Genomic DNA, 71,817 nt, shown 5'->3' with positions numbered 1-71,817 from the left:
GCACTAGGTGGAGTAAGAGAAGTGTGAAAAACCCGAGGCGAAGAAACAGGGGAGAAGAATACGAGGAGCAAGAAAAAAAAGCAAAATACAAAAACGAGGAGAACACAAGGGGCGAAAATCCGAGGAGGATCAAAAGGGTGGCACTACGTGGAGTAAGAGAAGTGTGAAAAACTCGAGGCGAAGAAACAGGGGAGAAGAATACGAGGAGCAAGAAAAAAAAAGCAAAATACAAAAACGAGGAGAACACAAGGGGCGAAAATCAGAGGAGGATCAAAAGTGTGGAACTACGTGGAGTAAGAGAAGTGTGAAAAACCCGACGCGAAGAAACAGGGGAGAAAAATACGAGAAGCAAGAAAAAAAAAGCAAAATACAAAAACGAGGAGAACACAAGGGGCGAAAATCAGAGGAGGATCACCAGTATGCCACTACGAGGAGTAAGAGAAGTGGGAAACACACGAGGCGAAGAAACAGGGGAGAAGAATACGAGGAGCAAGAAAAAAAAAGCAAAATACAAAAACGAGGAGAACACAAGGGGCGAAAATCAGAGGAGGATCAACAGTATGCCACTAGGTGGAGTAAGAGAAGTGTGAAAAACCCGAGGCGAAGAAACAGGGGAGAAGAGTACGAGGAGCAAGAAAAAAAAAGCAAAATACAAAAACGAGGAGAACACAAGGGGCGAAAATCAGAGGAGGATCAAAAATGTGGCACTAGGTGGAGTAAGAAAAGTGTGGAAAAACCCGAGGCGAAGTAACAGGGGAGAAGAATACGAGGAGCAAGAAAAAAAAAACAAAATACAAAAACGAGGAGAACACAAGGGGCGAAAATCAGAGAAGGATCAACAGTATGCCACTACGAGGAGTAAGAGAAGTGTGAAAAAGCTGATGTGAAGAAACAGGGGAGAAGAATACGAGGAGCAAGAAAAAAAAAGCAAAATACAAAATCGAGGAGAACACAAGGGGCGAAAATCAGAGGAGGATCAACAGTATGCCACTACGAGGAGCAAGAGAAGAAGGAAAAACCCGAGGTGAAGAAACAGAGGAGAAGAATACGAGGAGCAAGAAAAAAAAGCAAAATACAAAAACGAGGAGAACACAAGGGGCGAAAATCAGAGAAGGATCAAAATTGTGGCACTACGTGGAGTAAGAGAAGTGTGAAAAACCCGAAGGGAAGAAACAGGGGAGAAGAATACGAGGAGCAAGAAAAAAAAAGCAAAATACAAAAACGAGGAGAACACAAGGGGCGAAAATCAGAGGAGGATCAAAAGTGTGGCACTAGGTGGAGTAAGAGAAGTGTGAAAAACCCGAGGCGAAGAAACAGGGGAGAAGAATACGAGGAGCAAGTAAGAAAAGCAAAATACAAAAACGAGGAGAACACAAGGGGCGAAAATCAGAGGAGGATCAACAGTATGCCACTACGTGGAGTAAGAGAAGTGTGAAAAACCCGAGGCGAAGAAACAGGGGAGAAGAATACGAGGAGCAGGAAAAAAAAGCAAAATACAAAAACGAGGAGAACACAAGGGGCGAAAATCCGAGGAGGATCAAAAGGGTGGCACTACGTGGAGTAAGAGAAGTGTGAAAAACTCGAGGCGAAGAAACAGGGGAGAAGAATACGAGGAGCAAGAAAAAAAAAGCAAAATACAAAAACGAGGAGAACACAAGGGGCGAAAATCAGAGGAGGATCACCAGTATGCCACTACGAGGAGTAAGAGAAGTGTGAAAAAGCTGATGTGAAGAAACAGGGGAGAAGAATACGAGGAGCAAGAAAAAAAAAGCAAAATACAAAAACGAGGAGAACAAAAGGGGCGAAAATCAGAGGAGGATCAACAGTATGCCACTACGAGGAGCAAGAGAAGTGTGAAAACCCGAGGCGAAGAAACAGGGGAGAAGAATACGAGGAGCAAGAAGAAAAAGCAAAATACAAAAACGAGGAGAACATAAGGGGCGAAAATCAGAGGAGGATCAACCGTATGCCACTACGTGGAGTAAGAGAAGTGTGAAAAACCCGAGGCGAAGAAACAGGGGAGAAGAATAAGAGGAGCAAGAAAAAAAAAGCAAAATACAAAAACGAGGAGAACACAAGGGGCGAAAATCAGAGGAGGATCCAAAGTGTGGCACTACGTGGAGTAAGAGAAGTGTGAAAAACCCGAGGCGAAGAAGCAGGGGAGAAGAATAAGAGGAGCAAGAAAAAAAAAGCAAAATACAAAAACGAGGAGAACACAAGGGGCAAAATCAGAGGAGGATCAAAATTGTGGCACTAAGTGGAGTAAGAGATGTGACAAACCCGAGGCGAAGAAACAGGGGAGAAGAATACGAGGAGCAAGAAAAAAAAGCAAAATACAAAAACGAGGAGAACACAAGGGGCGAAAATCAGAGGAGGATCAAAAGTGTGGCACTACGTGGAGTAAGAGACGTGTGAAAAACCGAGCCAAAGAAACAGGGGAGAAGAATACGAGGAGCAAGAAAAAAAAAGCAAAATACAAAAACGAGGAGAACACAAGGGGCGAAAATCAGAGGAGGATCAAAAGTGTGGCACTACGTGGAGTAAGAGAAGTGTGAAAAACGTGAGGCGAAGAAACAGGGGAGAAGAATACGAAGAGCAAGAAAAAAAAAGCAAAATACAAAAACGAGGAGAACACAAGGGGTGAAAATCAGAGGAGGATCCAAAGTGAGGCACTACGTGGAGTAAGAGATGTGAAAAACCCGAGGTGAAGAAACAGGGGAGAAGAATACGAGGAGAAAGAAAAAAAAAGCAAAATACAAAAACGAGGAGAACACAAGGGGCGAAAATCAGAGGAGGATCAACAGTATGCCACTACGAGGAGTAAGAGAAGTGTGAAAAACCCGAGGCGAAGAAACAGGGGAGAAGAATACGAGGAGCAAGAAGAAAAAGCAAAATACAAAAACGAGGAGAACACAAGGGGCGAAAATCAGAGGAGGATCAACCGTATGCCACTACGTGGAGTAAGAGAAGTGTGAAAAACCCGAGGCGAAGAAACAGGGGAGAAGAATACGAGGAGCAAGAAAAAAAAAGCAAAATACAAAAACGAGGAGAACACAAGGGGCGAAAATCAGAGGAGGATCAACAGTATGCCACTACGAGGAGCAAGAGAAGTGGGAAACACACGAGGCGAAGAAACAGGGGAGAAGAATACGAGGAGCAAGAAAAAAAAAGCAAAATACAAAAACGAGGAGAACACAAGGGGCGAAAATCAGAGGAGGATCAACAGTATGCCACTAGGTGGAGTAAGAGAAGTGTGAAAAACCCGAGGCGAAGAAACAGGGGAGAAGAATACGAGGAGCAAGAAAAAAAAAGCAAAATACAAAAACGAGGAGAACACAAGGGGCGAAAATCAGAGGAGGATCAAAAGTGTGGCACTAGGTGGAGTAAGAAAAGTGTGAAAAACCCGAGGCGAAGTAACAGGGGAGAAGAATACGAGGAGCAAGAAAAAAAAAGCAAAATACAAAAACGAGGAGAACACAAGGGGCGAAAATCAGAGGAGGATCAAAAGGGTGGGACTACGTGGAGTAAGAGAAGTGTGAAAAACCCGAGGCGAAGAAACAGGGGAGAAGAATACGAGGAGCAAGAAAAAAAAAGCAAAATACAAAAACGAGGAGAACACAAGGGGCGAAAATCAGAGGAGGATCAACAGTATGCCACTACGAGGAGTAAGAGAAGTGTGAAAAAGCTGATGTGAAGAAACAGGGGAGAAGAATACGAGGAGCAAGAAAAAAAAAGCAAAATACAAAATCGAGGAGAACACAAGGGGCGAAAATCAGAGGAGGATCAACAGTATGCCACTACGAGGAGCAAGAGAAGTGTGAAAAACACGAGGTGAAGAAACAGAGGAGAAGAATACGAGGAGCAAGAAAAAAAAGCAAAATACAAAAACGAGGAGAACACAAGGGGCGAAAATCAGAGGAGGATCAACCGTATGCCACTACGTGGAGTAAGAGAAGTGTGAAAAACCCGAGGCGAAGAAACAGGGGAGAAGAATACGAGGAGCAAGAAAAAAAAAGCAAAATACAAAAACGAGGAGAACACAAGGGGCGAAAATCAGAGGAGGATCAAAAGTGTGGCACTACGTGGAGTAAGAGAAGTGTGAAAAACCCGAGGCGAAGAAACAGGGGAGAAGAATACGAGGAGCAAGAAAAAAAGCAAAATACAAAAACGAGGAGAACACAAGGGGCGAAAATCAGAGGAGGATCAACAGTATGCCACTACGAGGAGTAAGAGAAGTGTGAAAAAGCTGATGTGAAGAAACAGGGGAGAAGAATACGAGGAGCAAGAAAAAAAAAGCAAAATACAAAAACGAGGAGAACACAAGGGGAGAAAATCAGAGGAGGATCAAAAGTGTGGCACTACGTGGAGTAAGAGAAGTGTGAAAAACGCGAGGCGAAGAAACAGGGGAGAAGAATACGAGGAGCAAGAAAAAAAAAGCAAAATACAAAAACGAGGAGAACACAAGGGGCGAAAATCAGAGGAGGATCCAAAGTGTGGCACTACGTAGAGTAAGAGAAGTGTGAAAAACCCGAGGCGAAGAAACAAGGGAGAAGAATACGAGGAGCAAGAAAAAAAAGCAAAATACAAAAACGAGGAGAACACAAGGGACGAAAATCAGAGGAGGATCAACAGTATGCCACTACGAGGAGTAAGAGAAGTGTGAAAAACCCGAGGCGAAGAAACAGGGGAGAAGAATACGAGGAGCAAGAAGAAAAAGCAAAATACAAAAACGAGGAGAACACAAGGGGCGAAAATCAGAGGAGGATCAACCGTATGCCACTACGTGGAGTAAGAGAAGTGTGAAAAACCCGAGGCGAAGAAACAGGGGAGAAGAATAAGAGGAGCAGGAAAAAAAAAGCAAAATACAAAAACGAGGAGAACACAAGGGGCGAAAATCAGAGGAGGATCAACAGTATGCCACTACGAGGAGCAAGAGAAGTGTGAAAAACCCGAGGCGAAGAAACAGGGGAGAAGAATACGAGGAGAAAGAAAAAAAAAGCAAAATACAAAAACGAGGAGAACACAAGTGGCGAAAATCAGAGGAGGATCAAAAGTGTGGCACTAGGTGGAGTAAGAGAAGTGTGAAAAACCCAAGGCGAAGAAACAGGGGAGAAGAATACGAGGAGCAAGAAAAAAAAAGCAAAATACAAAAACGAGGAGAACACAAGGGGCGAAAATCAGAGGAGGATCAACAGTATGCCACTACGAGGAGCAAGAGAAGTGGGAAACACACGAGGCGAAGAAACAGGGGAGAAGAATACGAGGAGCAAGAAAAAAAAAGCAAAATACAAAAACGAGGAGAACACAAGGGGCGAAAATCAGAGGAGGATCAACAGTATGCCACTACGAGGAGTAAGAGAAGTGTGAAAAAGCTGAAGTGAAGAAACAGGGGAGAAGAATACGAGGAGCAAGAAAAAAAAAGCAAAATACAAATCGAGGAGAACACAAGGGGCGAAAATCAGAGGAGGATCAACAGTATGCCACTACGAGGAGCAAGAGAAGTGTGAAAAACACGAGGTGAAGAAACAGAGGAGAAGAATACGAGGAGCAAGAAAAAAAAGCAAAATACAAAAACGAGGAGAACACAAGGGGCGAAAATCAGAGGAGGACAAACCATATGCCACTACGTGGAGTAAGAGAAGTGTGAAAAACCCGAGGCGAAGAAACAGGGGAGAAGAATACGAGGAGCAAGAAAAAAAAAGCAAAATACAAAAACGAGGAGAACACAAGGGGCGAAAATCAGAGGAGGATCAACCGTATGCCACTACGTGGAGTAAGAGAAGTGTGAAAAACCCGAGGCGAAGAAACAGGGGAGAAGAATACGAGGAGCAAGAAAAAAAGCAAAATACATAAACGAGGAGAACACAAGGGGCGAAAATCAGAGGAGGATCAAAAGGGTGGGACTACGTGGAGTAAGAGAAGTGTGAAAAACCCGAGGCGAAGAAACAGGGGAGAAGAATACGAGGAGCAAGAAAAAAAAAGCAAAATACAAAAACGAGGAGAACACAAGGGGCGAAAATCAGTGGAGGATCAAAAGTGTGGCACTACGTGGAGTAAGAGAAGTGTGAAAAACCCGAGGCGAAGAAACAGGGGAGAAAAATACGAGGAGCAAGAAAAAAAAAGCAAAATACAAAAACGAGGAGAACACAAGGGGCGAAAATCAGAGGAGGATCACCAGTATGCCACTACGAGGAGTAAGAGAAGTGTGAAAAAGCTGATGTGAAGAAACAGGGGAGAAGAATACGAGGAGCAAGAAAAAAAAAGCAAAATACAAAAACGAGGAGAACACAAGGGGCGAAAATCAGAGGAGGATCAACAGTATGCCACTACGAGGACAAGAGAAGTGTGAAAAACACGAGGTGAAGAAACAGAGGAGAAGAATACGAGGAGCAAGTAAAAAAAGCAAAATACAAAAACGAGGAGAACACAAGGGGCGAAAATCAGAGGAGGATCAACCGTATGCCACTACGTGGAGTAAGAGAAGTGTGAAAAACCCGAGGCGAAGAAACAGGGGAGAAGAATAAGAGGAGCAAGAAAAAAAAAGCAAAATACAAAAACGAGGAGAACACAAGGGGCGAAAATCAGAGGAGGATCTGAATTGTGGCACTAGGTGGAGTAAGAGAAGTGTGAAAAACCCGAGGCGAAGAAACAGGGGAGAAGAATACGAGGAGCAAGAAAAAAAAAGCAAAATACAAAAACGAGGAGAACACAAGGGGCGAAAATCAGAGGAGGATCAACAGTATGCCACTACGAGGAGTAAGAGAAGTGTGAAAAAGCTGATGTGAAGAAACAGGGGAGAAGAATACGAGGAGCAAGAAAAAAAAAGCAAAATACAAAAACGAGGAAAACACAAGGGGAGAAAATCAGAGGAGGATCAAAAGTGTGGCACTACGTGGAGTAAGAGAAGTGTGAAAAACCCGAGGCGAAGAAACAGGGGAGAAGAATACGAGGAGCAAGAAAAAAAAAGCAAAATACAAAAACGAGGAGAACACAAGGGGCGAAAATCAGAGGAGGATCCAAAGTGTGGCACTACGTGGAGTAAGAGAAGTGTGAAAAACCCGAGGCGAAGAAACAGGGGAGAAGAATACGAGGAGCAAGAAAAAAAAGCAAAATACAAAAACGAGGAGAACACAAGGGGCGAAAATCAGAGGAGGATCAACAGTATGCCACTACGAGGAGTAAGAGAAGTGTGAAAAACCCGAGGCGAAGAAACAGGGGAGAAGAATACGAGGAGCAAGAAGAAAAAGCAAAATACAAAAATGAGGAGAACACAAGGGGCGAAAATCAGAGGAGGATCAACCATATGCCACTACGTGGAGTAAGAGAAGTGTGAAAAACCCGAGGCGAAGAAACAGGGGAGAAGAATAAGAGGAGCAAGAAAAAAAAGCAAAATACAAAAACGAGGAGAACACAAGGGGCGAAAATCAGAGGAGGATCTGAATTGTGGCACTAGGTGGAGTAAGAGAAGTGTGAAAAACCCGAGGCGAAGAAACAGGGGAGAAGAATACGAGGAGCAAGAAAAAAAAAGCAAAATACAAAAACGAGGAGAACACAAGGGGCGAAAATCAGAGGAGGATCAACAGTATGCCACTAGGAGGAGTAAGAGAAGTGTGAAAAAGCTGATGTGAAGAAACAGGGGAGAAGAATACGAGGAGCAAGAAAAAAAAAGCAAAATACAAAAACGAGGAGAACACAAGGGGAGAAAATCAGAGGAGGATCAAAAGTGTGGCACTACGTGGAGTAAGAGAAGTGTGAAAAACCCGAGGCGAAGAAACAGGGGAGAAGAATACGAGGAGCAAGAAAAAAAAAGCAAAATACAAAAACGAGGAGAACACAAGGGGCGAAAATCAGAGGAGGATCAACAGTATGCCACTACGAGGAGTAAGAGAAGTGTGAAAAAGCTGATGTGAAGAAACAGGGGAGAAGAATACGAGGACCAAGAAAAAAAAAGCAAAATACAAAAACGAGGAGAACACAAGGGGCGAAAATCAGAGGAGGATCAACAGTATGCCACTACGAGGAGCAAGAGAAGAAGGAAAAACCCGAGGTGAAGAAACAGAGGAGAAGAATACGAGGAGCAAGAAAAAAAAGCAAAATACAAAAACGAGGAGAACACAAGGGGCGAAAATCAGAGGAGGATCAACCGTATGCCACTACGTGGAGTAAGAGAAGTGTGAAAAACCCGAGGCGAAGAAGCAGGGGAGAAGAATAAGAGGAGCAAGAAAAAAAAAGCAAAATATAAAAACGAGGAGAACACAAGGGGCGAAAATCAGAGGAGGATCAACAGTATGCCACTACGAGGAGCAAGAGAAGAAGGAAAAACCCGAGGTGAAGAAACAGAGGAGAAGAATACGAGGAGCAAGAAAAAAAAGCAAAATACAAAAACGAGGAGAACACAAGGGGCGAAAATCAGAGGAGGATCAACCGTATGCCACTAGGTGGAGTAAGAGAAGTGTGAAAAACCCGAGGCGAAGAAGCAGGGGAGAAGAATAAGAGGAGCAAGAAAAAAAAAGCAAAATACAAAAACGAGGAGAACACAAGGGGCGAAAATCAGAGGAGGATCAAAAGTGTGGCAATACGTGGAGTAAGAGAAGTGTGAAAAACTCGAGGCGAAGAAACAGGGGAGAAGAATACGAGGAGCAAGAAAAAAAAAGCAAAATACAAAAACGAGGAGAACACAAGTGGCAAAAATCAGAGGAGGATCAACAGTATGCCACTACGAGGAGCAAGAGAAGTGTGAAAAACCCGAGGCGAAGAAACAGGGGAGAAGAATACGAGGAGCAAGAAAAAAAAAGCAAAATACAAAAACGACGAGAACACAAGGGGCGAAAATCAGAGTAGGATCAACAGTATGCCACTACGAGGAGTAAGAGAAGTGTGAAAAAGCTGATGTGAAGAAACAGGGGAGAAGAATACGAGGAGCAAGAAAAAAAAAGCAAAATACAAAAACGAGGAGAACACAAGTGGCGAAAATCAGAGGAGGATCAACAGTATGCCACTACGAGGAGCAAGAGAAGTGTGAAAAACCCGAGGCGAAGAAACAGGGGAGAAGAATACGAGGAGCAAGAAAAAAAAGCAAAATACAAAAACGAGGAGAACACAAGTGGCGAAAATCAGAGGAGGATCAAAAGTGTGGCACTACGTGGAGTAAGAAAAGTGTGAAAAACCGAGCCAAAGAAACAGGGGAGAAGAATACGAGGAGCAAGAAAAAAAAAGCAAAATACAAAAACGAGGAGAACACAAGGGGCGAAAATCAGAGGAGGATCAAAAGTGTGGCACTACGTGGAGTAAGAGATGTGTGAAAAACCCGAGGCGAGGAAACAGGGGAGAAAAATACGAGGAGCAAGAAAAAAAAAGCAAAATACAAAAACGAGGAGAACACAAGGGGCGAAAATCAGAGGAGGATCACCAGTATGCCACTACGAGGAGTAAGAGAAGTGTGAAAAAGCTGATGTGAAGAAACAGGGGAGAAGAATACGAGGAGCAAGAAAAAAAAAGCAAAATACAAAAACGAGGAGAACACAAGGGGCGAAAATCAGAGGAGGATCAACAGTATGCCACTACGAGGAGCAAGAGAAGTGTGAAAAACACGAGGTGAAGAAACAGAGGAGAAGAATACGAGGAGCAAGAAAAAAAAGCAAAAAACAAAAACGAGGAGAACACAAGGGGCGAAAATCAGAGGAGGATCAACCGTATGCCACTACGTGGAGTAAGAGAAGTGTGAAAAACCCGAGGCGAAGAAACAGGGGAGAAGAATACGAGGAGCAAGAAAAAAAAAGCAAAATACAAAAACGAGGAGAACACAAGGGGAGAAAATCAGAGGAGGATCAAAAGTGTGGCACTACGTGGAGTAAGAGAAGTGTGAAAAACCCGAGGCGAAGAAACAGGGGAGAAGAATACGAGGAGCAAGAAAAAAAGCAAAATACATAAACGAGGAGAACACAAGGGGCGAAAATCAGAGGAGGATCAAAAGGGTGGGACTACGTGGAGTAAGAGAAGTGTGAAAAACCCGAGGCGAAGAAACAGGGGAGAAGAATACGAGGAGCAAGAAAAAAAAAGCAAAATACAAAAACGAGGAGAACACAAGGGGCGAAAATCAGTGGAGGATCAAAAGTGTGGCACTACGTGGAGTAAGAGAAGTGTGAAAAACCCGAGGCGAAGAAACAGGGGAGAAAAATACGAGGAGCAAGAAAAAAAAAGCAAAATACAAAAACGAGGAGAACACAAGGGGCGAAAATCAGAGGAGGATCACCAGTATGCCACTACGAGGAGTAAGAGAAGTGTGAAAAAGCTGATGTGAAGAAACAGGGGAGAAGAATACGAGGAGCAAGAAAAAAAAAGCAAAATACAAAAACGAGGAGAACACAAGGGGCGAAAATCAGAGGAGGATCAACAGTATGCCACTACGAGGACAAGAGAAGTGTGAAAAACACGAGGTGAAGAAACAGAGGAGAAGAATACGAGGAGCAAGTAAAAAAAGCAAAATACAAAAACGAGGAGAACACAAGGGGCGAAAATCAGAGGAGGATCAACCGTATGCCACTACGTGGAGTAAGAGAAGTGTGAAAAACTCGAGGCGAAGAAACAGGGGAGAAGAATAAGAGGAGCAAGAAAAAAAAAGCAAAATACAAAAACGAGGAGAACACAAGGGGCGAAAATCAGAGGAGGATCTGAATTGTGGCACTAGGTGGAGTAAGAGAAGTGTGAAAAACCCGAGGCGAAGAAACAGGGGAGAAGAATACGAGGAGCAAGAAAAAAAAAGCAAAATACAAAAACGAGGAGAACACAAGGGGCGAAAATCAGAGGAGGATCAACAGTATGCCACTACGAGGAGTAAGAGAAGTGTGAAAAAGCTGATGTGAAGAAACAGGGGAGAAGAATACGAGGAGCAAGAAAAAAAAAGCAAAATACAAAAACGAGGAAAACACAAGGGGAGAAAATCAGAGGAGGATCAAAAGTGTGGCACTACGTGGAGTAAGAGAAGTGTGAAAAACCCGAGGCGAAGAAACAGGGGAGAAGAATACGAGGAGCAAGAAAAAAAAAGCAAAATACAAAAACGAGGAGAACACAAGGGGCGAAAATCAGAGGAGGATCCAAAGTGTGGCACTACGTGGAGTAAGAGAAGTGTGAAAAACCCGAGGCGAAGAAACAGGGGAGAAGAATACGAGGAGCAAGAAAAAAAAGCAAAATACAAAAACGAGGAGAACACAAGGGGCGAAAATCAGAGGAGGATCAACAGTATGCCACTACGAGGAGTAAGAGAAGTGTGAAAAACCCGAGGCGAAGAAACAGGGGAGAAGAATACGAGGAGCAAGAAGAAAAAGCAAAATACAAAAATGAGGAGAACACAAGGGGCGAAAATCAGAGGAGGATCAACCATATGCCACTACGTGGAGTAAGAGAAGTGTGAAAAACCCGAGGCGAAGAAACAGGGGAGAAGAATAAGAGGAGCAAGAAAAAAAAAGCAAAATACAAAAACGAGGAGAACACAAGGGGCGAAAATCAGAGGAGGATCTGAATTGTGGCACTAGGTGGAGTAAGAGAAGTGTGAAAAACCCGAGGCGAAGAAACAGGGGAGAAGAATACGAGGAGCAAGAAAAAAAAAGCAAAATACAAAAACGAGGAGAACACAAGGGGCGAAAATCAGAGGAGGATCAACTGTATGCCACTAGGAGGAGTAAGAGAAGTGTGAAAAAGCTGATGTGAAGAAACAGGGGAGAAGAATACGAGGAGCAAGAAAAAAAAAGCAAAATACAAAAACGAGGAGAACACAAGGGGAGAAAATCAGAGGAGGATCAAAAGTGTGGCACTACGTGGAGTAAGAGAAGTGTGAAAAACCCGAGGCGAAGAAACAGGGGAGAAGAATACGAGGAGCAAGAAAAAAAAAGCAAAATACAAAAACGAGGAGAACACAAGGGGCGAAAATCAGAGGAGGATCAACAGTATGCCACTACGAGGAGTAAGAGAAGTGTGAAAAAGCTGATGTGAAGAAACAGGGGAGAAGAATACGAGGACCAAGAAAAAAAAAGCAAAATACAAAAACGAGGAGAACACAAGGGGCGAAAATCAGAGGAGGATCAACAGTATGCCACTACGAGGAGCAAGAGAAGAAGGAAAAACCCGAGGTGAAGAAACAGAGGAGAAGAATACGAGGAGCAAGAAAAAAAAGCAAAATACAAAAACGAGGAGAACACAAGGGGCGAAAATCAGAGGAGGATCAACCGTATGCCACTACGTGGAGTAAGAGAAGTGTGAAAAACCCGAGGCGAAGAAGCAGGGGAGAAGAATAAGAGGAGCAAGAAAAAAAAAGCAAAATATAAAAACGAGGAGAACACAAGGGGCGAAAATCAGAGGAGGATCAACAGTATGCCACTACGAGGAGCAAGAGAAGAAGGAAAAACCCGAGGTGAAGAAACAGAGGAGAAGAATACGAGGAGCAAGAAAAAAAAGCAAAATACAAAAACGAGGAGAACACAAGGGGCGAAAATCAGAGGAGGATCAACCGTATGCCACTACGTGGAGTAAGAGAAGTGTGAAAAACCCGAGGCGAAGAAGCAGGGGAGAAGAATAAGAGGAGCAAGAAAAAAAAAGCAAAATACAAAAACGAGGAGAACACAAGGGGCGAAAATCAGAGGAGGATCAAAAGTGTGGCAATACGTGGAGTAAGAGAAGTGTGAAAAACTCGAGGCGAAGAAACAGGGGAGAAGAATACGAGGAGCAAGAAAAAAAAAGCAAAATACAAAAACGAGGAGAACACAAGTGGCAAAAATCAGAGGAGGATCAACAGTATGCCACTACGAGGAGCAAGAGAAGTGTGAAAAACCCGAGGCGAAGAAACAGGGGAGAAGAATACGAGGAGCAAGAAAAAAAAAGCAAAATACAAAAACGACGAGAACACAAGGGGCGAAAATCAGAGTAGGATCAACAGTATGCCACTACGAGGAGTAAGAGAAGTGTGAAAAAGCTGATGTGAAGAAACAGGGGAGAAGAATACGAGGAGCAAGAAAAAAAAAGCAAAATACAAAAACGAGGAGAACACAAGTGGCGAAAATCAGAGGAGGATCAACAGTATGCCACTACGAGGAGCAAGAGAAGTGTGAAAAACCCGAGGCGAAGAAACAGGGGAGAAGAATACGAGGAGCAAGAAAAAAAAGCAAAATACAAAAACGAGGAGAACACAAGGGGCGAAAATCAGAGGAGGATCAAAAGTGTGGCACTACGTGGAGTAAGAAAAGTGTGAAAAACCGAGCCAAAGAAACAGGGGAGAAGAATACGAGGAGCAAGAAAAAAAAAGCAAAATACAAAAACGAGGAGAACACAAGGGGCGAAAATCAGAGGAGGATCAAAAGTGTGGCACTACGTGGAGTAAGAGATGTGTGAAAAACCCGAGGCGAGGAAACAGGGGAGAAAAATACGAGGAGCAAGAAAAAAAAAGCAAAATACAAAAACGAGGAGAACACAAGGGGCGAAAATCAGAGGAGGATCACCAGTATGCCACTACGAGGAGTAAGAGAAGTGTGAAAAAGCTGATGTGAAGAAACAGGGGAGAAGAATACGAGGAGCAAGAAAAAAAAAGCAAAATACAAAAACGAGGAGAACACAAGGGGCGAAAATCAGAGGAGGATCAACAGTATGCCACTACGAGGAGCAAGAGAAGTGTGAAAAACACGAGGTGAAGAAACAGAGGAGAAGAATACGAGGAGCAAGAAAAAAAAGCAAAATACAAAAACGAGGAGAACACAAGGGGCGAAAATCAGAGGAGGATCAACCGTATGCCACTACGTGGAGTAAGAGAAGTGTGAAAAACCCGAGGCGAAGAAGCAGGGGAGAAGAATAAGAGGAGCAAGAAAAAAAAAGCAAAATATAAAAACGAGGAGAACACAAGGGGCGAAAATCAGAGGAGGATCAAAAGTGTGGCAATACGTGGAGTAAGAAAAGTGTGAAAAACTCGAGGCGAAGAAACAGGGGAGAAGAATACGAGGAGCAAGAAAAAAAAAGCAAAATACAAAAACGAGGAGAACACAAGGGGAGAAAATCAGAGGAGGATCAAAAGTGTGGCACTACGTGGAGTAAGAGAAGTGTGAAAAACCCGAGGCGAAGAAACAGGGGAGAAGAATACGAGGAGCAAGAAAAAAAAAGCAAAATACAAAAACGAGGAGAACACAAGGGGCGAAAATCAGAGGAGGATCAACAGTATGCCACTACGAGGAGTAAGAGAAGTGTGAAAAAGCTGATGTGAAGAAACAGGGGAGAAGAATACGAGGACCAAGAAAAAAAAAGCAAAATACAAAAACGAGGAGAACACAAGGGGCGAAAATCAGAGGAGGATCAACAGTATGCCACTACGAGGAGCAAGAGAAGAAGGAAAAACCCGAGGTGAAGAAACAGAGGAGAAGAATACGAGGAGCAAGAAAAAAAAGCAAAATACAAAAACGAGGAGAACACAAGGGGCGAAAATCAGAGGAGGATCAACCGTATGCCACTACGTGGAGTAAGAGAAGTGTGAAAAACCCGAGGCGAAGAAGCAGGGGAGAAGAATAAGAGGAGCAAGAAAAAAAAAGCAAAATATAAAAACGAGGAGAACACAAGGGGCGAAAATCAGAGGAGGATCAAAAGTGTGGCAATACGTGGAGTAAGAAAAGTGTGAAAAACTCGAGGCGAAGAAACAGGGGAGAAGAATACGAGGAGCAAGAAAAAAAAAGCAAAATACAAAAACGAGGAGAACACAAGTGGCGAAAATCAGAGGAGGATCAACAGTATGCCACTACGAGGAGCAAGGGAAGTGTGAAAAACCCGAGGCGAAGAAACAGGGGAGAAGAATACGAGGAGCAAGAAAAAAAAAGCAAAATACAAAAACGAGGAGAACACAAGGGGCGAAAATCAGAGGAGGATCCAAAGTGTGGCACTACGTGGAGTAAGAGACGTGTGAAAAACCGAGCCAAAGAAACAGGGGAGAAGAATACGAGGAGCAAGAAAAAAAAAGCAAAATACAAAAACGAGGAGAACACAAGGGGCGAAAATCAGAGGAGGATCAAAAGTGCGGCACTCGGTGGAGTAAGAGAAGTGTGAAAAACCCGAGGCGAAGAAACAGGGGAGAAGAATACGAAGAGCAAGAAAAAAAAAGCAAAATACAAAAACGATGAGAACACAAGGGGTGAAAATCAGAGGAGGATCCAAAGTGTGGCACTACGTGGAGTAAGAGATGTGAAAAACCCGAGGCGAAGAAACAGGGGAGAAGAATACGAGGAGCAAGAAAAAAAAAGCAAAATACAAAAACGAGGAGAACACAAGGGGCGAAAATCAGAGGAGGATCAACAGTATGCCACTACGAGGAGTAAGAGAAGTGTGAAAAAGCTGATGTGAAGAAACAGGGGAGAAGAATACGAGGAGCAAGAAAAAAAAAGCAAAATACAAAAACGAGGAGAACACAAGGGGCGAAAATCAGAGGAGGATCAACAGTATGCCACTATGAGGAGCAAGAGAAGTGTGAAAAACACGAGGTGAAGAAACAGAGGAGAAGAATACGAGGAGCAAGAAAAAAAAGCAAAATACAAAAACGAGGAGAACACAAGGGGCGAAAATCAGAGGAGGATCAACCGTATGCCACTACGTGGAGTAAGAGAAGTGTGAAAAACCCGACGCGAAGAAACAGGGGAGAAGAATACGAGGAGCAAGAAAAAAAAAGCAAAATACAAAAACGAGGAGAACACAAGGGGCGAAAATCAGAGGAGGATCAACAGTATGCCACTACGAGGAGTAACAGAAGTGTGAAAAAGCTGATATGAAGAAACAGGGGAGAAGAATACGAGGAGCAAGAAAAAAAAAGCAAAATACAAAAACGAGGAGAACACAAGGGGAGAAAATCAGAGGAGGATCAAAAGTGTGGCACTACGTGGAGTAAGAGAAGTGTGAAAAACCCGAGGCGAAGAAACAGGGGAGAAGAATACGAGGAGCAAGAAAAAAAAAGCAAAATACAAAAACGAGGAGAACACAAGGGGCGAAAATCAGAGGAGGATCCAAAGTGTGGCACTACGTGGAGTAAGAGAAGAGTGAAAAACCCGAGGCGAAGAAACAGGGGAGAAGAATACGAGGAGCAAGAAAAAAAAGCAAAATACAAAAACGAGGAGAACACAAGGGGCGAAAATCAGAGGAGGATCAACAGTATGCCACTACGAGGAGTAAGAGAAGTGTGAAAAACCCGAGGCGAAGAAACAGGGGAGAAGAATACGAGGAGCAAGAAGAAAAAGCAAAATACAAAAACGAGGAGAACACAAGGGGCGAAAATCAGAGGAGGATCAACCGTATGCCACTACGTGGAGTAAGAGAAGTGTGAAAAACCCGAGGCGAAGAAACAGGGGAGAAGAATAAGAGGAGCAAGAAAAAAAAAGCAAAATACAAAAACGAGGAGAACACAAGGGGCGAAAATCAGAGGAGGATCAACAGTATGCCACTACGAGGAGCAAGAGAAGTGTGAAAAACCCGAGGCGAAGAAACAGGGGAGAAGAATACGAGGAGCATGAAAAAAAAGCAAAATACAAAAATGAGAAGAACACAAGGGGCGAAAATCAGAGGAGGATCAACAGTATGCCACTACGTGGAGTAAGAGAAGTGTGAAAAACCCGAGGCGAAGAAACAGGGGAGAAGAATACGAGGAGCAATAAAAAAAAAGCAAAATACAAAAACGAGGAGAACACAAGTGGCGAAAATCAGAGGAGGATCAAAAGTGTGGCACTAGGTGGAGTAAGAGAAGTGTGAAAAACCCGAGGCGAAGAAACAGGGGAGAAGAATACGAGGAGCAAGAAAAAAAAAGCAAAATACAAAAACGAGGAGAACACAAGTGGCGAAAATCAGAGGAGGATCAACAGTATGCCACTACGAGGAGCAAGAGAAGTGGGAAACACACGAGGCGAAGAAACAGGGGAGAAGAATACGAGGAGCAAGAAAAAAAAGCAAAATACAAAAACGAGGAGAACACAAGGGGCGAAAATCAGAGGAGGATCAACAGTATGCCACTAGGTGGAGTAAGAGAAGTGTGAAAAACCCGAGGCGAAGAAACAGGGGAGAAGAATACGAGGAGCAAGAAAAAAAAAGCAAAATACAAAAACGAGGAGAACACAAGGGGCGAAAATCAGAGAAGGATCAACAGTATGCCACTACGAGGAGTAAGAGAAGTGTGAAAAAGCTGATGTGAAGAAACAGGGGAGAAGAATACGAGGACCATGAAAAAACAAGCAAAATACAAAAACGAGGAGAACACAAGGGGCGAAAATCAGAGGAGGATCAACAGTATGCCACTACGAGGAGCAAGAGAAGAAGGAAAAACCCGAGGTGAAGAAACAGAGGAGAAGAATACGAGGAGCAAGAAAAAAAAGCAAAATACAAAAACGAGGAGAACACAAGGGGCGAAAATCAGAGGAGGATCAACCGTATGCCACTACGTGGAGTAAGAGAAGTGTGAAAAACTCGAGGCGAAGAAGCAGGGGAGAAGAATAAGAGGAGCAAGAAAAAAAAAGCAAAATACAAAAACGAGGAGAACACAAGGGGCGAAAATCAGAGGAGGATCAAAAGTGTGGCAATACGTGGAGTAAGAAAAGTGTGAAAAACTCGAGGCGAAGAAACAGGGGAGAAGAATACGAGGAGCAAGAAAAAAAAAGCAAAATACAAAAACGAGGAGAACACAAGTGGCGAAAATCAGAGGAGGATCAACAGTATGCCACTACGAGGAGCAAGAGAAGTGTGAAAAACCCGAGGCGAAGAAACAGGGGAGAAGAATACGAGGAGCAAGAAAAAAAAAGCAAAATACAAAAACGAGGAGAACAAAAGGGGCGAAAATCAGAGTAGGATCAACAGTATGCCACTACGAGGAGTAAGAGAAGTGTGAAAAAGCTGATGTGAAGAAACAGGGGAGAAGAATACGAGGAGCAAGAAAAAAAAAGCAAAATACAAAAACGAGGAGAACAGAAGTGGCGAAAATCAGAGGAGGATCAACGGTATGCCAATACGAGGAGCAAGAGAAGTGTGAAAAACCCGAGGCGAAGAAACAGGGGAGAAGAATACGAGGAGCAAGAAAAAAAAGCAAAATACAAAAACGAGGAGAACACAAGGGGCGAAAATCAGAGGAGGATCATAAGTGTGGCACTACGTGGAGTAAGAGACGTGTGAAAAACCGAGCCAAAGAAACAGGGGAGAAGAATACGAGGAGCAAGAAAAAAAAAGCAAAATACAAAAACGAGGAGAACACAAGGGGTGAAAATCAGAGGAGGATCCAAAGTGTGGCACTACGTGGAGTAAGAGATGAGAAAAACCCGAGGCGAAGAAACAGGGGAGAAGAATACGAGGAGCAAGAAAAAAAAAGCAAAATACAAAAACGAGGAGAACACAAGGGGCGAAAATCAGAGGAGGATCAACAGTATGCCACTACGAGGAGTAAGAGAAGTGTGAAAAAGCTGATGTGAAGAAACAGGGGAGAAGAATAAGAGGAGCAAGAAAAAAAAAGCAAAATACAAAAACGAGGAGAACACAAGGGGCGAAAATCAGAGGAGGATCAAAAGTGTGGCACTACGTGGAGTAAGAGAAGTGTGAAAAACCCGAGGCGAAGAAACAGGGGAGAAAAATACGAGGAGCAAGAAAAAAAGCAAAATACATAAACGAGGAGAACACAAGGGGCGAAAATCAGAGGAGGATCAAAAGGGTGGGACTACGTGGAGTAAGAGAAGTGTGAAAAACCCGAGGTGAAGAAACAGGGGAGAAGAATACGAGGAGCAAGAAAAAAAAAGCAAAATACAAAAACGAGGAGAACACAAGGGGCGAAAATCAGTGGAGGATCAAAAGTGTGGCACTACGTGGAGTAAGAGAAGTGTGAAAAACCCGAGGCGAAGAAACAGGGGAGAAAAATACGAGGAGCAAGAAAAAAAAAGCAAAATACAAAAACGAGGAGAACACAAGGGGCGAAAATCAGAGGAGGATCACCAGTATGCCACTACGAGGAGTAAGAGAAGTGTGAAAAAGCTGATGTGAAGAAACAGGGGAGAAGAATACGAGGAGCAAGAAAAAAAAAGCAAAATACAAAAACGAGGAGAACACAAGGGGCGAAAATCAGAGGAGGATCAACAGTATGCCACTACGAGGAGCAAGAGAAGTGTGAAAAACACGAGGTGAAGAAACAGAGGAGAAGAATACGAGGAGCAAGTAAAAAAAGCAAAATACAAAAACGAGGAGAACACAAGAGGCGAAAATCAGAGGAGGATCAAAAGTGTGGCACTACGTGGAGTAAGAGAAGTGTGAAAAACCCGAGGCGAAGAAACAGGGGAGAAGAATAAGACGAGCAAGAAAAAAAAAGCAAAATACAAAAACGAGGAGAACACAAGGGGCGAAAATCAGAGGAGGATCTGAATTGTGGCACTAGGTGGAGTAAGAGAACTGTGAAAAACCCGAGGCGAAGAAACAGGGGAGAAGAATACGAGGAGCAAGAAAAAAAAAGCAAAATACAAAAACGAGGAGAACACAAGGGGCGAAAATCAGAGGAGGATCAACCGTTTGCCACTACGTGGAGTAAGAGAAGTGTGAAAAAGCTGATGTGAAGAAACAGGGGAGAAGAATACGAGGAGCAAGAAAAAAAAAGCAAAATACAAAAACGAGGAAAACACAAGGGGAGAAAATCAGAGGAGGATCAAAAGTGTGGCCCTACGTGGAGTAAGAGAAGTGTGAAAAACCCGAGGCGAAGAAACAGGGGAGAAGAATACGAGGAGCAAGAAAAAAAAAGCAAAATACAAAAACGAGGAGAACACAAGGGGCGAAAATCAGAGGAGGATCCAAAGTGTGGCACTACGTGGAGTAAGAGAAGTGTGAAAAACCCGAGGCGAAGAAACAGGGGAGAAGAATACGAGGAGCAAGAAAAAAAAGCAAAATACAAAAACGAGGAGAACACAAGGGGCGAAAATCAGAGGAGGATCAACAGTATGCCACTACGAGGAGTAAGAGAAGTGTGAAAAACCCGAGGCGAAGAAACAGGGGAGAAGAATACGAGGAGCAAGAAGAAAAAGCAAAATACAAAAACGAGGAGAACACAAGGGGCGAAAATCAGAGGAGGATCAACCGTATGCCACTAGGTGGAGTAAGAGAAGTGTGAAAAACCCGAGGCGAAGAAACAGGGGAGAAGAATAAGAGGAGCAAGAAAAAAAAAGCAAAATACAAAAACGAGGAGAACACAAGGGGCGAAAATCAGAGGAGGATCAACAGTATGCCACTACGAGGAGCAAGAGAAGTGTGAAAAACCCGAGGCGAAGAAACAGGGGAGAAGTATACGAGGAGCATGAAAAAAAAGCAAAATACAAAAACGAGGAGAACACAAGGGGCGAAAATCAGAGGAGGATCAACAGTATGCCACTAGGTGGAGTAAGAGAAGTGTGAAAAACGCGAGGCGAAGAAACAGGGGAGAAGAATACGAGGAGCAAGAAAAAAAAAGCAAAATACAAAAACGAGGAGAACACAAGGGGCGAAAATCAGAGGAGGATCAAAAGTGTGGCACTAGGTGGAGTAAGAAAAGTGTGAAAAACCCGAGGCGAAGTAACAGGGGAGAAAAATACGAGGAGCAAGAAAAAAAAAGCAAAATACAAAAACGAGGAGAACACAAGGGGCGAAAATCAGAGGAGGATCAAAAGGGTGGGACTACGTGGAGTAAGAGAAGTGTGAAAAACCCGAGGCGAAGAAACAGGGGAGAAGAATACAAGGAGCAAGAAAAAAAAAGCAAAATACAAAAACGAGGAGAACACAAGGGGCGAAAATCAGAGGAGGATCAACAGTATGCCACTACGAGGAGTAAGAGAAGTGTGAAAAAGCTGATGTGAAGAAAAAGGGGAGAAGAATACGAGGAGCAAGAAAAAAAAAGCAAAATACAAAAACGAGGAGAACACAAGGGGCGAAAATCAGAGGAGGATCAACAGTATGCCACTACGAGGAGCAAGAGAAGTGTGAAAAACACGAGGTGAAGAAACAGAGGAGAAGAATACGAGGAGCAAGAAAAAAAAGCAAAATACAAAAACGAGGAGAACACAAGGGGCGAAAATCAGAGGAGGATCAACCGTATGCCACTACGTGGAGTAAGAGAAGTGTGAAAAACCCGAGGCGAAGAAACAGGGGAGAAGAATACGAGGAGCAAGAAAAAAAAAGCAAAATACAAAAACGAGGAGAACACAAGGGGCGAAAATCAGAGGAGGATCAAAAGTGTGGCACTACGTGGAGTAAGAGAAGTGTGAAAAACCCGAGGCGAAGAAACAGGGGAGAAAAATACGAGGAGCAAGAAAAAAAGCAAAAAGCAAAAACGAGGAGAACACAAGGGGCGAAAATCAGAGGAGGATCAACAGTATGCCACTACGAGGAGTAACAGAAGTGTGAAAAAGCTGATGTGAAGAAACAGGGGAGAAGAATACGAGGAGCAAGAAAAAAAAAGCAAAATACAAAAACGAGGAGAACACAAGGGGAGAAAATCAGAGGAGGATCAAAAGTGTGGCACTCCGTGGAGTAAGAGAAGTGTGAAAAACCCGAGGCGAAGAAACAGGGGAGAAGAATACGAGGAGCAAGAAAAAAAAAGCAAAATACAAAAACGAGGAGAACACAAGGGGCGAAAATCAGAGGAGGATCCAAAGTGTGGCACTACGTGGAGTAAGAGAAGTGTGAAAAACCCGACGCGAAGAAACAGGGGAGAAGAATACGAGGAGCAAGAAAAAAAAGCAAAATACAAAAACGAGGAGAACACAAGGGACGAAAATCAGAGGAGGATCAACAGTATGCCACTACGAGGAGTAAGAGAAGTGTGAAAAACCCGAGGCGAAGAAACAGGGGAGAAGAATACGAGGAGCAAGAAGAAAAAGCAAAATACAAAAACGAGGAGAACACAAGGGGCGAAAATCAGAGGAGGATCAACCGTATGCCACTACGTGGAGTAAGAGAAGTGTGAAAAACCCGAGGCGAAGAAACAGGGGAGAAGAATAAGAGGAGCAAGAAAAAAAAAGCAAAATACAAAAACGAGGAGAACACAAGGGGCGAAAATCAGAGGAGGATCAACAGTATGCCACTACGAGGAGCAAGAGAAGTGTGAAAAACCCGAGGCGAAGAAACAGGGGAGAAGAATACGAGGAGTATGAAAAAAAAGCAAAATACAAAAACGAGGAGAACACAAGGGGCGAAAATCAGAGGAGGATCAACAGTATGCCACTACGTGGAGTAAGAGAAGTGTGAAAAACCCGAGGCGAAGAAACAGGGGTGAAGAATACGAGGAGCAATAAAAAAAAAGCAAAATACAAAAACGAGGAGAACACAAGGGGCGAAAATCAGAGGAGGATCCAAAGTGTGGCACTACGTGGAGTAAGAGAAGTGTGAAAAACCCGACGCGAAGAAACAGGGGAGAAGAATACGAGGAGCAAGAAAAAAAAGCAAAATACAAAAACGAGGAGAACACAAGGGACGAAAATCAGAGGAGGATCAACAGTATGCCACTACGAGGAGTAAGAGAAGTGTGAAAAACCCGAGGCGAAGAAACAGGGGAGAAGAATACGAGGAGCAAGAAGAAAAAGCAAAATACAAAAACGAGGAGAACACAAGGGGCGAAAATCAGAGGAGGATCAACCGTATGCCACTACGTGGAGTAAGAGAAGTGTGAAAAACCCGAGGCGAAGAAACAGGGGAGAAGAATAAGAGGAGTAAGAAAAAAAAAGCAAAATACAAAAACGAGGAGAACACAAGGGGCGAAAATCAGAGGAGGATCAACAGTATGCCACTACGAGGAGCAAGAGAAGTGTGAAAAACCCGAGGCGAAGAAACAGGGGAGAAGAATACGAGGAGTATGAAAAAAAAGCAAAATACAAAAACGAGGAGAACACAAGGGGCGAAAATCAGAGGAGGATCAACAGTATGCCACTACGAGGAGTAAGAGAAGTGTGAAAAACCGGAGGCGAAGAAACAGGGGTGAAGAATACGAGGAGCAATAAAAAAAAAGCAAAATACAAAAACGAGGAGAACACAAGTGGCGAAAATCAGAGGAGGATCAAAAGTGTGGCACTAGGTGGAGTAAGAGAAGTGTGAAAAACCCGAGGCGAAGAAACAGGGGAGAAGAATACGAGGAGCAAGAAAAAAAAAAGCAAAATACAAAAACGAGGAGAACACAAGGGGCGAAAATCAGAGGAGGATCAACAGTATGCCACTACGAGGAGCAAGAGAAGTGGGAAACACACGAGGCGAAGAAACAGGGGAGAAGAATACGAGGAGCAAGAAAAAAAAAGCAAAATACAAAAACGAGGAGAACACAAGGGGCGAAAATCAGAGGAGGATCAACAGTATGCCACTACGAGGAGTAAGAGAAGTGTGAAAAAGCTGAAGTGAAGAAACAGGGGAGAAGAATACGAGGAGCAAGAAAAAAAAAGCAAAATACAAAAACGAGGAGAACACAAGGGGCGAAAATCAGAGGAGGATCAACAGTATGCCACTACGAGGAGCAAGAGAAGTGTGAAAAACACGAGGTGAAGAAACAGAGGAGAAGAATACGAGGAGCAAGAAAAAAAAGCAAAATACAAAAACGAGGAGAACACAAGGGGCGAAAATCAGAGGAGGATCAACCGTATGCCACTACGTGGAGTAAGAGAAGTGTGAAAAACCCGAGGTGAAGAAACAGGGGAGAAGAATACGAGGAGCAAGAAAAAAAAAGCAAAATACAAAAACGAGGAGAACACAAGGGGCGAAAATCAGAGGAGGATCAAAAGTGTGGCACTACGTGGAGTAAGAGAAGTGTGAAAAACCCGAGGCGAAGAAACAGGGGAGAAGAATACGAGGAGCAAGAAAAAAAGCAAAATACATAAACGAGGAGAACACAAGGGGCGAAAATCAGAGGAGGATCAAAAGGGTGGGACTACGTGGAGTAAGAGAAGTGTGAAAAACCCGAGGCGAAGAAACAGGGGAGAAGAATACGAGGAGCAAGAAAAAAAAAGCAAAATACAAAAACGAGGAGAACACAAGGGGCGAAAATCAGTGGAGGATCAAAAGTGTGGCACTACGTGGAGTAAGAGAATTGTGAAAAACCCGAGGCGAAGAAACAGGGGAGAAAAATACGAGGAGCAAGAAAAAAAAAGCAAAATACAAAAACGAGGAGAACACAAGGGGCGAAAATCAGAGGAGGATCACCAGTATGCCACTACGAGGAGTAAGAGAAGTGTGAAAAAGCTGATGTGAAGAAACAGGGGAGAAGAATACGAGGAGCAAGAAAAAAAAAGCAAAATACAAAAACGAGGAGAACACAAGGGGCGAAAATCAGAGGAGGATCAACAGTATGCCACTACGAGGAGCAAGAGAAGTGTGAAAAACACGAGGTGAAGAAACAGAGGAGAAGAATACGAGGAGCAAGAAAAAAAAGCAAAATACAAAAACGAGGAGAACACAAGGGGCGAAAATCAGAGGAGGATCAACCGTATGCCACTACGTGGAGTAAGAGAAGTGTGAAAAACCCGAGGTGAAGAAACAGAGGAGAAGAATACGAGGAGCAAGAAAAAAAAAGCAAAATACAAAAACGAGGAGAACACAAGGGGCGAAAATCAGAGGAGGATCAAAAGTGTGGCACTACGTGGAGTAAGAGAAGTGTGAAAAACCCGAGGCGAAGAAACAGGGGAGAAGAATACGAGGAGCAAGAAAAAAAGCAAAATACATAAACGAGGAGAACACAAGGGGCGAAAATCAGAGGAGGATCAAAAGGGTGGGACTACGTGGAGTAAGAGAAGTGTGAAAAACCCGAGGCGAAGAAACAGGGGAGAAGAATACGAGGAGCAAGAAAAAAAAAGCAAAATACAAAAACGAGGAGAACACAAGGGGCGAAAATCAGTGGAGGATCAAAAGTGTGGCACTACGTGGAGTAAGAGAATTGTGAAAAACCCGAGGCGAAGAAACAGGGGAGAAAAATACGAGGAGCAAGAAAAAAAAAGCAAAATACAAAAACGAGGAGAACACAAGGGGCGAAAATCAGAGGAGGATCACCAGTATGCCACTACGAGGAGTAAGAGAAGTGTGAAAAAGCTGATGTGAAGAAACAGGGGAGAAGAATACGAGGAGCAAGAAAAAAAAAGCAAAATACAAAAACGAGGAGAACACAAGGGGCGAAAATCAGAGGAGGATCAACAGTATGCCACTACGAGGAGCAAGAGAAGTGTGAAAAACACGAGGTGAAGAAACAGAGGAGAAGAATACGAGGAGCAAGTAAAAAAAGCAAAATACAAAAACGAGGAGAACACAAGGGGCGAAAATCAGAGGAGGATCAACCGTATGCCACAACGTGGAGTAAGAGAAGTGTGAAAAAGCTGATGTGAAGAAACAGGGGAGAAGAATACGAGGAGCAAGAAAAAAAAAGCAAAATACAAAAACGAGGCGAACACAAGGGGAGAAAATCAGAGGAGGATCAAAAGTGTGGCACTACGTGGAGTAAGAGAAGTGTGAAAAACCCGAGGCGAAGAAACAGGGGAGAAGAATACGAGGAGCAAGAAAAAAAAAGCAAAATACAAAAACGAGGAGAACACAAGGGGCGAAAATCAGAGGAGGATCCAAAGTGTGGCACTACGTGGAGTAAGAGAAGTGTGAAAAACCCGAGGCGAAGAAACAGGGGAGAAGAATACGAGGAGCAAGAAAAAAAAGCAAAATACAAAAACGAGGAGAACACAAGGGGCGAAAATCAGAGGAGGATCAACAGTATGCCACTACGAGGAGTAAGAGAAGTGTGAAAAACCCGAGGCGAAGAAACAGGGGAGAAGAATACGAGGAGCAAGAAGAAAAAGCAAAATACAAAAACGAGGAGAACACAAGGGGCGAAAATCAGAGGAGGATCAACCGTATGCCACTACGTGGAGTAAGAGAAGTGTGAAAAACCCGAGGCGAAGAAACAGGGGAGAAGAATAAGAGGAGCAAGAAAAAAAAAGCAAAATACAAAAACGAGGAGAACACAAGGGGCGAAAATCAGAGGAGGATCAACAGTATGCCACTACGAGGAGCAAGAGAAGTGTGAAAAACCCGAGGCGAAGAAACAGGGGAGAAGAATACGAGGAGCATGAAAAAAAAGCAAAATACAAAAACGAGGAGAACACAAGGGGCGAAAATCAGAGGAGGATCAACAGTATGCCACTACGTGGAGTAAGAGAAGTGTGAAAAACCCGAGGCGAAGAAACAGGGGAGAAGAATACGAGGAGCAATAAAAAAAAAGCAAAATACAAAAACGAGGAGAACACAAGTGGCGAAAATCAGAGGAGGATCAAAAGTGTGGCACTAGGTGGAGTAAGAGAAGTGTGAAAAACCCGAGGCGAAGAAACAGGGGAGAAGAATACGAGGAGCAAGAAAAAAAAAGCAAAATACAAAAACGAGGAGAACACAAGGGGCGAAAATCAGAGGAGGATCTACAGTATGCCACTACGAGGAGCAAGAGAAGTGGGAAGCACACGAGGCGAAGAAACAGGGGAGAAGAATACGAGGAGCAAGAAAAAAAAAGCAAAATACAAAAACGAGGAGAACACAAGGGGCGAAAATCAGAGGAGGATGAACAGTATGCCACTAGGTGGAGTAAGAGAAGTGTGAAAAACCCGAGGCGAAGAAACAGGGGAGAAGAATACGAGGAACAAGAAAAAAAAAGCAAAATACAAAAATGAGGAGGACACAAGGGGCAAAAATCAGAGGAGGATCAAACGTGTGGCACTAGGTGGAGTAAGAAAAGTGTGAAAAACCCGAGGCGAAGTAACAGGGGAGAAGAATACGAGGAGCAAGAAAAAAAAAGCAAAATACAAAAACGAGGAGAACACAAGGGGCGAAAATCAGAGAAGGATCAACAGTATGCCACTACGAGGAGTAAGAGAAGTGTGAAAAAGCTGATGTGAAGAAACAGGGGAGAAGAATAGGAGGACCAAGAAAAAAAAAGCAAAATACAAAAACGAGGAGAACACAAGGGGCGAAAATCAGAGGAGGATCAACAGTATGCCACTACGAGGAGCAAGAGAAGAAGGAAAAACCCGAGGTGAAGTAACAGAGGAGAAGAATACGAGGAGCAAGAAAAAAAAGCAAAATACAAAAACGAGGAGAACACAAGGGGCGAAAATCAGAGGAGGATCAACCGTATGCCACTACGTGGAGTAAGAGAAGTGTGAAAAACCCGAGGCGAAGAAGCAGGGGAGAAGAATAAGAGGAGCAAGAAAAAAAAAGCAAAATACAAAAACGAGGAGAACACAAGGGGCGAAAATCAGAGGAGGATCAATAGTGTGGCAATACGTGGAGTAAGAAAAGTGTGAAAAACTCGAGGCGAAGAAACAGGGGAGAAGAATACGAGGAGCAAGAAAAAAAAAGCAAAATACAAAAACGAGGAGAACACAAGTGGCGGAAATCAGAGGAGGATCAACAGTATGCCACTACGAGGAGCAAGAGAAGTGTGAAAAACCCGAGGCGAAGAAACAGGGGAGAAGAATACGAGGAGCAAGAAAAAAAAAGCAAAATACAAAAACGAGGAGAACACAAGGGGCGAAAATCAGAGTAGGATCAACAGTATGCCACTACGAGGAGTAAGAGAAGTGTGAAAAAGCTGATGTGAAGAAACAGGGGAGAAGAATACGAGGAGCAAGAAAAAAAAAGCAAAATACAAAAACGAGGAGAACACAAGTGGCGAAAATCAGAGGAGGATCAACGGTATGCCACTACGAGGAGCAAGAGAAGTGTGAAAAACCCGAGGCGAAGAAACAGGGGAGAAGAATACGAGGAGCAAGAAAAAAAAGCAAAATACAAAAACGAGGAGAACACAAGGGGCGAAAATCAGAGGAGGATAAAAAGTGTGGCACTACGTGGAGTAAGAGACGTGTGAAAAACTGAGCCAAAGAAACAGGGGAGAAGAATACGAGGAGCAAGAAAAAAAAAGCAAAATACAAAAACGAGGAGAACACAAGGGGCGAAAATCAGAGGAGGATCAAAAGTGCGGCACTCCGTGGAGTAAGAGAAGTGTGAAAAACTCGAGGCGAAGAAACAGGGGAGAAGAATACGAAGAGCAAGAAAAAAAAAGCAAAATACAAAAACGAGGAGAACACAAGGGGTGAAAATCAGAGGAGGATCCAAAGTGTGGCACTACGTGGAGTAAGAGATGTGAAAAACCCGAGGCGAAGAAACAGGGGAGAAGAATACGAGGAGCAAGAAAAAAAAAGCAAAATACAAAAACGAGGAGAACACAAGGGGCGAAAATCAGAGGAGGATCAACAGTATGCCACTACGAGGAGTAAGAGAAGTGTGAAAAAGCTGATGTGAAGAAACAGGGGAGAAGAATACGAGAAGCAAGAAAAAAAAAGCAAAATACAAAAACGAGGAGAACACAAGGGGCGAAAATCAGAGGAGGATCAACAGTATGCCACTACGAGGAGCAAGAGAAGTGTGAAAAACACGAGGTGAAGAAACAGAGGAGAAGAATACGAGGAGCAAGAAAAAAAAGCAAAATACAAAAACAAGGAGAACACAAGGGGCGAAAATCAGAGGAGGATCAACCGTATGCCACTACGTGGAGTAAGAGAAGTGTGAAAAACCCGAGGCGAAGAAACAGGGGAGAAGAATACGAGGAGCAAGAAAAAAAAAGCAAAATACAAAAACGAGGAGAACACAAGGGGCGAAAATCAGAGAAGGATCAACAGTATGCCACTACGAGGAGCAAGAGAAGTGGGAAGCACACGAGGCGAAGAAACAGGGGAGAAGAATACGAGGAGCAAGAAAAAAAAAGCAAAATACAAAAACGAGGAGAACACAAGGGGCGAAAATCAGAGGAGGATGAACAGTATGCCACTAGGTGGAGTAAGAGAAGTGTGAAAAACCCGAGGCGAAGAAACAGGGGAGAAGAATACGAGGAACAAGAAAAAAAAAGCAAAATACAAAAATGAGGAGGACACAAGGGGCAAAAATCAGAGGAGGATCAAACGTGTGGCACTAGGTGGAGTAAGAAAAGTGTGAAAAACCCGAGGCGAAGTAACAGGGGAGAAGAATACGAGGAGCAAGAAAAAAAAAGCAAAATACAAAAACGAGGAGAACACAAGGGGCGAAAATCAGAGAAGGATCAACAGTATGCCACTACGAGGAGTAAGAGAAGTGTGAAAAAGCTGATGTGAAGAAACAGGGGAGAAGAATAGGAGGACCAAGAAAAAAAAAGCAAAATACAAAAACGAGGAGAACACAAGGGGCGAAAATCAGAGGAGGATCAACAGTATGCCACTACGAGGAGCAAGAGAAGAAGGAAAAACCCGAGGTGAAGTAACAGAGGAGAAGAATACGAGGAGCAAGAAAAAAAAGCAAAATACAAAAACGAGGAGAACACAAGGGGCGAAAATCAGAGGAGGATCAACCGTATGCCACTACGTGGAGTAAGAGAAGTGTGAAAAACCCGAGGCGAAGAAGCAGGGGAGAAGAATAAGAGGAGCAAGAAAAAAAAAGCAAAATACAAAAACGAGGAGAACACAAGGGGCGAAAATCAGAGGAGGATCAATAGTGTGGCAATACGTGGAGTAAGAAAAGTGTGAAAAACTCGAGGCGAAGAAACAGGGGAGAAGAATACGAGGAGCAAGAAAAAAAAAGCAAAATACAAAAACGAGGAGAACACAAGTGGCGAAAATCAGAGGAGGATCAACAGTATGCCACTACGAGGAGCAAGAGAAGTGTGAAAAACCCGAGGCGAAGAAACAGGGGAGAAGAATACGAGGAGCAAGAAAAAAAAAGCAAAATACAAAAACGAGGAGAACACAAGGGGCGAAAATCAGAGTAGGATCAACAGTATGCCACTACGAGGAGTAAGAGAAGTGTGAAAAAGCTGATGTGAAGAAACAGGGGAGAAGAATACGAGGAGCAAGAAAAAAAAAGCAAAATACAAAAACGAGGAGAACACAAGTGGCGAAAATCAGAGGAGGATCAACGGTATGCCACTACGAGGAGCAAGAGAAGTGTGAAAAACCCGAGGCGAAGAAACAGGGGAGAAGAATACGAGGAGCAAGAAAAAAAAGCAAAATACAAAAACGAGGAGAACACAAGGGGCGAAAATCAGAGGAGGATAAAAAGTGTGGCACTACGTGGAGTAAGAGACGTGTGAAAAACTGAGCCAAAGAAACAGGGGAGAAGAATACGAGGAGCAAGAAAAAAAAAGCAAAATACAAAAACGAGGAGAACACAAGGGGCGAAAATCAGAGGAGGATCAAAAGTGCGGCACTCCGTGGAGTAAGAGAAGTGTGAAAAACTCGAGGCGAAGAAACAGGGGAGAAGAATACGAAGAGCAAGAAAAAAAAAGCAAAATACAAAAACGAGGAGAACACAAGGGGTGAAAATCAGAGGAGGATCCAAAGTGTGGCACTACGTGGAGTAAGAGATGTGAAAAACCCGAGGCGAAGAAACAGGGGAGAAGAATACGAGGAGCAAGAAAAAAAAAGCAAAATACAAAAACGAGGAGAACACAAGGGGCGAAAATCAGAGGAGGATCAACAGTATGCCACTACGAGGAGTAAGAGAAGTGTGAAAAAGCTGATGTGAAGAAACAGGGGAGAAGAATACGAGAAGCAAGAAAAAAAAAGCAAAATACAAAAACGAGGAGAACACAAGGGGCGAAAATCAGAGGAGGATCAACAGTATGCCACTACGAGGAGCAAGAGAAGTGTGAAAAACACGAGGTGAAGAAACAGAGGAGAAGAATACGAGGAGCAAGAAAAAAAAGCAAAATACAAAAACAAGGAGAACACAAGGGGCGAAAATCAGAGGAGGATCAACCGTATGCCACTACGTGGAGTAAGAGAAGTGTGAAAAACCCGAGGCGAAGAAACAGGGGAGAAGAATACGAGGAGCAAGAAAAAAAAAGCAAAATACAAAAACGAGGAGAACACAAGGGGCGAAAATCAGAGGAGGATCAACAGTATGCCACTACGAGGAGTAACAGAAGTGTGAAAAAGCTGATGTGAAGAAACAGGGGAGAAGAATACGAGGAGCAAGAAAAAAAAAGCAAAATACAAAAACGAGGAGAACACAAGGGGAGAAAATCAGAGGAGGATCAAATGTGTGGCACTACGTGGAGTAAGAGAAGTGTGAAAAACCCGAGGCGAAGAAACAGGGGAGAAGAATACGAGGAGCAAGAAAAAAAAAGCAAAATACAAAAACGAGGAGAACACAAGGGGCGAAAATCAGAGGAGGATCCAAAGTGTGGCCCTACGTGGAGTAAGAGAAGTGTGAAAAACCCGAGGCGAAGAAACAGGGGAGAAGAATACGAGGAGCAAGAAAAAAAAAGCAAAATACAAAAACGAGGAGAACACAAGGGGCGAAAATCAGAGGAGGATCCAAAGTATGGCACTACGTGGAGTAAGAGAAGTGTGAAAAACCCGAGGCGAAGAAACAGGGGAGAAGAATACGAGGAGCAAGAAAAAAAAAGCAAAATACAAAAACGAGGAGAACACAAGGGGCGAAAATCAGAGGAGGATCAAAAGTGTGGCACTACGTGGAGTAAGAGAAGTGTGAAAAACCCGAGGCGAAGAAACAGGGGAGAAGAATACGAGGAGCAAGAAAAAAAGCAAAATACATAAACGAGGAGAACACAAGGGGCGAAAATCAGAGGAGGATCAAAAGGGTGGGACTACGTGGAGTAAGAGAAGTGTGAAAAACCCGAGGCGAAGAAACAGGGGAGAAGAATACGAGGAGCAAGAAAAAAAAAGCAAAATACAAAAACGAGGAGAACACAAGGGGCGAAAATCAGTGGAGGATCAAAAGTGTGGCACTACGTGGAGTAAGAGAATTGTGAAAAACCCGAGGCGAAGAAACAGGGGAGAAAAATACGAGGAGCAAGAAAAAAAAAGCAAAATACAAAAACGAGGAGAACACAAGGGGCGAAAATCAGAGGAGGATCACCAGTATGCCACTACGAGGAGTAAGAGAAGTGTGAAAAAGCTGATGTGAAGAAACAGGGGAGAAGAATACGAGGAGCAAGAAAAAAAAAGCAAAATACAAAAACGAGGAGAACACAAGGGGCGAAAATCAGAGGAGGATCAACAGTATGCCACTACGAGGAGCAAGAGAAGTGTGAAAAACACGAGGTGAAGAAACAGAGGAGAAGAATACGAGGAGCAAGTAAAAAAAGCAAAATACAAAAACGAGGAGAACACAAGGGGCGAAAATCAGAGGAGGATCAACCGTATGCCACTACGTGGAGTAAGAGAAGTGTGAAAAAGCTGATGTGAAGAAACAGGGGAGAAGAATACGAGGAGCAAGAAAAAAAAAGCAAAATACAAAAACGAGGCGAACACAAGGGGAGAAAATCAGAGGAGGATCAAAAGTGTGGCACTACGTGGAGTAAGAGAAGTGTGAAAAACCCGAGGCGAAGAAACAGGGGAGAAGAATACGAGGAGCAAGAAAAAAAAAGCAAAATACAAAAACGAGGAGAACACAAGGGGCGAAAATCAGAGGAGGATCCAAAGTGTGGCACTACGTGGAGTAAGAGAAGTGTGAAAAACCCGAGGCGAAGAAACAGGGGAGAAGAATACGAGGAGCAAGAAAAAAAAGCAAAATACAAAAACGAGGAGAACACAAGGGGCGAAAATCAGAGGAGGATCAACAGTATGCCACTACGAGGAGTAAGAGAAGTGTGAAAAACCCGAGGCGAAGAAACAGGGGAGAAGAATACGAGGAGCAAGAAGAAAAAGCAAAATACAAAAACGAGGAGAACACAAGGGGCGAAAATCAGAGGAGGATCAACAGTATGCCACTACGTGGAGTAAGAGAAGTGTGAAAAACCCGAGGCGAAGAAACAGGGGAGAAGAATAAGAGGAGCAAGAAAAAAAAAGCAAAATACAAAAACGAGGAGAACACAAGGGGCGAAAATCAGAGGAGGATCAACAGTATGCCACTACGAGGAGTAAGAGAAGAGTGAAAAACCCGAGGCGAAGAAACAGGGGAGAAGAATACGAGGAGCATGAAAAAAAAGCAAAATACAAAAACGAGGAGAACACAAGGGGCGAAAATCAGAGGAGGATCTACAGTATGCCACTACGTGGAGTAAGAGAAGTGTGAAAAACCCGAGGCGAAGAAACAGGGGAGAAGAATACGAGGAGCAATAAAAAAAAAGCAAAATACAAAAACGAGGAGAACACAAGTGGCGAAAATCAGAGGAGGATCAAAAGTGTGGCACTAGGTGGAGTAAGAGAAGTGTGAAAAACCCGAGGCGAAGAAACAGGGGAGAAGAATACGAGGAGCAATAAAAAAAAAGCAAAATACAAAAACGAGGAGAACACAAGGGGCGAAAATCAGAGGAGGATGAACAGTATGCCACTACGAGGAGTAAGAGAAGTGTGAAAAACCCGAGGCGAAGAAACAGGGGAGAAGAATACGAGGAGCAAGAAGAAAAAGCAAAATACAAAAACGAGGAGAACACAAGGGGCGAAAATCAGAGGAGGATCAACCGTATGCCACTACGTGGAGTAAGAGAAGTGTGAAAAACCCGAGGCGAAGAAACAGGGGAGAAGAATAAGAGGAGCAAGAAAAAAAAAGCAAAATACAAAAACGAGGAGAACACAAGGGGCGAAAATCAGAGGAGGATCAACAGTATGCCACTACGAGGAGCAAGAGAAGTGTGAAAAACCCGAGGCGAAGAAACAGGGGAGAAGAATACGAGGAGCATGAAAAAAAAGCAAAATACAAAAACGAGGAGAACACAAGGGGCGAAAATCAGAGGAGGATCAACAGTATGCCACTACGTGGAGTAAGAGAAGTGTGAAAAACCCGAGGCGAAGAAACAGGGGAGAAGAATACGAGGAGCAATAAAAAAAAAGCAAAATACAAAAACGAGGAGAACACAAGTGGCGAAAATCAGAGGAGGATCAAAAGTGTGGCACTAGGTGGAGTAAGAGAAGTGTGAAAAACCCGAGGCGAAGAAACAGGGGAGAAGAATACGAGGAGCAAGAAAAAAAAAGCAAAATACAAAAACGAGGAGAACACAAGGGGCGAAAATCAGAGGAGGATCTACAGTATGCCACTACGAGGAGCAAGAGAAGTGGGAAGCACACGAGGCGAAGAAACAGGGGAGAAGAATACGAGGAGCAAGAAAAAAAAAGCAAAATACAAAAACGAGGAGAACACAAGGGGCGAAAATCAGAGGAGGATGAACAGTATGCCACTAGGTGGAGTAAGAGAAGTGTGAAAAACCCGAGGCGAAGAAACAGGGGAGAAGAATACGAGGAACAAGAAAAAAAAAGCAAAATACAAAAATGAGGAGGACACAAGGGGCAAAAATCAGAGGAGGATCAAACGTGTGGCACTAGGTGGAGTAAGAAAAGTGTGAAAAACCCGAGGCGAAGTAACAGGGGAGAAGAATACGAGGAGCAAGAAAAAAAAAGCAAAATACAAAAACGAGGAGAACACAAGGGGCGAAAATCAGAGAAGGATCAACAGTATGCCACTACGAGGAGTAAGAGAAGTGTGAAAAAGCTGATGTGAAGAAACAGGGGAGAAGAATAGGAGGACCAAGAAAAAAAAAGCAAAATACAAAAACGAGGAGAACACAAGGGGCGAAAATCAGAGGAGGATCAACAGTATGCCACTACGAGGAGCAAGAGAAGAAGGAAAAACCCGAGGTGAAGTAACAGAGGAGAAGAATACGAGGAGCAAGAAAAAAAAGCAAAATACAAAAACGAGGAGAACACAAGGGGCGAAAATCAGAGGAGGATCAACCGTATGCCACTACGTGGAGTAAGAGAAGTGTGAAAAACCCGAGGCGAAGAAGCAGGGGAGAAGAATAAGAGGAGCAAGAAAAAAAAAGCAAAATACAAAAACGAGGAGAACACAAGGGGCGAAAATCAGAGGAGGATCAATAGTGTGGCAATACGTGGAGTAAGAAAAGTGTGAAAAACTCGAGGCGAAGAAACAGGGGAGAAGAATACGAGGAGCAAGAAAAAAAAAGCAAAATACAAAAACGAGGAGAACACAAGTGGCGAAAATCAGAGGAGGATCAACAGTATGCCACTACGAGGAGCAAGAGAAGTGTGAAAAACCCGAGGCGAAGAAACAGGGGAGAAGAATACGAGGAGCAAGAAAAAAAAAGCAAAATACAAAAACGAGGAGAACACAAGGGGCGAAAATCAGAGTAGGATCAACAGTATGCCACTACGAGGAGTAAGAGAAGTGTGAAAAAGCTGATGTGAAGAAACAGGGGAGAAGAATACGAGGAGCAAGAAAAAAAAAGCAAAATACAAAAACGAGGAGAACACAAGTGGCGAAAATCAGAGGAGGATCAACGGTATGCCACTACGAGGAGCAAGAGAAGTGTGAAAAACCCGAGGCGAAGAAACAGGGGAGAAGAATACGAGGAGCAAGAAAAAAAAGCAAAATACAAAAACGAGGAGAACACAAGGGGCGAAAATCAGAGGAGGATAAAAAGTGTGGCACTACGTGGAGTAAGAGACGTGTGAAAAACTGAGCCAAAGAAACAGGGGAGAAGAATACGAGGAGCAAGAAAAAAAAAGCAAAATACAAAAACGAGGAGAACACAAGGGGCGAAAATCAGAGGAGGATCAAAAGTGCGGCACTCCGTGGAGTAAGAGAAGTGTGAAAAACTCGAGGCGAAGAAACAGGGGAGAAGAATACGAAGAGCAAGAAAAAAAAAGCAAAATACAAAAACGAGGAGAACACAAGGGGTGAAAATCAGAGGAGGATCCAAAGTGTGGCACTACGTGGAGTAAGAGATGTGAAAAACCCGAGGCGAAGAAACAGGGGAGAAGAATACGAGGAGCAAGAAAAAAAAAGCAAAATACAAAAACGAGGAGAACACAAGGGGCGAAAATCAGAGGAGGATCAACAGTATGCCACTACGAGGAGTAAGAGAAGTGTGAAAAAGCTGATGTGAAGAAACAGGGGAGAAGAATACGAGAAGCAAGAAAAAAAAAGCAAAATACAAAAACGAGGAGAACACAAGGGGCGAAAATCAGAGGAGGATCAACAGTATGCCACTACGAGGAGCAAGAGAAGTGTGAAAAACACGAGGTGAAGAAACAGAGGAGAAGAATACGAGGAGCAAGAAAAAAAAGCAAAATACAAAAACGAGGAGAACACAAGGGGCGAAAATCAGAGGAGGATCAACCGTATGCCACTACGTGGAGTAAGAGAAGTGTGAAAAACCCGAGGCGAAGAAACAGGGGAGAAGAATACGAGGAGCAAGAAAAAAAAAGCAAAATACAAAAACGAGGAGAACACAAGGGGCGAAAATCAGAGGAGGATCAACAGTATGCCACTACGAGGAGTAACAGAAGTGTGAAAAAGCTGATGTGAAGAAACAGGGGAGAAGAATACGAGGAGCAAGAAAAAAAAAGCAAAATACAAAAACGAGGAGAACACAAGGGGAGAAAATCAGAGGAGGATCAACAGTATGCCACTACGAGGAGCAAGAGAAGAAGGAAAAACCCGAGGTGAAGTAACAGAGGAGAAGAATACGAGGAGCAAGAAAAAAAAGCAAAATACAAAAACGAGGAGAACACAAGGGGCGAAAATCAGAGGAGGATCAACAGTATGCCACTACGAGGAGTAACAGAAGTGTGAAAAAGCTGATGTGAAGAAACAGGGGAGAAGAATACGAGGAGCAAGAAAAAAAAAGCAAAATACAAAAACGAGGAGAACACAAGTGGCGAAAATCAGAGGAGGATCAACAGTATGCCACTACGAGGAGCAAGAGAAGTGGGAAACACACGAGGCGAAGAAACAGGGGAGAAGAATACGAGGAGCAAGAAAAAAAAGCAAAATACAAAAACGAGGAGAACACAAGGGGCGAAAATCAGAGGAGGATCAACAGTATGCCACTAGGTGGAGTAAGAGAAGTGTGAAAAACCCGAGGCGAAGAAACAGGGGAGAAGAATACGAGGAGCAAGAAAAAAAAAGCAAAATACAAAAACGAGGAGAACACAAGGGGCGAAAATCAGAGAAGGATCAACAGTATGCCACTACGAGGAGTAAGAGAAGTGTGAAAAAGCTGATGTGAAGAAACAGGGGAGAAGAATACGAGGACCATGAAAAAACAAGCAAAATACAAAAACGAGGAGAACACAAGGGGCGAAAATCAGAGGAGGATCAACAGTATGCCACTACGAGGAGCAAGAGAAGAAGGAAAAACCCGAGGTGAAGAAACAGAGGAGAAGAATACGAGGAGCAAGAAAAAAAAGCAAAATACAAAAACGAGGAGAACACAAGGGGCGAAAATCAGAGGAGGATCAACCGTATGCCACTACGTGGAGTAAGAGAAGTGTGAAAAACTCGAGGCGAAGAAGCAGGGGAGAAGAATAAGAGGAGCAAGAAAAAAAAAGCAAAATACAAAAACGAGGAGAACACAAGGGGCGAAAATCAGAGGAGGATCAAAAGTGTGGCAATACGTGGAGTAAGAAAAGTGTGAAAAACCCGAGGCGAAGAAACAGGGGAGAAGAATACGAGGAGCAAGAAAAAAAAAGCAAAATACAAAAACGAGGAGAACACAAGTGGCGAAAATCAGAGGAGGATCAACAGTATGCCACTACGAGGAGCAAGAGAAGTGTGAAAAACCCGAGGCGAAGAAACAGGGGAGAAGAATACGAGGAGCAAGAAAAAAAAAGCAAAATACAAAAACGAGGAGAACAAAAGGGGCGAAAATCAGAGTAGGATCAACAGTATGCCACTACGAGGAGTAAGAGAAGTGTGAAAAAGCTGATGTGAAGAAACAGGGGAGAAGAATACGAGGAGCAAGAAAAAAAAAGCAAAATACAAAAACGAGGAGAACAGAAGTGGCGAAAATCAGAGGAGGATCAACGGTATGCCAATACGAGGAGCAAGAGAAGTGTGAAAAACCCGAGGCGAAGAAACAGGGGAGAAGAATACGAGGAGCAAGAAAAAAAAGCAAAATACAAAAACGAGGAGAACACAAGGGGCGAAAATCAGAGGAGGATCATAAGTGTGGCACTACGTGGAGTAAGAGACGTGTGAAAAACCGAGCCAAAGAAACAGGGGAGAAGAATACGAGGAGCAAGAAAAAAAAAGCAAAATACAAAAACGAGGAGAACACAAGGGGTGAAAATCAGAGGAGGATCCAAAGTGTGGCACTACGTGGAGTAAGAGATGAGAAAAACCCGAGGCGAAGAAACAGGGGAGAAGAATACGAGGAGCAAGAAAAAAAAAGCAAAATACAAAAACGAGGAGAACACAAGGGGCGAAAATCAGAGGAGGATCAACAGTATGCCACTACGAGGAGTAAGAGAAGTGTGAAAAAGCTGATGTGAAGAAACAGGGGAGAAGAATAAGAGGAGCAAGAAAAAAAAAGCAAAATACAAAAACGAGGAGAACACAAGGGGCGAAAATCAGAGGAGGATCAAAAGTGTGGCACTACGTGGAGTAAGAGAAGTGTGAAAAACCCGAGGCGAAGAAACAGGGGAGAAGAATACGAGGAGCAAGAAAAAAAGCAAAATACATAAACGAGGAGAACACAAGGGGCGAAAATCAGAGGAGGATCAAAAGGGTGGGACTACGTGGAGTAAGAGAAGTGTGAAAAACCCGAGGCGAAGAAACAGGGGAGAAGAATACGAGGAGCAAGAAAAAAAAAGCAAAATACAAAAACGAGGAGAACACAAGGGGCGAAAATCAGTGGAGGATCAAAAGTGTGGCACTACGTGGAGTAAGAGAAGTGTGAAAAACCCGAGGCGAAGAAACAGGGGAGAAAAATACGAGGAGCAAGAAAAAAAAAGCAAAATACAAAAACGAGGAGAACACAAGGGGCGAAAATCAGAGGAGGATCACCAGTATGCCACTACGAGGAGTAAGAGAAGTGTGAAAAAGCTGATGTGAAGAAACAGGGGAGAAGAATACGAGGAGCAAGAAAAAAAAAGCAAAATACAAAAACGAGGAGAACACAAGGGGCGAAAATCAGAGGAGGATCAACAGTATGCCACTACGAGGAGCAAGAGAAGTGTGAAAAACACGAGGTGAAGAAACAGAGGAGAAGAATACGAGGAGCAAGTAAAAAAAGCAAAATACAAAAACGAGGAGAACACAAGAGGCGAAAATCAGAGGAGGATCAACAGTATGCCACTACGTGGAGTAAGAGAAGTGTGAAAAACCCGAGGCGAAGAAACAGGGGAGAAGAATAAGACGAGCAAGAAAAAAAAAGCAAAATACAAAAACGAGGAGAACACAAGGGGCGAAAATCAGAGGAGGATCTGAATTGTGGCACTAGGTGGAGTAAGAGAACTGTGAAAAACCCGAGGCGAAGAAACAGGGGAGAAGAATACGAGGAGCAAGAAAAAAAAAGCAAAATACAAAAACGAGGAGAACACAAGGGGCGAAAATCAGAGGAGGATCAACAGTATGCCACTACGAGGAGTAACAGAAGTGTGAAAAAGCTGATGTGAAGAAACAGGGGAGAAGAATACGAGGAGCAAGAAAAAAAAAGCAAAATACAAAAACGAGGAAAACACAAGGGGAGAAAATCAGAGGAGGATCAAAAGTGTGGCCCTACGTGGAGTAAGAGAAGTGTGAAAAACCCGAGGCGAAGAAACAGGGGAGAAGAATACGAGGAGCAAGAAAAAAAAAGCAAAATACAAAAACGAGGAGAACACAAGGGGCGAAAATCAGAGGAGGATCCAAAGTGTGGCACTACGTGGAGTAAGAGAAGTGTGAAAAACCCGAGGCGAAGAAACAGGGGAGAAGAATACGAGGAGCAAGAAAAAAAAGCAAAATACAAAAACGAGGAGAACACAAGGGGCGAAAATCAGAGGAGGATCAACAGTATGCCACTACGAGGAGTAAGAGAAGTGTGAAAAACCCGAGGCGAAGAAACAGGGGAGAAGAATACGAGGAGCAAGAAGAAAAAGCAAAATACAAAAACGAGGAGAACACAAGGGGCGAAAATCAGAGGAGGATCAACCGTATGCCACTAGGTGGAGTAAGAGAAGTGTGAAAAACCCGAGGCGAAGAAACAGGGGAGAAGAATAAGAGGAGCAAGAAAAAAAAAGCAAAATACAAAAACGAGGAGAACACAAGGGGCGAAAATCAGAGGAGGATCAACAGTATGCCACTACGAGGAGCAAGAGAAGTGTGAAAAACCCGAGGCGAAGAAACAGGGGAGAAGTATACGAGGAGCATGAAAAAAAAGCAAAATACAAAAACGAGGAGAACACAAGGGGCGAAAATCAGAGGAGGATCAACAGTATGCCACTAGGTGGAGTAAGAGAAGTGTGAAAAACGCGAGGCGAAGAAACAGGGGAGAAGAATACGAGGAGCAAGAAAAAAAAAGCAAAATACAAAAACGAGGAGAACACAAGGGGCGAAAATCAGAGGAGGATCAAAAGTGTGGCACTAGGTGGAGTAAGAAAAGTGTGAAAAACCCGAGGCGAAGTAACAGGGGAGAAAAATACGAGGAGCAAGAAAAAAAAAGCAAAATACAAAAACGAGGAGAACACAAGGGGCGAAAATCAGAGGAGGATCAAAAGGGTGGGACTACGTGGAGTAAGAGAAGTGTGAAAAACCCGAGGCGAAGAAACAGGGGAGAAGAATACAAGGAGCAAGAAAAAAAAAGCAAAATACAAAAACGAGGAGAACACAAGGGGCGAAAATCAGAGGAGGATCAACAGTATGCCACTACGAGGAGTAAGAGAAGTGTGAAAAAGCTGATGTGAAGAAAAAGGGGAGAAGAATACGAGGAGCAAGAAAAAAAAAGCAAAATACAAAAACGAGGAGAACACAAGGGGCGAAAATCAGAGGAGGATCAACAGTATGCCACTACGAGGAGCAAGAGAAGTGTGAAAAACACGAGGTGAAGAAACAGAGGAGAAGAATACGAGGAGCAAGAAAAAAAAGCAAAATACAAAAACGAGGAGAACACAAGGGGCGAAAATCAGAGGAGGATCAACCGTATGCCACTACGTGGAGTAAGAGAAGTGTGAAAAACCCGAGGCGAAGAAACAGGGGAGAAGAATACGAGGAGCAAGAAAAAAAAAGCAAAATACAAAAACGAGGAGAACACAAGGGGCGAAAATCAGAGGAGGATCAAAAGTGTGGCACTACGTGGAGTAAGAGAAGTGTGAAAAACCCGAGGCGAAGAAACAGGGGAGAAAAATACGAGGAGCAAGAAAAAAAGCAAAATGCAAAAACGAGGAGAACACAAGGGGCGAAAATCAGAGGAGGATCAACAGTATGCCACTACGAGGAGTAACAGAAGTGTGAAAAAGCTGATGTGAAGAAACAGGGGAGAAGAATACGAGGAGCAAGAAAAAAAAAGCAAAATACAAAAACGAGGAGAACACAAGGGGAGAAAATCAGAGGAGGATCAAAAGTGTGGCACTACGTGGAGTAAGAGAAGTGTGAAAAACCCGAGGCGAAGAAACAGGGGAGAAGAATACGAGGAGCAAGAAAAAAAAAGCAAAATACAAAAACGAGGAGAACACAAGGGGCGAAAATCAGAGGAGGATCCAAAGTGTGGCACTACGTGGAGTAAGAGAAGTGTGAAAAACCCGACGCGAAGAAACAGGGGAGAAGAATACGAGGAGCAAGGAAAAAAAGCAAAATACAAAAACGAGGAGAACACAAGGGACGAAAATCAGAGGAGGATCAACAGTATGCCACTACGAGGAGTAAGAGAAGTGTGAAAAACCCGAGGCGAAGAAACAGGGGAGAAGAATACGAGGAGCAAGAAGAAAAAGCAAAATACAAAAACGAGGAGAACACAAGGGGCGAAAATCAGAGGAGGATCAACCGTATGCCACTACGTGGAGTAAGAGAAGTGTGAAAAACCCGAGGCGAAGAAACAGGGGAGAAGAATAAGAGGAGCAAGAAAAAAAAAGCAAAATACAAAAACGAGGAGAACACAAGGGGCGAAAATCAGAGGAGGATCAACAGTATGCCACTACGAGGAGCAAGAGAAGTGTGAAAAACCCGAGGCGAAGAAACAGGGGAGAAGAATACGAGGAGTATGAAAAAAAAGCAAAATACAAAAACGAGGAGAACACAAGGGGCGAAAATCAGAGGAGGATCAACAGTATGCCACTACGTGGAGTAAGAGAAGTGTGAAAAACCCGAGGCGAAGAAACAGGGGTGAAGAATACGAGGAGCAATAAAAAAAAAGCAAAATACAAAAACGAGGAGAACACAAGGGGCGAAAATCAGAGGAGGATCCAAAGTGTGGCACTACGTGGAGTAAGAGAAGTGTGAAAAACCCGACGCGAAGAAACAGGGGAGAAGAATACGAGGAGCAAGAAAAAAAAGCAAAATACAAAAACGAGGAGAACACAAGGGACGAAAATCAGAGGAGGATCAACAGTATGCCACTACGAGGAGTAAGAGAAGTGTGAAAAAGCCGAGGCGAAGAAACAGGGGAGAAGAATACGAGGAGCAAGAAGAAAAAGCAAAATACAAAAACGAGGAGAACACAAGGGGCGAAAATCAGAGGAGGATCAACCGTATGCCACTACGTGGAGTAAGAGAAGTGTGAAAAACCCGAGGCGAAGAAACAGGGGAGAAGAATAAGAGGAGTAAGAAAAAAAAAGCAAAATACAAAAACGAGGAGAACACAAGGGGCGAAAATCAGAGGAGGATCAACAGTATGCCACTACGAGGAGCAAGAGAAGTGTGAAAAACCCGAGGCGAAGAAACAGGGGAGAAGAATACGAGGAGTATGAAAAAAAAGCAAAATACAAAAACGAGGAGAACACAAGGGGCGAAAATCAGAGGAGGATCAACAGTATGCCACTACGAGGAGTAAGAGAAGTGTGAAAAACCCGAGGCGAAGAAACAGGGGTGAAGAATACGAGGAGCAATAAAAAAAAAGCAAAATACAAAAACGAGGAGAACACAAGTGGCGAAAATCAGAGGAGGATCAAAAGTGTGGCACTAGGTGGAGTAAGAGAAGTGTGAAAAACCCGAGGCGAAGAAACAGGGGAGAAGAATACGAGGAGCAAGAAAAAAAAAGCAAAATACAAAAACGAGGAGAACACAAGGGGCGAAAATCAGAGGAGGATCAACAGTATGCCACTACGAGGAGCAAGAGAAGTGGGAAACACACGAGGCGAAGAAACAGGGGAGAAGAATACGAGGAGCAAGAAAAAAAAAGCAAAATACAAAAACGAGGAGAACACAAGGGGCGAAAATCAGAGGAGGATCAACAGTATGCCACTACGAGGAGTAAGAGAAGTGTGAAAAAGCTGAAGTGAAGAAACAGGGGAGAAGAATACGAGGAGCAAGAAAAAAAAAGCAAAATACAAAAACGAGGAGAACACAAGGGGCGAAAATCAGAGGAGGATCAACAGTATGCCACTACGAGGAGCAAGAGAAGTGTGAAAAACACGAGGTGAAGAAACAGAGGAGAAGAATACGAGGAGCAAGAAAAAAAAGCAAAATACAAAAACGAGGAGAACACAAGGGGCGAAAATCAGAGGAGGATCAACCGTATGCCACAACGTGGAGTAAGAGAAGTGTGAAAAACCCGAGGTGAAGAAACAGGGGAGAAGAATACGAGGAGCAAGAAAAAAAAAGCAAAATACAAAAACGAGGAGAACACAAGGGGCGAAAATCAGAGGAGGATCAAAAGTGTGGCACTACGTGGAGTAAGAGAAGTGTGAAAAACCCGAGGCGAAGAAACAGGGGAGAAGAATACGAGGAGCAAGAAAAAAAGCAAAATACATAAACGAGGAGAACACAAGGGGCGAAAATCAGAGGAGGATCAAAAGGGTGGGACTACGTGGAGTAAGAGAAGTGTGAAAAACCCGAGGCGAAGAAACAGGGGAGAAGAATACGAGGAGCAAGAAAAAAAAAGCAAAATACAAAAACGAGGAGAACACAAGGGGCGAAAATCAGTGGAGGATCAAAAGTGTGGCACTACGTGGAGTAAGAGAATTGTGAAAAACCCGAGGCGAAGAAACAGGGGAGAAAAATACGAGGAGCAAGAAAAAAAAAGCAAAATACAAAAACGAGGAGAACACAAGGGGCGAAAATCAGAGGAGGATCACCAGTATGCCACTACGAGGAGTAAGAGAAGTGTGAAAAAGCTGATGTGAAGAAACAGGGGAGAAGAATACGAGGAGCAAGAAAAAAAAAGCAAAAAACAAAAACGAGGAGAACACAAGGGGCGAAAATCAGAGGAGGATCAACAGTATGCCACTACGAGGAGTAAGAGAAGTGTGAAAAACACGAGGTGAAGAAACAGAGGAGAAGAATACGAGGAGCAAGAAAAAAAAGCAAAATACAAAAACGAGGAGAACACAAGGGGCGAAAATCAGAGGAGGATCAACCGTATGCCACTACGTGGAGTAAGAGAAGTGTGAAAAACACGAGGTGAAGAAACAGGGGAGAAGAATACGAGGAGCAAGAAAAAAAAAGCAAAATACAAAAACGAGGAGAACACAAGGGGCGAAAATCAGAGGAGGATCAAAAGTGTGGCACTACGTGGAGTAAGAGAAGTGTGAAAAACCCGAGGCGAAGAAACAGGGGAGAAGAATACGAGGAGCAAGAAAAAAAGCAAAATACATAAACGAGGAGAACACAAGGGGCGAAAATCAGAGGAGGATCAAAAGGGTGGGACTACGTGGAGTAAGAGAAGTGTGAAAAACCCGAGGCGAAGAAACAGGGGAGAAGAATACGAGGAGCAAGAAAAAAAAAGCAAAATACAAAAACGAGGAGAACACAAGGGGCGAAAATCAGTGGAGGATCAAAAGTGTGGCACTACGTGGAGTAAGAGAATTGTGAAAAACCCGAGGCGAAGAAACAGGGGAGAAAAATACGAGGAGCAAGAAAAAAAAAGCAAAATACAAAAACGAGGAGAACACAAGGGGCGAAAATCAGAGGAGGATCACCAGTATGCCACTACGAGGAGTAAGAGAAGTGTGAAAAAGCTGATGTGAAGAAACAGGGGAGAAGAATACGAGGAGCAAGAAAAAAAAAGCAAAATACAAAAACGAGGAGAACACAAGGGGCGAAAATCAGAGGAGGATCAACAGTATGCCACTACGAGGAGCAAGAGAAGTGTGAAAAACACGAGGTGAAGAAACAGAGGAGAAGAATACGAGGAGCAAGTAAAAAAAGCAAAATACAAAAACGAGGAGAACACAAGGGGCGAAAATCAGAGGAGGATCAACCGTATGCCACAACGTGGAGTAAGAGAAGTGTGAAAAAGCTGATGTGAAGAAACAGGGGAGAAGAATACGAGGAGCAAGAAAAAAAAAGCAAAATACAAAAACGAGGCGAACACAAGGGGAGAAAATCAGAGGAGGATCAAAAGTGTGGCACTACGTGGAGTAAGAGAAGTGTGAAAAACCCGAGGCGAAGAAACAGGGGAGAAGAATACGAGGAGCAAGAAAAAAAAAGCAAAATACAAAAACGAGGAGAACACAAGGGGCGAAAATCAGAGGAGGATCCAAAGTGTGGCACTACGTGGAGTAAGAGAAGTGTGAAAAACCCGAGGCGAAGAAACAGGGGAGAAGAATACGAGGAGCAAGAAGAAAAAGCAAAATACAAAAACGAGGAGAACACAAGGGGCGAAAATCAGAGGAGGATCAACAGTATGCCACTACGAGGAGTAAGAGAAGTGTGAAAAACCCGAGGCGAAGAAACAGGGGAGAAGAATACGAGGAGCAAGAAGAAAAAGCAAAATACAAAAACGAGGAGAACACAAGGGGCGAAAATCAGAGGAGGATCAACCGTATGCCACTACGTGGAGTAAGAGAAGTGTGAAAAACCCGAGGCGAAGAAACAGGGGAGAAGAATAAGAGGAGCAAGAAAAAAAAAGCAAAATACAAAAACGAGGAGAACACAAGGGGCGAAAATCAGAGGAGGATCAACAGTATGCCACTACGAGGAGCAAGAGAAGTGTGAAAAACCCGAGGCGAAGAAACAGGGGAGAAGAATACGAGGAGCATGAAAAAAAAGCAAAATACAAAAACGAGGAGAACACAAGGGGCGAAAATCAGAGGAGGATCAACAGTATGCCACTACGTGGAGTAAGAGAAGTGTGAAAAACCCGAGGCGAAGAAACAGGGGAGAAGAATACGAGGAGCAATAAAAAAAAAGCAAAATACAAAAACGAGGAGAACACAAGTGGCGAAAATCAGAGGAGGATCAAAAGTGTGGCACTACGTGGAGTAAGAGAAGTGTGAAAAACCCGAGGCGAAGAAACAGGGGAGAAGAATACGAGGAGCAAGAAAAAAAAAGCAAAATACAAAAACGAGGAGAACACAAGGGGCGAAAATCAGAGGAGGATCTACAGTATGCCACTACGAGGAGCAAGAGAAGTGGGAAGCACACGAGGCGAAGAAACAGGGGAGAAGAATACGAGGAGCAAGAAAAAAAAAGCAAAATACAAAAACGAGGAGAACACAAGGGGCGAAAATCAGAGGAGGATGAACAGTATGCCACTAGGTGGAGTAAGAGAAGTGTGAAAAACCCGAGGCGAAGAAACAGGGGAGAAGAATACGAGGAACAAGAAAAAAAAAGCAAAATACAAAAATGAGGAGGACACAAGGGGCAAAAATCAGAGGAGGATCAAACGTGTGGCACTAGGTGGAGTAAGAAAAGTGTGAAAAACCCGAGGCGAAGTAACAGGGGAGAAGAATACGAGGAGCAAGAAAAAAAAAGCAAAATACAAAAACGAGGAGAACACAAGGGGCGAAAATCAGAGAAGGATCAACAGTATGCCACTACGAGGAGTAAGAGAAGTGTGAAAAAGCTGATGTGAAGAAACAGGGGAGAAGAATAGGAGGACCAAGAAAAAAAAAGCAAAATACAAAAACGAGGAGAACACAAGGGGCGAAAATCAGAGGAGGATCAACAGTATGCCACTACGAGGAGCAAGAGAAGAAGGAAAAACCCGAGGTGAAGTAACAGAGGAGAAGAATACGAGGAGCAAGAAAAAAAAGCAAAATACAAAAACGAGGAGAACACAAGGGGCGAAAATCAGAGGAGGATCAACCGTATGCCACTACGTGGAGTAAGAGAAGTGTGAAAAACCCGAGGCGAAGAAGCAGGGGAGAAGAATAAGAGGAGCAAGAAAAAAAAAGCAAAATACAAAAACGAGGAGAACACAAGGGGCGAAAATCAGAGGAGGATCAATAGTGTGGCAATACGTGGAGTAAGAAAAGTGTGAAAAACTCGAGGCGAAGAAACAGGGGAGAAGAATACGAGGAGCAAGAAAAAAAAAGCAAAATACAAAAACGAGGAGAACACAAGTGGCGAAAATCAGAGGAGGATCAACAGTATGCCACTACGAGGAGCAAGAGAAGTGTGAAAAACCCGAGGCGAAGAAACAGGGGAGAAGAATACGAGGAGCAAGAAAAAAAAAGCAAAATACAAAAACGAGGAGAACACAAGGGGCGAAAATCAGAGTAGGATCAACAGTATGCCACTACGAGGAGTAAGAGAAGTGTGAAAAAGCTGATGTGAAGAAACAGGGGAGAAGAATACGAGGAGCAAGAAAAAAAAAGCAAAATACAAAAACGAGGAGAACACAAGTGGCGAAAATCAGAGGAGGATCAAAGGTATGCCACTACGAGGAGCAAGAGAAGTGTGAAAAACCCGAGGCGAAGAAACAGGGGAGAAGAATACGAGGAGCAAGAAAAAAAAGCAAAATACAAAAACGAGGAGAACACAAGGGGCGAAAATCAGAGGAGGATAAAAAGTGTGGCACTACGTGGAGTAAGAGACGTGTGAAAAACTGAGCCAAAGAAACAGGGGAGAAGAATACGAGGAGCAAGAAAAAAAAAGCAAAATACAAAAACGAGGAGAACACAAGGGGCGAAAATCAGAGGAGGATCAAAAGTGCGGCACTCCGTGGAGTAAGAGAAGTGTGAAAAACTCGAGGCGAAGAAACAGGGGAGAAGAATACGAAGAGCAAGAAAAAAAAAGCAAAATACAAAAACGAGGAGAACACAAGGGGTGAAAATCAGAGGAGGATCCAAAGTGTGGCACTACGTGGAGTAAGAGATGTGAAAAACCCGAGGCGAAGAAACAGGGGAGAAGAATACGAGGAGCAAGAAAAAAAAAGCAAAATACAAAAACGAGGAGAACACAAGGGGCGAAAATCAGAGGAGGATCAACAGTATGCCACTACGAGGAGTAAGAGAAGTGTGAAAAAGCTGATGTGAAGAAACAGGGGAGAAGAATACGAGAAGCAAGAAAAAAAAAGCAAAATACAAAAACGAGGAGAACACAAGGGGCGAAAATCAGAGGAGGATCAACAGTATGCCACTACGAGGAGCAAGAGAAGTGTGAAAAACACGAGGTGAAGAAACAGAGGAGAAGAATACGAGGAGCAAGAAAAAAAAGCAAAATACAAAAACAAGGAGAACACAAGGGGCGAAAATCAGAGGAGGATCAACCGTATGCCACTACGTGGAGTAAGAGAAGTGTGAAAAACCCGAGGCGAAGAAACAGGGGAGAAGAATACGAGGAGCAAGAAAAAAAAAGCAAAATACAAAAACGAGGAGAACACAAGGGGCGAAAATCAGAGGAGGATCAACAGTATGCCACTACGAGGAGTAACAGAAGTGTGAAAAAGCTGATGTGAAGAAACAGGGGAGAAGAATACGAGGAGCAAGAAAAAAAAAGCAAAATACAAAAACGAGGAGAACACAAGGGGAGAAAATCAGAGGAGGATCAAATGTGTGGCACTACGTGGAGTAAGAGAAGTGTGAAAAACCCGAGGCGAAGAAACAGGGGAGAAGAATACGAGGAGCAAGAAAAAAAAAGCAAAATACAAAAACGAGGAGAACACAAGGGGCGAAAATCAGAGGAGGATCCAAAGTGTGGCCCTACGTGGAGTAAGAGAAGTGTGAAAAACCCGAGGCGAAGAAACAGGGGAGAAGAATACGAGGAGCAAGAAAAAAAAAGCAAAATACAAAAACGAGGAGAACACAAGGGGCGAAAATCAGAGGAGGATCAAAAGTATGGCACTACGTGGAGTAAGAGAAGTGTGAAAAACCCGAGGCGAAGAAACAGGGGAGAAGAATACGAGGAGCAAGAAAAAAAAAGCAAAATACAAAAACGAGGAGAACACAAGGGGCGAAAATCAGAGGAGGATCAAAAGTGTGGCACTACGTGGAGTAAGAGAAGTGTGAAAAACCCGAGGCGAAGAAACAGGGGAGAAGAATACGAGGAGCAAGAAAAAAAGCAAAATACATAAACGAGGAGAACACAAGGGGCGAAAATCAGAGGAGGATCAAAAGGGTGGGACTACGTGGAGTAAGAGAAGTGTGAAAAACCCGAGGCGAAGAAACAGGGGAGAAGAATACGAGGAGCAAGAAAAAAAAAGCAAAATACAAAAACGAGGAGAACACAAGGGGCGAAAATCAGTGGAGGATCAAAAGTGTGGCACTACGTGGAGTAAGAGAATTGTGAAAAACCCGAGGCGAAGAAACAGGGGAGAAAAATACGAGGAGCAAGAAAAAAAAAGCAAAATACAAAAACGAGGAGAACACAAGGGGCGAAAATCAGAGGAGGATCACCAGTATGCCACTACGAGGAGTAAGAGAAGTGTGAAAAAGCTGATGTGAAGAAACAGGGGAGAAGAATACGAGGAGCAAGAAAAAAAAAGCAAAATACAAAAACGAGGAGAACACAAGGGGCGAAAATCAGAGGAGGATCAACAGTATGCCACTACGAGGAGCAAGAGAAGTGTGAAAAACACGAGGTGAAGAAACAGAGGAGAAGAATACGAGGAGCAAGTAAAAAAAGCAAAATACAAAAACGAGGAGAACACAAGGGGCGAAAATCAGAGGAGGATCAACCGTATGCCACTACGTGGAGTAAGAGAAGTGTTAAAAAAGCTGATGTGAAGAAACAGGGGAGAAGAATACGAGGAGCAAGAAAAAAAAAGCAAAATACAAAAACGAGGCGAACACAAGGGGAGAAAATCAGAGGAGGATCAAAAGTGTGGCACTACGTGGAGTAAGAGAAGTGTGAAAAACCCGAGGCGAAGAAACAGGGGAGAAGAATACGAGGAGCAAGAAAAAAAAAGCAAAATACAAAAACGAGGAGAACACAAGGGGCGAAAATCAGAGGAGGATCCAAAGTGTGGCACTACGTGGAGTAAGAGAAGTGTGAAAAACCCGAGGCGAAGAAACAGGGGAGAAGAATACGAGGAGCAAGAAATAAAAGCAAAATACAAAAACGAGGAGAACACAAGGGGCGAAAATCAGAGGAGGATCAACAGTATGCCACTACGAGGAGTAAGAGAAGTGTGAAAAACCCGAGGCGAAGAAACAGGGGAGAAGAATACGAGGAGCAAGAAGAAAAAGCAAAATACAAAAACGAGGAGAACACAAGGGGCGAAAATCAGAGGAGGATCAACCGTATGCCACTACGTGGAGTAAGAGAAGTGTGAAAAACCCGAGGCGAAGAAACAGGGGAGAAGAATAAGAGGAGCAAGAAAAAAAAAGCAAAATACAAAAACGAGGAGAACACAAGGGGCGAAAATCAGAGGAGGATCAACAGTATGCCACTACGAGGAGTAAGAGAAGTGTGAAAAACCCGAGGCGAAGAAACAGGGGAGAAGAATACGAGGAGCATGAAAAAAAAGCAAAATACAAAAACGAGGAGAACACAAGGGGCGAAAATCAGAGGAGGATCTACAGTATGCCACTACGTGGAGTAAGAGAAGTGTGAAAAACCCGAGGCGAAGAAACAGGGGAGAAGAATACGAGGAGCAATAAAAAAAAAGCAAAATACAAAAACGAGGAGAACACAAGTGGCGAAAATCAGAGGAGGATCAAAAGTGTGGCACTAGGTGGAGTAAGAGAAGTGTGAAAAACCCGAGGCGAAGAAACAGGGGAGAAGAATACGAGGAGCAAGAAAAAAAAAGCAAAATACAAAAACGAGGAGAACACAAGGGGCGAAAATCAGAGGAGGATGAACAGTATGCCACTACGAGGAGTAAGAGAAGTGTGAAAAACCCGAGGCGAAGAAACAGGGGAGAAGAATACGAGGAGCAAGAAGAAAAAGCAAAATACAAAAACGAGGAGAACACAAGGGGCGAAAATCAGAGGAGGATCAACCGTATGCCACTACGTGGAGTAAGAGAAGTGTGAAAAACCCGAGGCGAAGAAACAGGGGAGAAGAATAAGAGGAGCAAGAAAAAAAAAGCAAAATACAAAAACGAGGAGAACACAAGGGGCGAAAATCAGAGGAGGATCAACAGTATGCCACTACGAGGAGCAAGAGAAGTGTGAAAAACCCGAGGCGAAGAAACAGGGGAGAAGAATACGAGGAGCATGAAAAAAAAGCAAAATACAAAAACGAGGAGAACACAAGGGGCGAAAATCAGAGGAGGATCAACAGTATGCCACTACGAGGAGTAAGAGAAGTGTGAAAAAGCTGAAGTGAAGAAACAGGGGAGAAGAATACGAGGAGCAAGAAAAAAAAAGCAAAATACAAAAACGAGGAGAACACAAGGGGCGAAAATCAGAGGAGGATCAACAGTATGCCACTACGAGGAGCAAGAGAAGTGTGAAAAACACGAGGTGAAGAAACAGAGGAGAAGAATACGAGGAGCAAGAAAAAAAAGCAAAATACAAAAACGAGGAGAACACAAGGGGCGAAAATCAGAGGAGGATCAACCGTATGCCACTACGTGGAGTAAGAGAAGTGTGAAAAACCCGAGGTGAAGAAACAGGGGAGAAGAATACGAGGAGCAAGAAAAAAAAAGCAAAATACAAAAACGAGGAGAACACAAGGGGCGAAAATCAGAGGAGGATCAAAAGTGTGGCACTACGTGGAGTAAGAGAAGTGTGAAAAACCCGAGGCGAAGAAACAGGGGAGAAGAATACGAGGAGCAAGAAAAAAAGCAAAATACATAAACGAGGAGAACACAAGGGGCGAAAATCAGAGGAGGATCAAAAGGGTGGGACTACGTGGAGTAAGAGAAGTGTGAAAAACCCGAGGCGAAGAAACAGGGGAGAAGAATACGAGGAGCAAGAAAAAAAAAGCAAAATACAAAAACGAGGAGAACACAAGGGGCGAAAATCAGTGGAGGATCAAAAGTGTGGCACTACGTGGAGTAAGAGAATTGTGAAAAACCCGAGGCGAAGAAACAGGGGAGAAAAATACGAGGAGCAAGAAAAAAAAAGCAAAATACAAAAACGAGGAGAACACAAGGGGCGAAAATCAGAGGAGGATCACCAGTATGCCACTACGAGGAGTAAGAGAAGTGTGAAAAAGCTGATGTGAAGAAACAGGGGAGAAGAATACGAGGAGCAAGAAAAAAAAAGCAAAATACAAAAACGAGGAGAACACAAGGGGCGAAAATCAGAGGAGGATCAACAGTATGCCACTACGAGGAGCAAGAGAAGTGTGAAAAACACGAGGTGAAGAAACAGAGGAGAAGAATACGAGGAGCAAGAAAAAAAAGCAAAATACAAAAACGAGGAGAACACAAGGGGCGAAAATCAGAGGAGGATCAACCGTATGCCACTACGTGGAGTAAGAGAAGTGTGAAAAACCCGAGGTGAAGAAACAGGGGAGAAGAATACGAGGAGCAAGAAAAAAAAAGCAAAATACAAAAACGAGGAGAACACAAGGGGCGAAAATCAGAGGAGGATCAAAAGTGTGGCACTACGTGGAGTAAGAGAAGTGTGAAAAACCCGAGGCGAAGAAACAGGGGAGAAGAATACGAGGAGCAAGAAAAAAAGCAAAATACAAAAACGAGGAGAACACAAGGGGCGAAAATCAGAGGAGGATCAAAAGGGTGGGACTACGTGGAGTAAGAGAAGTGTGAAAAACCCGAGGCGAAGAAACAGGGGAGAAGAATACGAGGAGCAAGAAAAAAAAAGCAAAATACAAAAACGAGGAGAACACAAGGGGCGAAAATCAGTGGAGGATCAAAAGTGTGGCACTACGTGGAGTAAGAGAATTGTGAAAAACCCGAGGCGAAGAAACAGGGGAGAAAAATACGAGGAGCAAGAAAAAAAAAGCAAAATACAAAAACGAGGAGAACACAAGGGGCGAAAATCAGAGGAGGATCACCAGTATGCCACTACGAGGAGTAAGAGAAGTGTGAAAAAGCTGATGTGAAGAAACAGGGGAGAAGAATACGAGGAGCAAGAAAAAAAAAGCAAAATACAAAAACGAGGAGAACACAAGGGGCGAAAATCAGAGGAGGATCAACAGTATGCCACTACGAGGAGTAAGAGAAGTGTGAAAAACCCGAGGCGAAGAAACAGGGGAGAAGAATACGAGGAGCAAGAAGAAAAAGCAAAATACAAAAACGAGGAGAACACAAGGGGCGAAAATCAGAGGAGGATCAACCGTATGCCACTACGTGGAGTAAGAGAAGTGTGAAAAACCCGAGGCGAAGAAACAGGGGAGAAGAATAAGAGGAGCAAGAAAAAAAAAGCAAAATACAAAAACGAGGAGAACACAAGGGGCGAAAATCAGAGGAGGATCAACAGTATGCCACTACGAGGAGCAAGAGAAGTGTGAAAAACCCGAGGCGAAGAAACAGGGGAGAAGAATACGAGGAGCATGAAAAAAAAGCAAAATACAAAAACGAGGAGAACACAAGGGGCGAAAATCAGAGGAGGATCAACAGTATGCCACTACGTGGAGTAAGAGAAGTGTGAAAAACCCGAGGCGAAGAAACAGGGGAGAAGAATACGAGGAGCAATAAAAAAAAAGCAAAATACAAAAACGAGGAGAACACAAGTGGCGAAAATCAGAGGAGGATCAAAAGTGTGGCACTAGGTGGAGTAAGAGAAGTGTGAAAAACCCGAGGCGAAGAAACAGGGGAGAAGAATACGAGGAGCAAGAAAAAAAAAGCAAAATACAAAAACGAGGAGAACACAAGGGGCGAAAATCAGAGGAGGATCTACAGTATGCCACTACGAGGAGCAAGAGAAGTGGGAAGCACACGAGGCGAAGAAACAGGGGAGAAGAATACGAGGAGCAAGAAAAAAAAAGCAAAATACAAAAACGAGGAGAACACAAGGGGCGAAAATCAGAGGAGGATGAACAGTATGCCACTAGGTGGAGTAAGAGAAGTGTGAAAAACCCGAGGCGAAGAAACAGGGGAGAAGAATACGAGGAACAAGAAAAAAAAAGCAAAAAACAAAAAAGAGGAGGACACAAGGGGCAAAAATCAGAGGAGGATCAAACGTGTGGCACTAGGTGGAGTAAGAAAAGTGTGAAAAACCCGAGGCGAAGTAACAGGGGAGAAGAATACGAGGAGCAAGAAAAAAAAAGCAAAATACAAAAACGAGGAGAACACAAGGGGCGAAAATCAGAGAAGGATCAACAGTATGCCACTACGAGGAGTAAGAGAAGTGTGAAAAAGCTGATGTGAAGAAACAGGGGAGAAGAATAGGAGGACCAAGAAAAAAAAAGCAAAATACAAAAACGAGGAGAACACAAGGGGCGAAAATCAGAGGAGGATCAACAGTATGCCACTACGAGGAGCAAGAGAAGAAGGAAAAACCCGAGGTGAAGTAACAGAGGAGAAGAATACGAGGAGCAAGAAAAAAAAGCAAAATACAAAAACGAGGAGAACACAAGGGGCGAAAATCAGAGGAGGATCAACCGTATGCCACTACGTGGAGTAAGAGAAGTGTGAAAAACCCGAGGCGAAGAAGCAGGGGAGAAGAATAAGAGGAGCAAGAAAAAAAAAGCAAAATACAAAAACGAGGAGAACACAAGGGGCGAAAATCAGAGGAGGATCAATAGTGTGGCAATACGTGGAGTAAGAAAAGTGTGAAAAACTCGAGGCGAAGAAACAGGGGAGAAGAATACGAGGAGCAAGAAAAAAAAAGCAAAATACAAAAACGAGGAGAACACAAGTGGCGAAAATCAGAGGAGGATCAACAGTATGCCACTACGAGGAGCAAGAGAAGTGTGAAAAACCCGAGGCGAAGAAACAGGGGAGAAGAATACGAGGAGCAAGAAAAAAAAAGCAAAATACAAAAACGAGGAGAACACAAGGGGCGAAAATCAGAGTAGGATCAACAGTATGCCACTACGAGGAGTAAGAGAAGTGTGAAAAAGCTGATGTGAAGAAACAGGGGAGAAGAATACGAGGAGCAAGAAAAAAAAAGCAAAATACAAAAACGAGGAGAACACAAGTGGCGAAAATCAGAGGAGGATCAACGGTATGCCACTACGAGGAGCAAGAGAAGTGTGAAAAACCCGAGGCGAAGAAACAGGGGAGAAGAATACGAGGAGCAAGAAAAAAAAGCAAAATACAAAAACGAGGAGAACACAAGGGGCGAAAATCAGAGGAGGATAAAAAGTGTGGCACTACGTGGAGTAAGAGACGTGTGAAAAACTGAGCCAAAGAAACAGGGGAGAAGAATACGAGGAGCAAGAAAAAAAAAGCAAAATACAAAAACGAGGAGAACACAAGGGGCGAAAATCAGAGGAGGATCAAAAGTGCGGCACTCCGTGGAGTAAGAGAAGTGTGAAAAACTCGAGGCGAAGAAACAGGGGAGAAGAATACGAAGAGCAAGAAAAAAAAAGCAAAATACAAAAACGAGGAGAACACAAGGGGTGAAAATCAGAGGAGGATCCAAAGTGTGGCACTACGTGGAGTAAGAGATGTGAAAAACCCGAGGCGAAGAAACAGGGGAGAAGAATACGAGGAGCAAGAAAAAAAAAGCAAAATACAAAAACGAGGAGAACACAAGGGGCGAAAATCAGAGGAGGATCAACAGTATGCCACTACGAGGAGTAAGAGAAGTGTGAAAAAGCTGATGTGAAGAAACAGGGGAGAAGAATACGAGAAGCAAGAAAAAAAAAGCAAAATACAAAAACGAGGAGAACACAAGGGGCGAAAATCAGAGGAGGATCAACAGTATGCCACTACGAGGAGCAAGAGAAGTGTGAAAAACACGAGGTGAAGAAACAGAGGAGAAGAATACGAGGAGCAAGAAAAAAAAGCAAAATACAAAAACAAGGAGAACACAAGGGGCGAAAATCAGAGGAGGATCAACCGTATGCCACTACGTGGAGTAAGAGAAGTGTGAAAAACCCGAGGCGAAGAAACAGGGGAGAAGAATACGAGGAGCAAGAAAAAAAAAGCAAAATACAAAAACGAGGAGAACACAAGGGGCGAAAATCAGAGGAGGATCAACAGTATGCCACTACGAGGAGTAACAGAAGTGTGAAAAAGCTGATGTGAAGAAACAGGGGAGAAGAATACGAGGAGCAAGAAAAAAAAAGCAAAATACAAAAACGAGGAGAACACAAGGGGAGAAAATCAGAGGAGGATCAAATGTGTGGCACTACGTGGAGTAAGAGAAGTGTGAAAAACCCGAGGCGAAGAAACAGGGGAGAAGAATACGAGGAGCAAGAAAAAAAAAGCAAAATACAAAAACGAGGAGAACACAAGGGGCGAAAATCAGAGGAGGATCCAAAGTGTGGCCCTACGTGGAGTAAGAGAAGTGTGAAAAACCCGAGGCGAAGAAACAGGGGAGAAGAATACGAGGAGCAAGAAAAAAAAAGCAAAATACAAAAACGAGGAGAACACAAGGGGCGAAAATCAGAGGAGGATCCAAAGTATGGCACTACGTGGAGTAAGAGAAGTGTGAAAAACCCGAGGCGAAGAAACAGGGGAGAAGAATACGAGGAGCAAGAAAAAAAAAGCAAAATACAAAAACGAGGAGAACACAAGGGGCGAAAATCAGAGGAGGATCAAAAGTGTGGCACTACGTGGAGTAAGAGAAGTGTGAAAAACCCGAGGCGAAGAAACAGGGGAGAAGAATACGAGGAGCAAGAAAAAAAGCAAAATACATAAACGAGGAGAACACAAGGGGCGAAAATCAGAGGAGGATCAAAAGGGTGGGACTACGTGGAGTAAGAGAAGTGTGAAAAACCCGAGGCGAAGAAACAGGGGAGAAGAATACGAGGAGCAAGAAAAAAAAAGCAAAATACAAAAACGAGGAGAACACAAGGGGCGAAAATCAGTGGAGGATCAAAAGTGTGGCACTACGTGGAGTAAGAGAATTGTGAAAAACCCGAGGCGAAGAAACAGGGGAGAAAAATACGAGGAGCAAGAAAAAAAAAGCAAAATACAAAAACGAGGAGAACACAAGGGGCGAAAATCAGAGGAGGATCACCAGTATGCCACTACGAGGAGTAAGAGAAGTGTGAAAAAGCTGATGTGAAGAAACAGGGGAGAAGAATACGAGGAGCAAGAAAAAAAAAGCAAAATACAAAAACGAGGAGAACACAAGGGGCGAAAATCAGAGGAGGATCAACAGTATGCCACTACGAGGAGCAAGAGAAGTGTGAAAAACACGAGGTGAAGAAACAGAGGAGAAGAATACGAGGAGCAAATAAAAAAAGCAAAATACAAAAACGAGGAGAACACAAGGGGCGAAAATCAGAGGAGGATCAACCGTATGCCACTACGTGGAGTAAGAGAAGTGTGAAAAAGCTGATGTGAAGAAACAGGGGAGAAGAATACGAGGAGCAAGAAAAAAAAAGCAAAATACAAAAACGAGGCGAACACAAGGGGAGAAAATCAGAGGAGGATCAAAAGTGTGGCACTACGTGGAGTAAGAGAAGTGTGAAAAACCCGAGGCGAAGAAACAGGGGAGAAGAATACGAGGAGCAAGAAAAAAAAAGCAAAATACAAAAACGAGGAGAACACAAGGGGCGAAAATCAGAGGAGGATCCAAAGTGTGGCACTACGTGGAGTAAGAGAAGTGTGAAAAACCCGAGGCGAAGAAACAGGGGAGAAGAATACGAGGAGCAAGAAAAAAAAGCAAAATACAAAAACGAGGAGAACACAAGGGGCGAAAATCAGAGGAGGATCAACAGTATGCCACTACGAGGAGTAAGAGAAGTGTGAAAAACCCGAGGCGAAGAAACAGGGGAGAAGAATACGAGGAGCAAGAAGAAAAAGCAAAATACAAAAACGAGGAGAACACAAGGGGCGAAAATCAGAGGAGGATCAACCGTATGCCACTACGTGGAGTAAGAGAAGTGTGAAAAACCCGAGGCGAAGAAACAGGGGAGAAGAATAAGAGGAGCAAGAAAAAAAAAGCAAAATACAAAAACGAGGAGAACACAAGGGGCGAAAATCAGAGGAGGATCAACAGTATGCCACTACGTGGAGTAAGAGAAGTGTGAAAAACCCGAGGCGAAGAAACAGGGGAGAAGAATACGAGGAGCATGAAAAAAAAGCAAAATACAAAAACGAGGAGAACACAAGGGGCGAAAATCAGAGGAGGATCTACAGTATGCCACTACGTGGAGTAAGAGAAGTGTGAAAAACCCGAGGCGAAGAAACAGGGGAGAAGAATACGAGGAGCAATAAAAAAAAAGCAAAATACAAAAACGAGGAGAACACAAGTGGCGAAAATCAGAGGAGGATCAAAAGTGTGGCACTAGGTGGAGTAAGAGAAGTGTGAAAAACCCGAGGCGAAGAAACAGGGGAGAAGAATACGAGGAGCAAGAAAAAAAAAGCAAAATACAAAAACGAGGAGAACACAAGGGGCGAAAATCAGAGGAGGATGAACAGTATGCCACTACGAGGAGTAAGAGAAGTGTGAAAAACCCGAGGCGAAGAAACAGGGGAGAAGAATACGAGGAGCAAGAAGAAAAAGCAAAATACAAAAACGAGGAGAACACAAGGGGCGAAAATCAGAGGAGGATCAACCGTATGCCACTACGTGGAGTAAGAGAAGTGTGAAAAACCCGAGGCGAAGAAACAGGGGAGAAGAATAAGAGGAGCAAGAAAAAAAAAGCAAAATACAAAAACGAGGAGAACACAAGGGGCGAAAATCAGAGGAGGATCAACAGTATGCCACTACGAGGAGCAAGAGAAGTGTGAAAAACCCGAGGCGAAGAAACAGGGGAGAAGAATACGAGGAGCATGAAAAAAAAGCAAAATACAAAAACGAGGAGAACACAAGGGGCGAAAATCAGAGGAGGATCAACAGTATGCCACTACGTGGAGTAAGAGAAGTGTGAAAAACCCGAGGCGAAGAAACAGGGGAGAAGAATACGAGGAGCAATAAAAAAAAAGCAAAATACAAAAACGAGGAGAACACAAGTGGCGAAAATCAGAGGAGGATCAAAAGTGTGGCACTAGGTGGAGTAAGAGAAGTGTGAAAAACCCGAGGCGAAGAAACAGGGGAGAAGAATACGAGGAGCAAGAAAAAAAAAGCAAAATACAAAAACGAGGAGAACACAAGGGGCGAAAATCAGAGGAGGATCTACAGTATGCCACTACGAGGAGCAAGAGAAGTGGGAAGCACACGAGGCGAAGAAACAGGGGAGAAGAATACGAGGAGCAAGAAAAAAAAAGCAAAATACAAAAACGAGGAGAACACAAGGGGCGAAAATCAGAGGAGGATGAACAGTATGCCACTAGGTGGAGTAAGAGAAGTGTGAAAAACCCGAGGCGAAGAAACAGGGGAGAAGAATACGAGGAACAAGAAAAAAAAAGCAAAATACAAAAATGAGGAGGACACAAGGGGCAAAAATCAGAGGAGGATCAAACGTGTGGCACTAGGTGGAGTAAGAAAAGTGTGAAAAACCCGAGGCGAAGAAACAGGGGAGAAGAATACGAGGAGCAAGAAAAAAAAAGCAAAATACAAAAACGAGGAGAACACAAGGGGCGAAAATCAGAGAAGGATCAACAGTATGCCACTACGAGGAGTAAGAGAAGTGTGAAAAAGCTGATGTGAAGAAACAGGGGAGAAGAATAGGAGGACCAAGAAAAAAAAAGCAAAATACAAAAACGAGGAGAACACAAGGGGCGAAAATCAGAGGAGGATCAACAGTATGCCACTACGAGGAGCAAGAGAAGAAGGAAAAACCCGAGGTGAAGTAACAGAGGAGAAGAATACGAGGAGCAAGAAAAAAAAGCAAAATACAAAAACGAGGAGAACACAAGGGGCGAAAATCAGAGGAGGATCAACCGTATGCCACTACGTGGAGTAAGAGAAGTGTGAAAAACCCGAGGCGAAGAAGCAGGGGAGAAGAATAAGAGGAGCAAGAAAAAAAAAGCAAAATACAAAAACGAGGAGAACACAAGGGGCGAAAATCAGAGGAGGATCAATAGTGTGGCAATACGTGGAGTAAGAAAAGTGTGAAAAACTCGAGGCGAAGAAACAGGGGAGAAGAATACGAGGAGCAAGAAAAAAAAAGCAAAATACAAAAACGAGGAGAACACAAGTGGCGAAAATCAGAGGAGGATCAACAGTATGCCACTACGAGGAGCAAGAGAAGTGTGAAAAACCCGAGGCGAAGAAACAGGGGAGAAGAATACGAGGAGCAAGAAAAAAAAAGCAAAATACAAAAACGAGGAGAACACAAGGGGCGAAAATCAGAGTAGGATCAACAGTATGCCACTACGAGGAGTAAGAGAAGTGTGAAAAAGCTGATGTGAAGAAACAGGGGAGAAGAATACGAGGAGCAAGAAAAAAAAAGCAAAATACAAAAACGAGGAGAACACAAGTGGCGAAAATCAGAGGAGGATCAACGGTATGCCACTACGAGGAGCAAGAGAAGTGTGAAAAACCCGAGGCGAAGAAACAGGGGAGAAGAATACGAGGAGCAAGAAAAAAAAGCAAAATACAAAAACGAGGAGAACACAAGGGGCGAAAATCAGAGGAGGATAAAAAGTGTGGCACTACGTGGAGTAAGAGACGTGTGAAAAACTGAGCCAAAGAAACAGGGGAGAAGAATACGAGGAGCAAGAAAAAAAAAGCAAAATACAAAAACGAGGAGAACACAAGGGGCGAAAATCAGAGGAGGATCAAAAGTGCGGCACTCCGTGGAGTAAGAGAAGTGTGAAAAACTCGAGGCGAAGAAACAGGGGAGAAGAATACGAAGAGCAAGAAAAAAAAAGCAAAATACAAAAACGAGGAGAACACAAGGGGTGAAAATCAGAGGAGGATCCAAAGTGTGGCACTACGTGGAGTAAGAGATGTGAAAAACCCGAGGCGAAGAAACAGGGGAGAAGAATACGAGGAGCAAGAAAAAAAAAGCAAAATACAAAAACGAGGAGAACACAAGGGGCGAAAATCAGAGGAGGATCAACAGTATGCCACTACGAGGAGTAAGAGAAGTGTGAAAAAGCTGATGTGAAGAAACAGGGGAGAAGAATACGAGAAGCAAGAAAAAAAAAGCAAAATACAAAAACGAGGAGAACACAAGGGGCGAAAATCAGAGGAGGATCAACAGTATGCCACTACGAGGAGCAAGAGAAGTGTGAAAAACACGAGGTGAAGAAACAGAGGAGAAGAATACGAGGAGCAAGAAAAAAAAGCAAAATACAAAAACGAGGAGAACACAAGGGGCGAAAATCAGAGGAGGATCAACCGTATGCCACTACGTGGAGTAAGAGAAGTGTGAAAAACCCGAGGCGAAGAAACAGGGGAGAAGAATACGAGGAGCAAGAAAAAAAAAGCAAAATACAAAAACGAGGAGAACACAAGGGGCGAAAATCAGAGGAGGATCAACAGTATGCCACTACGAGGAGTAAGAGAAGTGTGAAAAAGCTGATGTGAAGAAACAGGGGAGAAGAATACGAGGAGCAAGAAAAAAAAAGCAAAATACAAAAACGAGGAGAACACAAGGGGAGAAAATCAGAGGAGGATCAAATGTGTGGCACTACGTGGAGTAAGAGAAGTGTGAAAAACCCGAGGCGAAGAAACAGGGGAGAAGAATACGAGGAGCAAGAAAAAAAAAGCAAAATACAAAAACGAGGAGAACACAAGGGGCGAAAATCAGAGGAGGATCCAAAGTGTGGCCCTACGTGGAGTAAGAGAAGTGTGAAAAACCCGAGGCGAAGAAACAGGGGAGAAGAATACGAGGAGCAAGAAAAAAAAAGCAAAATACAAAAACGAGGAGAACACAAGGGGCGAAAATCAGAGGAGGATCCAAAGTGTGGCACTACGTGGAGTAAGAGAAGTGTGAAAAACCCGAGGCGAAGAAACAGGGGAGAAGAATACGAGGAGCAAGAAAAAAAAAGCAAAATACAAAAACGAGGAGAACACAAGGGGCGAAAATCAGAGGAGGATCAAAAGTGTGGCACTACGTGGAGTAAGAGAAGTGTGAAAAACCCGAGGCGAAGAAACAGGGGAGAAGAATACGAGGAGCAAGAAAAAAAGCAAAATACATAAACGAGGAGAACACAAGGGGCGAAAATCAGAGGAGGATCAAAAGAGTGGGACTACGTGGAGTAAGAGAAGTGTGAAAAACCCGAGGCGAAGAAACAGGGGAGAAGAATACGAGGAGCAAGAAAAAAAAAGCAAAATAGAAAAACGAGGAGAACACAAGGGGCGAAAATCAGTGGAGGATCAAAAGTGTGGCACTACGTGGAGTAAGAGAATTGTGAAAAACCCGAGGCGAAGAAACAGGGGAGAAAAATACGAGGAGCAAGAAAAAAAAAGCAAAATACAAAAACGAGGAGAACACAAGGGGCGAAAATCAGAGGAGGATCACCAGTATGCCACTACGAGGAGTAAGAGAAGTGTGAAAAAGCTGATGTGAAGAAACAGGGGAGAAGAATACGAGGAGCAAGAAAAAAAAAGCAAAATACAAAAACGAGGAGAACACAAGGGGCGAAAATCAGAGGAGGATCAACAGTATGCCACTACGAGGAGCAAGAGAAGTGTGAAAAACACGAGGTGAAGAAACAGAGGAGAAGAATACGAGGAGCAAGTAAAAAAAGCAAAATACAAAAACGAGGAGAACACAAGGGGCGAAAATCAGAGGAGGATCAACCGTATGCCACTACGAGGAGTAAGAGAAGTGTGAAAAAGCTGATGTGAAGAAACAGGGGAGAAGAATACGAGGAGCAAGAAAAAAAAAGCAAAATACAAAAACGAGGCGAACACAAGGGGAGAAAATCAGAGGAGGATCAAAAGTGTGGCACTACGTGGAGTAAGAGAAGTGTGAAAAACCCGAGGCGAAGAAACAGGGGAGAAGAATACGAGGAGCAAGAAAAAAAAAGCAAAATACAAAAACGAGGAGAACACAAGGGGCGAAAATCAGAGGAGGATCCAAAGTGTGGCACTACGTGGAGTAAGAGAAGTGTGAAAAACCCGAGGCGAAGAAACAGGGGAGAAGAATACGAGGAGCAAGAAAAAAAAGCAAAATACAAAAACGAGGAGAACACAAGGGGCGAAAATCAGAGGAGGATCAACAGTATGCCACTACGAGGAGTAAGAGAAGTGTGAAAAACCCGAGGCGAAGAAACAGGGGAGAAGAATACGAGGAGCAAGAAGAAAAAGCAAAATACAAAAACGAGGAGAACACAAGGGGCGAAAATCAGAGGAGGATCAACCGTATGCCACTACGTGGAGTAAGAGAAGTGTGAAAAACCCGAGGCGAAGAAACAGGGGAGAAGAATAAGAGGAGCAAGAAAAAAAAAGCAAAATACAAAAACGAGGAGAACACAAGGGGCGAAAATCAGAGGAGGATCAACAGTATGCCACTACGAGGAGTAAGAGAAGTGTGAAAAACCCGAGGCGAAGAAACAGGGGAGAAGAATACGAGGAGCATGAAAAAAAAGCAAAATACAAAAACGAGGAGAACACAAGGGGCGAAAATCAGAGGAGGATCTACAGTATGCCACTACGTGGAGTAAGAGAAGTGTGAAAAACCCGAGGCGAAGAAACAGGGGAGAAGAATACGAGGAGCAATAAAAAAAAAGCAAAATACAAAAACGAGGAGAACACAAGTGGCGAAAATCAGAGGAGGATCAAAAGTGTGGCACTAGGTGGAGTAAGAGAAGTGTGAAAAACCCGAGGCGAAGAAACAGGGGAGAAGAATACGAGGAGCAAGAAAAAAAAAGCAAAATACAAAAACGAGGAGAACACAAGGGGCGAAAATCAGAGGAGGATCTACAGTATGCCACTACGAGGAGCAAGAGAAGTGGGAAGCACACGAGGCGAAGAAACAGGGGAGAAGAATACGAGGAGCAAGAAAAAAAAAGCAAAATACAAAAACGAGGAGAACACAAGGGGCGAAAATCAGAGGAGGATGAACAGTATGCCACTAGGTGGAGTAAGAGAAGTGTGAAAAACCCGAGGCGAAGAAACAGGGGAGAAGAATACGAGGAGCAAGAAAAAAAAGCAAAATACAAAAACGAGGAGAACACAAGTGGCGAAAATCAGAGGAGGATCAACAGTATGCCACTACGAGGAGCAAGAGAAGTGTGAAAAACCCGAGGCGAAGAAACAGGGGAGAAGAATACGAGGAGCAAGAAAAAAAAAGCAAAATACAAAAACGAGGAGAACACAAGGGGCGAAAATCAGAGTAGGATCAACAGTATGCCACTACGAGGAGTAAGAGAAGTGTGAAAAAGCTGATGTGAAGAAACAGGGGAGAAGAATACGAGGAGCAAGAAAAAAAAAGCAAAATACAAAAACGAGGAGAACACAAGTGGCGAAAATCAGAGGAGGATCAACGGTATGCCACTACGAGGAGCAAGAGAAGTGTGAAAAACCCGAGGCGAAGAAACAGGGGAGAAGAATACGAGGAGCAAGAAAAAAAAGCAAAATACAAAAACGAGGAGAACACAAGGGGCGAAAATCAGAGGAGGATAAAAAGTGTGGCACTACGTGGAGTAAGAGACGTGTGAAAAACCGAGCCAAAGAAACAGGGGAGAAGAATACGAGGAGCAAGAAAAAAAAAGCAAAATACAAAAACGAGGAGAACACAAGGGGCGAAAATCAGAGGAGGATCAAAAGTGCGGCACTCCGTGGAGTAAGAGAAGTGTGAAAAACCCGAGGCGAAGAAACAGGGGAGAAGAATACGAAGAGCAAGAAAAAAAAAGCAAAATACAAAAACGAGGAGAACACAAGGGGTGAAAATCAGAGGAGGATCCAAAGTGTGGCACTACGTGGAGTAAGAGATGTGAAAAACCCGAGGCGAAGAAACAGGGGAGAAGAATACGAGGAGCAAGAAAAAAAAAGCAAAATACAAAAACGAGGAGAACACAAGGGGCGAAAATCAGAGGAGGATCACCAGTATGCCACTACGAGGAGTAAGAGAAGTGTGAAAAAGCTGATGTGAAGAAACAGGGGAGAAGAATACGAGGAGCAAGAAAAAAAAAGCAAAATACAAAAACGAGGAGAACACAAGGGGCGAAAATCAGAGGAGGATCAACAGTATGCCACTACGAGGAGCAAGAGAAGTGTGAAAAACACGAGGTGAAGAAACAGAGGAGAAGAATACGAGGAGCAAGAAAAAAAAGCAAAATACAAAAACGAGGAGAACACAAGGGGCGAAAATCAGAGGAGGATCAACCGTATGCCACTACGTGGAGTAAGAGAAGTGTGAAAAACCCGAGGCGAAGAAACAGGGGAGAAGAATACGAGGAGCAAGAAAAAAAAAGCAAAATACAAAAACGAGGAGAACACAAGGGGCGAAAATCAGAGGAGGATCAACAGTATGCCACTACGAGGAGTAACAGAAGTGTGAAAAAGCTGATGTGAAGAAACAGGGGAGAAGAATACGAGGAGCAAGAAAAAAAAAGCAAAATACAAAAACGAGGAGAACACAAGGGGAGAAAATCAGAGGAGGATCAAAAGTGTGGCACTACGTGGAGTAAGAGAAGTGTGAAAAACCCGAGGCGAAGAAACAGGGGAGAAGAATACGAGGAGCAAGAAAAAAAAAGCAAAATACAAAAACGAGGAGAACACAAGGGGCGAAAATCAGAGGAGGATCCAAAGTGTGGCACTACGTGGAGTAAGAGAAGTGTGAAAAACCCGAGGCGAAGAAACAGGGGAGAAGAATACGAGGAGCAAGAAAAAAAAAGCAAAATACAAAAACGAGGAGAACACAAGGGGCGAAAATCAGAGTAGGATCAACAGTATGCCACTACGAGGAGTAAGAGAAGTGTGAAAAAGCTGATGTGAAGAAACAGGGGAGAAGAATACGAGGAGCAAGGAAAAAAAAGCAAAATACAAAAACGAGGAGAACACAAGTGGCGAAAATCAGAGGAGGATCAACGGTATGCCACTACGAGGAGCAAGAGAAGTGTGAAAAACCCGAGGCGAAGAAACAGGGGAGAAGAATACAAGGAGCAAGAAAAAAAAGCAAAATACAAAAACGAGGAGAACACAAGGGGCGAAAATCAGAGGAGGATAAAAAGTGTGGCACTACGTGGAGTAAGAGACGTGTGAAAAACCGAGCCAAAGAAACAGGGGAGAAGAATACGAGGAGCAAGAAAAAAAAAGCAAAATACAAAAACGAGGAGAACACAAGGGGCGAAAATCAGAGGAGGATCAAAAGTGTGGCACTCCGTGGAGTAAGAGAAGTGTGAAAAACCCGAGGCGAAGAAACAGGGGAGAAGAATACGAAGAGCAAGAAAAAAAAAGCAAAATACAAAAACGAGGAGAACACAAGGGGTGAAAATCAGAGGAGGATCCAAAGTGTGGCACTACGTGGAGTAAGAGATGTTAAAAACCCGAGGCGAAGAAACAGGGGAGAAGAATACGAGGAGCAAGAAAAAAAAAGCAAAATACAAAAACGAGGAGAACACAAGGGGCGAAAATCAGAGGAGGATCAACAGTATGCCACTACGAGGAGCAAGAGAAGTGTGAAAACCCGAGGCGAAGAAACAGGGGAGAAGAATACGAGGAGCAAGAAAAAAAAGCAAAATACAAAAACGAGGAGAACACAAGGGGCGAAAATCAGAGGAGGATCAACAGTATGCCACTACGAGGAGCAAGAGAAGTGTGAAAAACCCCAGGCGAAGAAACAGGGGAGAAGAATACGAGGAGCATGAAAAAAAAGCAAAATACAAAAACGAGGAGAACACAAGGGGCGAAAATCAGAGGAGGATCAACAGTATGCCACTACGTGGAGTAAGAGAAGTGTGAAAAACCCGAGGCGAAGAAACAGGGGAGAAGAATACGAGGAGCAATAAAAAAAAAGCAAAATACAAAAACGAGGAGAACACAAGGGGCGAAAATCAGATGAGGATCAAAAGTGTGGCACTAGGTGGAGTAAGAGAAGTGTGAAAAATCAACTCGAGATGAGAGGTTAGTCCCTGGTTTCGACTCCAGAGGAATACCACCTTACCACAAGCACCTCAAGAGGAGGCTTCTCTCAGCTCTAGGTATGTGAGAGGGACCCTGAGTTTGCGGCCTCAAGTGGAATGGACACCGCGATGCCCTGACGCGAAATAAGGCTGGATATCCCTGCAGTGACTTGAATGCAGGCTCCTCTTGCATCTCCCAAGATGAAAGGATGTCTGAATCCCCTGTGGAGACCACAGAGAAAGACCTAGTTCCCCACCTCATCGCGACCGGAGGCCTCACATCCTTTGAAAACTCCAGAGGTACGCGGAGATCAGTGCCTCCAAAGGAGACGATGCCTGACTCCTCGTGAAACTTGATAGGAGTCCCAGGATTCCTCTGGCACGTGGAAAGGGACCCTTGGTCTCCCGCCTCAGCTGGAGAGGCGTCCCAATTGCCTTGCCAAGCCTCGAGGAGAATCCCGAGTTGTGTCTCGCAACTAGGCAAGAGTCCTGACGTGGCTGAACAAACACGTGTGTGCAAGGGCCATCCCCGTCGTAACTCGAGAATATACCCCAGGTTCCCGCCGCAACTCGAGAAAAACCATGAGACTTCCCCCTCGCCGCGAGATGAGGCCCGATTCCCCTGCACTGCGTGCAGAGCAATTCTGTGTTGCACATCACACATGAAAGGAGCCTTGATTTCCTTGATGGCACTCCAGAGAAACCCCAAGAACACTGTTTCAAGGCTAGAGGGATCCTGAGGTCACTGTAGCAACACGAAAGAGCTCCGTGGACCAAAAATCAACTCGAGATGAGAGGTTAGTCCCTGGCTTCGACTCCAGAGGAATACCACCTTACCACAAGCACCTCAAGAGGAGGCTTCTCTCAGCTCTAGGTATGTGAGAGGGACCCTGAGTTTGCGGCCTCAAGTGGAATGGACACCGCGATGCCCTGACTCGAAATAAGGCCGGATATCCCTGCATTGACTTCAATGCAGGCTCGTCTTGCATCTCCCAGGACGAAAGGATGTCTGAATCCCCTGTGGAAAGCACAGAGAAAGACTTAGTTCCCCACCTCATCGCGACCGATAGCCTCACATCCTTTGAAAACTCCAGAGGTACGCGGAGATCAGTGCCTCCAAAGGAGACGATGCCTGATTCCTCGTGAAACTTGATAGGAGTCCCAGGATTCCTGTGGCACTTGGAAAGGGACACTTGGTCTCCCGCCTCAGCTGGACAGGCATCCCAATTGCCCTGCCAAGCCTCGAGGAGAATCCAGAGTTGTCCCTCGCAACTAGGCAGGAGTCCTGACGTCGCTGAAGAAACACGTGGGTGGAAGGGCCATCCCCGTCGTAACTCGAGAATATACCCCAGGTTCCCGCCGCAACTCGAGAAAAACCATGAGACTTCCCCCTCGCCGCGAGATGAGGCCCAATTCCCCTGCACTGCGTGCAGAGCAATTCCGTGTTGCACATCACACATGAAAGGAGCCTTGATTTCCTTGATGGCACTCCAGAGAAACCCCAAGAACACTGTTTCAAGGCTAGAGGGATCCTGAGGTCACTGTAGCAACACGAAAGAGCTTCGTGGACCAAAAATCAACTCGAGATGAGATGTTAGTCCCTGGCTTCGACTCCAGAGGAATACCACCTTACCACAAGCACCTCAAGAGGAGTCTTCTCTCAGCTCTAGGTACGTGAGAGGGACCCTGAGTTTGCGGAGTCAAGTGGAATGGACACCGCGATGCCCTGACTCGAAATAAGGCCGGATATCCCTGCAGTGACTGGAATACAGGCTCGTCTTGCATCTCCCAAGAGGAAACGGTGTCTGAATCCCCTGTGGAGACCACAGAGAAAGACCTAGTTCCCCACCTCATCGCGACAGGGGGCCTCAAATCCTTTGAAAACTCCAGAGGTATGCGGAGATCAGTGCCTCCAAAGGAGACGATGCCTGACTCCTCGTGAAACTTGATAGGAGACCCAGGATTCCTGTGGCACATGGAAATGGACCCTTGGTCTCCCGTCTCAGCTGGAGAGGCGTCCCAATTGCCCTGCAAAGCCTCGAGGAGAATCCCGAGTTGTCCCTCGCAACTAGGCAGGAGTCCTGACATGGCTGAACACACACGTGTGTGGAAGGGCCATCCCCGTCGTAACTCGAGAATATACCCCAGGTTCCAGCTGCAACTCGATAAAAACCATGAGACTTCCCCCTCGCCGCGAGATGAGGCCCGATTGCCCTGCACTGCGTGCAGAGCAATTCCGTGTTGCACATCACACATGAAAGGAGCCTTGATTTCCTTGATGGCACTCCAGAGAAACCCCAAGAACACTGTTTCAAGGATAGAGGGATCCTGAGGTCACTGTAGCAACACGAAAAAGCTCCGTGGACCAAGAATCAACACGAGATGAGAGGTTAGTCCCTGGCTTCGACTCCTGAGGAATACCACCGTACCACAAGCACCTCAAGAGGAGGCTTCTCTCAGCTCTAGGTATGTGAGAGGGACCCTGAGTTTGCGGCCTCAAGTGGAATGGACACCGCGATGCCCTGACTCGAAATAAGGCCGGGTATCCCTGCAGTGACTTCAATGCAGGCTCGTCTTGCATCTCCCAGGACGAAAGGATGTCTGAATCCCCTATGGAAAGCACAGAGAAAGACTTAGTTCCCCACCTCATCGCGACCGATAGCCTCACATCCTTTGAAAACTCCAGAGGTACGCCGAGATCAGTGCCTCCAAAGGAGACGATGCCTGACTCCTCGTGAAACTTGATAGGAGTCCCAGAATTCCTGTGGCACTTGGATAGGGACACTTGGTCTCCCGCCTCAGCTGGAGAGGCGTCCCAATTGCCCTGCCAAGCCTCGAGGAGAATCCAGAGTTGTCCCTCGCAACTAGGCAGGAGTCCTGACGTCGCTGAAGAAACACGTGGGTGGAAGGGCCATCCCCGTCGTAACTCGAGAATACACCCCAGGTTCCCGCCGCTACTCGAGAAAAACCATGAGACTTCCCCCTCGATGCGAGATGAGGCCCGATTCCCCTGTACTGCATGCAGAGCAATTCCGTCTTGCACATCACACATGAAAGGAGCCTTGATTTCCTTGATGGCACTCCAGAGAACCCCCAAGAACACTCTTTCAAGGATAGAGGGATCCTGAGGTCACTGTAGCAACAGGAAAGAACTCTGTGGACCAAAAATCAACTCGAAAAGAGAGGTTAGTCCCTGGATTCGTCTCCAGAGGAATACCACCTTACCACAAGCACCTCAAGAGGAGGCTTCTCTCAACTCTAGGTATGTGAGAGGGACCCTGAGTTTGCGGCCTCAAGTGGAATGGACACCGCGATGCCCTGACGCGAAATAAGGCTGGATATCTCTGCAGTGACTTGAATGCAGGCTCGTCTTGCATCTCCCAAGATGAAAGGATGTCTGAATCCCCTGTGGAGACCACAGAGAAAGACCTAGTTACCCACCTCATCGCGACCGGAGGCCTCACATCCTTTGAAAACTCCAGAGGTACGCGGACATCAGTGCCTCCAAAGGAGACGATGCCTGACTCCTCGTGAAACTTGATAGGAGTCCCAGGATTCCTGTGGCACGTGGAAAGGGACCCTTGGTCTCCCGCCTCAGCTGGAGAGGCGTCCCAATTGCCTTGCCAAGCCTCGAGGAGAATCCCGAGTTGTGTCTCGCAACTAGGCAAGAGTCCTGACGTCGCTGAACAAACACGTGTGTGGAAGGGCCATCCCCGTCGTAACTCGAGAATATACCCCAGGTTCCCGCCGCAACTCGAGAAAAACCATGAGACTTCCCCCTCGCCGCGAGATGAGGCCCGATTCCCCTGCACTGCGTGCAGAGCAATTCTGTGTTGCACATCACACATGAAAGGAGCATTGATTTCCTTCATGGCACTCCAGAGAAACCCCAAGAACACTGTTTCAAGGCTAGAGGGATCCTGAGGTCACTGTAGCAACACGAAAGAGCTCCGTGGACGAAAAATCAACTCGAGATGAGAGGTTAGTCCCTGGCTTCGACTCCAGAGGAATACCACCTTACCACAAGCACCTCAAGAGGAGGCTTCTCTCAGCTCTAGGTATGTGAGAGGGACCCTGAGTTTGCGGCCTCAAGTGGAATGGACACCGCGATGCCCTGACTCGAAATAAGGCCGGATATCCCTGCAGTGACTGGAATGCAGGCTTGTCTTGCATCTCCCAAGACGAAAGGGTGTCTGAATCCCCTGTGGAGACCACAGAGAAAGACCTAGTTCCCCACCTCATCGCGACAGGAGGCCTGAAATCCTTTGAAAACTCCAGAGGTATGCGGAGATCAGTGCCTCCAAAGGAGACGATGCCTGACTCCTCGTGAAACTTGATAGGAGACCCAGGATTCCTGTGGCACGTGGAAAGGGACTCTTGGTCTCCCGCCTCAGCTGGAGAGGCATCCTAATTGCCCTGCAAAGCCTCGAGGAGAATCCCGAGTTGTCCCTCGCAACTAGGCAGGAGTCCTGACATGGCTGAACACACACGTGTGTGGAAGGGCCATCCCCGTCGTAACTCGAGAATATACCCCAGGTTCCCGCCGCAACTCGAGAAAAACCATGAGACTTCCCCCTCGCCGCGAGATGAGGCCCGATTCCCCTGCACTGCGTGCAGAGCAATTCCGTGTTGCACATCACACATGAAAGGAGCCTTGATTTCCTTGATGGCACTCCAGAGAAACCCCAAGAACACTGTTTCAAGGCTAGAGGGATCCTGAGGTCACTGTAGCAACACGAAAGAGCTCCGTGAACCAAGAATCAACACGAGATGAGAGGTTAGTCCCTGGCTTCGACTCCTGAGGAATACCACCTTACCACAAGCACCTCAAGAGGAGGCTTCTCTCAGCTCTA

This window comes from Cervus elaphus, chromosome 22 (genome assembly GCF_910594005.1).
Source record: "Cervus elaphus chromosome 22, mCerEla1.1, whole genome shotgun sequence".
NCBI lineage: Eukaryota > Metazoa > Chordata > Mammalia > Artiodactyla > Cervidae > Cervus > Cervus elaphus.
Note: the sequence above shows the minus strand (reverse complement) of the source record.